The following is a 62,768-nucleotide window of genomic DNA, read 5'->3' on the forward strand; positions in this document are numbered from 1 at the left end:
GTAACGTGGGTGCTGGCAGGGTTTGGTGTCAGCCCCAGAGATTGCTGTTTGCTGGTTTTGTCGACAGCAGCACGTGGGTGGGGTAGCGCTGGCCTTGCCTCCTAGGGCTGGGCTCCTGCGTTATGCAGCCTGGCCCCACTGCCTCTGTGGGGGTGTCAGGCTGTCGGGGCAGCTGAATGGAGCTGCTGCCCGCGGGACTGCGATGTCCCCGTGCTGGGGAGGGCCCAGCGATGGCCAGAGGTGCACAGCGTGGGGACGCAGCTGGAGGGGGCACGGGCACCCGGCACGGCTGAGCTGGAGGCCAGCGCTCCTCCCAAGCATCAGGGCTGAGCCAAACGGGGCTGCTGGTGCCAGTGCTGGGGGGGAGTAAAGTGAAGCTGGCTGGGGCTGGAGGGGCTTCCTGGTGCACACGGGGCCCTGCCAGAAACCCCTGGGGTGGTGGAGCCCCTTCCTCTCTTCGGGGCTTGTAATTTCCCACAGCTTTCCCTGTGCTGGCACAGACGGATCAGAACCTATCCCGAAGTGGTGGTCTGCAGAAAGGAACACAAGTTGAGCTTCGGTACAAAGAGTTTGGAAATTGCCTGGCTAGGAATGAGCAGGGCACACTCATCACAACAATCTAAACTGTTGTAAGGATCGGTAATTAAAATGCCAGGACACCCAGCAAAGCAATAGGCTGGCCAGGCGGAGATGGAAACCACCTAGGAGTTGTGCGGGTGGTTGTTTGTGTGGGACGGCAGGGGTGGAGCTGCACACCGGGAGATGGTTTCTGGATTTAGCTTACAGCCAGTTAATGGGATGCTGTCCGCTGCAGCAAACAGCTGAAGCTGCACAATGTGTCTATGTGATCTAAAAACGCTGAAGGAGGCTGCAGTTCCCCCAGCTCCTCTCATCCTGACCCCTCCATGCAGGTCGGTGGCATGGCCCTGGGTATTTGGGTGTTCGCAGGCTTGCTCATCTCCGTGTCCCATTACCGATGTCCTGCGTCACGACTGCAGGGTGTTCCTTGGGCTGCCGTGTGAGTGTGCCTAATTACACACAGCACAACGGTAATGAGGGACTTGCTGTGAACGTAACTGCCACGTGACTTCGGTCCCTACTTCCAAACCAAGCCTGCGCTCTAAGCTCGTCCAGGGAAACCGGTTTCAAACGTGGGTTTCGCTGGCTGGTATTGACAGAGCGACATTCTGGGGACATGGTTTGCAGTTCTTGCTGTGATAGCTCCGCTCCTGAACCTTTACAAAATGTTTGCAGGGTGCTAGAGGCATGATCTCGGAACGGGATTCGGAGACCACCTTCGATGAGGATTCGCAGCCTAACGATGAGGAGGTGCCCTACAGCGACGACGACACGGAGGATGAGCTGGACAGCCGGCAGCCTGGGGTCGAGTCAGAACAAGCCCAAACCAACAGAGGCACTGAGGAGAGCCGAGAGACACTGAGAAAAGGTACTGCTACGTTAGAAACTTGCTTGGGGTAGCAAATGATTCTCAGTACTGATGCTGAGCCGTGTGTAGATCGATTTGCTTTTTGTGGCTCATCTGTCAGACAGGACTTGGAATGGCTTATCCAAGTGTCTGAAGGAGCGATTGGTAGCAATTCATTCTATCAAATACCAGTATGAAAATCAACGTAATTCCAGTCCGCAACCAGAGTTCTGTGCCACTGCCTGTTGCATACAACTAATGATGTGCTTGGTGACCTCATGTTAATTAAGGCAGGTGCTAGATGTACGTAACCCGCGGTCTGAGAGCTGCTTGAACAGAACTTCAGTTAACTTGTCTTCCCCATCACCTGGACATTTGATCCAGTATAAGCCTATTTTGTGTGTTTAGTGGGTTGTTTCCATATATTTCTAAATGATAAGGGGCCTTAATGTGGAGATGGATGGTTTGTTAGGATGTTAGGATGGTTGAAGAAATAAAATGAGTGCTTCAGGTTTTTGCTTACGGTTGCAAAAGAAAGTCATTGCATGATGTGGTGATAGGATTTTATTTTTTTTCAAAAGATGGGTGAATCTTTCCATTTTAAAAAAAGACTGTTTTGGGTGCTGAGTGCTTCACAGGTGTTAGCAAAAGCAAACTGGAAGAGGGGAAAGGAGGGAATTCAGCCTGACTAAATGTTCCTCTAAGTTTTCAATTTCTCATAGAACTTCCAAATTGTTATTTTGCTTCTTCCTTGCTGAGATTATATTTTAATTGCTAGTAAAGACAAATAAGCTGGACATTTCTTGAAAACCCTTTCTTAGACACTGTAATAAGAAAAGCAGGTACCAGTCTTGTTTCAATTGAAAGTACCTTACAAATATGGCATTTGAAAAAAAGGGAAGGCAGATTGGCTTCCTCATGTTTACAGCAATCAGATGTTGACCCATTTTCACCTTGACTCTTCCAGACTGCAGCTGGCAAGTTAAAGCAAATGATCAACACTTCTATGAGCAACCCCAGTTTAAGAGAACAATACTTCTGTGCTTCAAAAAAAGCAAATATGCGGTAAGTTTTCTTTATCTTAATTATGTGATTATAGTACCTGTCAGGGTGAATGCTTTCTTAATGTCAATAAGATCTTTCCAACCATTTTTGACTCATCTAAAAACCACTAATAACACTTCCTTAGGATTTCCAGCAAAGGTAGAGAAATGTAATTGACTTTGGCTTTGTGAATGGAAAAACAAAGTATCAAAAGACTTGCTTAAGATGAGATAGGGAATTAGAAGCCAGGTGTCCTCAGTCCATATTCTGAGTTTTATCTGCTCAACTACAGCTGTTGCAAACATCCAGAAAGGTGTCATCTTTTGTATAAGAAGTCTTATACATTAAGCATTAAGCAATATCCTGATAAAGCTAGACGGAGGCTAGTAGACCATTGGGAATGTTCATTTAAACAGTGTCATTCCAAATCCACCTAATTATGATCAAGGCAACTTTTTTTAAAAAAATATCAATTATCAAGACAAAAGGCTCAGTAATTTTTTTTTGATCCTAATTTTTTAATTTTGCGAAGTACGTAAGCTTTTGTGCTAGTATGTGGTGCTGGTTGTGAGTGACAGAGGATTGGACTTTGTGGTTGTGTGTGGACTGCCTGGCTTTATCCGTGATGTGTTGGCCTCTGTGGTTTCCTTGCATCTGCTGTGGTTTCTGCCTGGTGGATGTGAGGCAGTTTGGGTTATTTCATGCATGACTATGAACATTTAATAGTAAAACTTCTACAGTTGGATCCATTATTAAAATGGAAGTCCTTTATGCTTCAACTAGGTAGGGGCTGCCACTTATCAAGTTAACCTCTGCTGGGTCTCACATTGTCCCTCCTGAACAAGTCTGATTAAAAGTCCTTTGTGTCTGGATGCATTGTTTGTGGTTTGACATCTGAGACCAATTGTATCCCTATTAGTGATACTGTGTATGTAGCAAATAAAACTGACATGCACCAGAGAGAACACTGCATAGGACAGGGAGAGCACTGAAGTCCCCCCTGTTCCCCCCCTTCTTCGTGCCCTTTTGGCAGTGCCATGTGCGCTGTGTCACTCACCTGGGCCAGGCTGTCTCCTTTCCACACAGTGACTCTGTGATGCCCTGTAGTCCTTGCTGTAGCCAGGGTGGAAGTGTGAGGTGCTTTTTGGAGTGTGTTAATGTCAGTGCAGACCTTTTTGTCTGGTTTCATTAAGACAGTGACCCGTTTGAAACTGTTGACGATGGGTACAGCTCTAGCAAAGTTTATAGGAAAGATTTCCTATAAAAATACTTTCCGTGTGTTGTGAATGACATTTGGTTTCTTCAACAGGGAAATGCGATTAAGACATACAAGTACAACCCCATCACATTTTTACCGCTGAATCTGTTTGAGCAGTTTAAAAGAGCAGCCAACTTCTATTTCCTGGTCCTTCTCATTTTGCAGGTAAGGCGTAGTTTATAAAGAGAGAATACTAACAGGGAAGTGAGTTTGAGGTGCTAATGTACTGAGCTGAATACTACTTATGAAACCGTTCATTGCTATCCTGTTAGGAAATTGCAGGTTGCTGCGTAAGGGACTGCAGCTGAACTGTTAGAGAAACTAAGCACATCTTAACAGAAATCCGTATCAGCCTACCCTAGCTTTGTATTAGCTAAGATGAGCTAGTTGCAGAGTTTATGAATTTTTTGAGGACAAGGTATTTCTTTTGGCTATTACTCTGTAAAATATGATGGCCTTCAAGTCCCATTCATGAACCAGAAGCACCAACAGAAAATATGAGCAATTAACAGTTGTTAAAGAGAAAACAGCGCTGAGGTACAGCAGCACAGTCAAAATCTCCCCCCGAGATTTTTTCATCTTCACAACCTGTCTTAAAATTCTCTCTCTGATGTGTTGGTTTTATTTTTTATGTTTTAACTGCCCCAGTCCTTAATGTTTCTGAATTGAGTTTGATAGCAATCCCATATTGAGCTGATACTCTTTGTCTCTGACAGGCAATTCCTCAAATATCTACCCTGTCATGGTATACAACGCTGGTGCCCTTACTCTTGGTCCTGGGAATAACTGCAGTCAAAGACCTAGTGGATGACATAGTAAGCAACGTGTTCTGTTAATAATAAAAGCAAAAGAAAACAGTGTTGTTCTTCAGCTGTGACATGCAGTGGGGAGTACATTCTCTGCTCCTGGTTTTCAGGCCCGTCACAAGATGGACAATGAGGTTAATAACAGGACATGTGAAGTCATCAGGGATGGAAGGTTTGTACCGTTCACTTCTTAACTTAGTAAGTAAAGTTTGTTGCTTTTGGTACAAAGCTTCATCACAGATCATGAACTGTAGATGACAGGGAAAGTTCAGCTTTTTGTTCTCTACTGTTCCATACGTCTGTGTGAAAACCTAATTGGAAACAGAAGAGAAATGCCTGAAGGAGTCATTTAAACTTAGTTCTGTGGCAGTAAATCTGTGCTAAGAGCAACTTGCTTGGAGAGTTGGACAGAAATTCATATATGGGTGAACAGGAAAGAGCAGAGGTAGGTTGTCTTCTAAGTTTTAGATTCCCAGCTAAACTGCAGTTCCCAAAACCAAAAAAAAACCACATCTTACCAAGATGTAATGTCTTCATACTAAGGAAAGTTTAATATTTCAAGATGTATAGATTGTATAATGTTCTAGATTAAATAGTAATAATCATTAAACTATCTTGATATTAGGTTCAAAAACACAAAATGGAAAGATATTAAAGTTGGTGATATCATTCGTCTGAAGAAAAATACTTTCGTTCCTGTAAGTGCTTTAGATATGTTTGTTTTATGTTTCTACAGAATTCTGTACAAATCTTGACTTGGATTTATTTGCTGCTTATTTATTTGTTTCACTAGGCTGATATTTTGCTGCTATCCAGCTCAGAACCAAACAGTCTCTGCTATGTAGAGACAGCTGAACTAGATGGGTAAGGTTCTACTTAAGGATTTCTTAGATTTATTTTTGGCTTCCTGGTAAAAGATCAATAAGTGTTTATTTCAGAAGTAAGCTAATGTAAAGTAATACAGTTATTGTCAGGGTAAGGGTGCAATTAGTTGTTTTGTCTTAGTCTTCATGGATAAGGCCAGCCCCTGAGTCCCTATGTCGAGAAGCAATGGTGAACTGAATGGCAAACAACTGGTAGTATGTGATGGTCCAATTAGGGACCATCTGTACAAATTGTCCCCAACAGATTTGAGAAGATACATCTGAACGTGATAAGAGCTGGCTGACATCATTCTGCATGTAAGCCACTGTCAATCATCTTCAAAAGATCACAGAGATCCAGGGAAATCCCAGAGGCTTCAAACACAGCAAGTATCACACCCTTCTACTAACAAGGGCCAAAATGACATTAAGAAAACTATGGACTAGTCTGCCTCACCTCAGTCCCTGGAAAAACTGTGGAGCAGGCCCTCATGGAACCTGTGTCCAGGTACATGAAGAACAAGAATTTGACTGGGGAAAGCCAACAAGGATTAACATTGTGCTTGACCAACCTGGCTGTTGCTTTGTGTATTGAAATACCTTGCTCATTGGATATGGAGTCCATTCTGTAGCAGAAGATGTCATTTACCTTGATTTTATGAAAATATTTGATATGGTGTCCCACAAAAAAAAGAGAAAAAAAAAAAGAAAAAAAAAGGGGAGTTCTTGTGGACAGCAAGCAAGACAGCAGTGCACCCTTGCAGCAGTGGCAAACTGTCCTGGACTTCTTCAGGCCCACTATCAAACCAGCAGATCGAGTTGTTCCATGCTACCTGGCATTTGTTAAGCCACACCTGGAAAGCTGTGTGCAGTTTTTGATCCCCACAATTCAAGGAACATTAAAATCTGGTGAGGATCCACTGGAGTGCCAAGATAGTTGAAGCATTGGAGTACCTGGTACGCTAAGAAAGGGTGCAGGAGCCGGATTTATTCAGCCTGGAGAAGTGAAGGGTAATTTAATCACAGCCTTGCGATATTCATGGTTACAGCAAAGATGCCCTGTACACGAGGACGCACATTGACAGGACAACAGGACAACAAAAGCAATGGATGCGTTACTTCGGAAGAAATTCTGTTTGGATTTAAGAATGGTTGTTCTCATGGTGAAGAATTTTTACCACTGGAATAAGTTGCCCAGAGAGGTGGGAACACCTCCCTTGCTGGAAACAATGAAGGCTTGGCTTGATGGAGCCCTGGATAACCTTGTCTAAGGTCCTGCTTCTGACTGGACGTTGGACTGTTGATTGCCAGAGGTCTCTTCCAACTGGGTCTTTTCTATTATTCTAAGCTCTCTAAGTTAGAGTGAGAAAATTAAAAAATAAAAAAATAAAAATCCATGTTTTCTGTGGAAGTTTTTCTAAGAAACTGCTTAAGAATGGTAAATCTCAGTGTCTCTGTCACAATTGCGTTGTAAGTGTTGCTTTAGTTCACGTTGTCAGAAGAGGTAGCGCTGACTTTTATTTTACAAAAGGCTGTAGTGATATGAACTGCACCTAAATTAACTGAAATGATAGTTTTTCTGAATAAATAACTACTTACTCACTCAGCTTTTAGTGATCTTAAAAACAATAATTAATCATGCAGAAGAAGGATCTGCTTATATTGCAAATGTTTGTTCTCAGTTGGAATTTTCAACAATGTCAGTTATTAAATCGTGTTTTAAAATAACCATTAATCAAACTTAAATATTGCTTTAGAAAAACAGTATTTCTGAGCACCCTCACTTTTCTAAGTACAGGGATGCTACTGTGTCAGGTTTCATTTGTGAGGAGAAGCAACCGAGCAGTGCAAGAACTAGTCCTGTTATTCATGAATGTTTCTCATCCATGCAAATGCATAGCTCAGCTCGTTGCTTCCAGGTGGGAGGTTGGTGTCTATGGTGTACTGTTTAATTTTGTTCAAACTTCTTTCCTGTATCAATGTTTTCAATAAAATGACCTTTTTATCCTTTCTTTTTAGTGAGACTAACTTAAAATTCAAAATGGCACTGGAGGTAACAGACAAGTATCTTCAAGAAGAAAGTGCAATGGCGGACTTTAATGGTTTGTACAGTTGCATTTTTATTGTTACAGCTATTCAAACGCTGCTCAAACAGTTTACAGTACAAGTAAATAAAACACAGGTGTGGTTTGAGACACTGCTAATGGTTCTTGTGACACTGGAGTTAGTGGCTTCATAGCTTTTGTCACAAGGCAGCATTGGCAAGTTGCACAAGGAAACTGCTGCTGAGCAAAATACAGCCAATCTGAGGATAAGACCTTTGCCATGAATGAGATATGACGCACTGAGTAGGTAGGACAGGACCCTTTATTAGCATTTGCCTGCCTGTTTTCTTTGGAAAATATGTTTGCTGTTGGGGTTTTGGTGTGCCTCTTCCTGTGCTTCTCTTCCCTGACTACAGACGGTACAGGATTGGAGACACTGCTGTTTGGGCCTCAGAGTGTCGTTCTGTGTTCCTCTGTAGCGATCAGCATTTATGTTGCCATTTACACCTATATATTTGTTTACTTATGTCTGAAGCAGAGTTTAGATGATTCTAAGTGCAGCATGAACCAGAATTTTAGAATGAGCTCAGTTTGGGGTTGGAAACAAAAAATGACCAATCATAAAGTACACAGTAAGAATAGGGCAAGTTCTAAGAGTCAAAGAAACAGGTCTCTTTTTTAGCTGAAATATTCACAGATATCTGAACAAGTAGCAGCTTATTTCATGAGATTTGTCTCACTGTGTTCATCCTAGAGACATCCAGCGAGAGGCTTGCTCTTGTAGGCAGGCTGTTGTTAAAACTTGAGAAATATTAAAAGAAACTTGGACAAGAAAAGCATCTGATTTGCCAGTAAATGCTGTGTGTAATGATCATGGTGCAGAAATGAATTATTTCTTCTATTTCAGTCTGGAAAGTGAAAGTCCACCCAAGAAGCCATTTTTAAAAAGCCAGCAACACAGCACTGACTATTTGTACACACCAAATCTCACATACATGGTTTGTTTAGAACAATCGTACAAAACAACAACAACAAATTTCCACAAAGTAAAATAACTTGTATGGTGGGTACAAATTGATCCGTTTTTATTTAACTGTTGTATATTAAACATACTCTCCTGAAAATTTAGGTCTGATTGAATGTGAAGAACCTAATAACAGACTGGATAAGTTCACAGGAACATTATTCTGGAGAAACATGAGTTATGCGTTAGATGCTGATAAGATCTTACTACGTGGATGTAAAATTAGGAATACAGACTTCTGCCATGGAGTTGTCATATTTGCAGGTATTTATGAAATGAACAAATGAACATGTAACATTTACTCACTAGAAGTGTGCCTTTAGAAGGGAAAATGTGTCTTTCTCTTATGAAATTTGACTATATTTTATGTCCCAGGTTTGTAAAATACTAATATTAATACTTGTTAATGTATTACATTTTTATTTTTTTCTTTATTTTTAGGTGCTGATACAAAAATAATGAAAAATAGTGGAAAGACAAAATTTAAAAGGACAAAAATTGACTCCCTTATGAATTACATGGTTTATACTGTAAGACGTTTTCTATAAAATTCAGATGTTTGAGTTCACTTTTAAGTGAATAGAGTGAATGCAAATTTAGAAGAGTGTTTGTTTGTTTGTTTGTTTGTTTTGCTATAGGAAGTATGTTTCTACTTTGTTTTGGGTTGGAATGCAGTAGGGGAAGGAATCTAAAAAGGTGCCTTGCTGTTGGTGGAATCTGTGATCCTTAACTTCAGATGTTGGGCAGCCAACGCAGAGCAGGAGTGTGCTCCAAAAGCAGTGTTGTAGGTGCTTCTGGTCTGCTCTGAGCTGCTGGAGAGAGCCTTGAGGACCTGGGTCCTGGTCCTGAGCTCTGTTCAGCACCTGAGAAGTGCTGAAAGAGGAAAAAAAGAGCTGGACTGCAGGCAGGCAGAGGCATCTGTGGCAGCATGACTGCGGTTCTGCCCTTGCTCCAAGCACATTCATGTGCCCTACTCACTGCCTGCTTAAGCACATGTAAAAACAAAAAACTGTGCTTGGGACATAAACTAAAATTAGAACCCTGATTATTTGATGAGACTATTTTGTGGGAAAGATTTGCTCCCCTTCTTTTTACTTAAAAATACATGTAATATTCTTTTTGGTACATGGAGATTTCAGAGTTACTCCTAGCAAACATTCCTGAAGTGTCTGACAGGCCTCTCTGTGTACACTGCAGATTTTTCTGGTCCTCATCCTGCTGTCGGCTGGCCTTGCCATCGGGCACACTTACTGGGAGCAGCAGATCGGCAACTCCTCCTGGTACCTCTACGACGCTGAAGACTACAGTCCTCCGTATCGCGGCTTCCTTAACTTCTGGGGATATATCATTGTTCTGAACACCATGGTTCCCATTTCCCTCTATGTGAGGTAAGTAAATACCTTGGCCTTTCAACAGCTAAACTGGTCATAGAGTTGAATTACTGAACTTTAGAATTAATGGTGAGCTAACTTAATTTTCCATTGGTGGTAACAGATGCAGCTTCCCAGCGGATGGGAAAGCACACTGCTTTGTCTTACTGAAAAGATGTTGGATATACTCACCCTCTTCACTGGGATTTTAGAAAAGAGTGATCCGTTATGTATCATTTTCATATAAAATCATCACCCAAAGATTTTTGACTCAGAATTCAAAGATATCAAGCTTTCCTTACAGTATTAAGCATATACACTTTATACTTTGACTAAGGAAAAAAAATTCCTAGACATAAATGCTGTTCCCAAGTGGGATTCCGATTTGTTATGGGAGCATCATCATCAATACTTTCGGCTTGATCAGGCCGTAAAGACTCTTCCCAGCTGTTGAAGCTGAGCTGTGTGGTCTGATGTTAGTTTGAGACGCCTGTCTAGGGGCGATGGTGCTCTGTAATACGCTGATAAAATGTCATTGCTTTGACATACAGCCGGGAGTAAGAACTTTTGTTTTATTTCATTTAGTGTTGAAGTGATTCGTTTGGGCCAAAGCTATTTTATAAACTGGGACCTGCAAATGTATTACTCTGAGAAGGACACGGCCGCGAAGGCCAGAACCACCACGCTGAATGAGCAGCTGGGGCAGATCCACTACATCTTCTCTGATAAGACAGGAACGCTCACGCAGAACATCATGACATTTAAAAAATGTTGCATAAATGGCCAAAGATATGGTAAGTCTTTGCCATGCTGCTGCACCCCACGGCATCAACCAGCTTTGATTTCTATAGCAAATGCCAAAGCATCCCAGTACCAGGGGTCCTTTTTGTGGATGGCAGTGGTGCTGGGTGCTCCATCCATGGGGGATGGCCCTCTACCCTCTACCCAGCTGGCCGCAGGTGCAATGCTGGTCCCTGGGGGCATGGCACAGCCCTGGTCCAGCCCGCCCTGCCCTGCAGCGTGTTTGTGTGCCGTGATCTCTGTCTGCCAGGAGAAACTTGCAGAAGTGTTTGCAGAGATCTGCAGGGAAACAGGAGTGCTTGCAGGTTGCACCCTCCCGCCGAAGGGGAGGAACATTAATGCTGGTTTGAAATCAGGTGCATGAGTCTTCTTACTTTCAACTGAGCTTCCACAATATAGCCCTGGCATTGAGCAAAGCTCTGGTAAAACTGAATGGTTGGAGTTTTCCCATTGTTTTCAGCTTTAAAAAGGGGAAATGGGTGGAGTTGAGTGGAAACTTCACAGTATAAAAGTCAGAAATGAGTGATTTACAGAATGCTTTGCGTTTCGTAGAAATGCTCTGGGAACATTTCTGGAAATGAACCTAGAAATCAATAAGAAAGTGCAATAAGAGCAGCAGCTTTTCAGTTTAATGTTAGTTACATCCATTTCCAAACTTGTCTGGACTTCAGTGTTTGGAATACACAGTGATGTGCTCCAAACCGAGCTATCGTTTGGTCAGTTCAAACAACAAAGAGCAATGTGCTAATACTGTATGCTTCTTAAACATCATACCTCTGAAGAGAGAAGAGGAACTTCTGACAGTAAAAGCTCTGTTAAAACAAGATGGATGTTTTAGGACAATTCCACCACATTTTCCTTTTCTTATTTTTGGTTTGGTATCACTGGCATAGACAGTTACACCCGACAAGACACAAAGGTACTGCTGCTATGAATGAATTTGCCTTTTTTTTTTTTTTAATCAGAGACGTTCTAGTGTGATAGATGTAAATATTCTATATACTGTTGACTTTGTGAATGAGTTGTAAAAACCTTTGGTTTTCTGCCCCGTGCCTTCCAACTGATGGTGCTTGCATTGCAGGAGACTGCCGCGATGGAGCAGGGCAGCTCCCGAGCCACCCGGAGGTAGGTTGGTCTGACCTGGCAGAGAAGTCCTTGCAGTTTGTAGGGAACGTTGCCGTGCCAAGGTATGAAGGGATGCAGGTAGGCTTGAAGAATTGCACATGAGATAACCCAAACTCTCTCTTCTGTTTTCTAAGCAGCAAGTGGATTTCAGCTGGAACATGTACGCAGATGGAAAGTTCTTGTTCTATGATCACTACCTGATAGAGCAAATAAAGTCCAGAAAGGACCCAGAAATCCAAAAGTTCTTTCTTCTGCTTGCTATTTGTCACACAGTCATGGTCGATGTTTCTGATGGTGAGTATCATTTTTTTTCTCTTGTGTAAGGGGAAACAGCAATTGAAGTCCAGTTACACAAGAGAGGTCCGGCACTAATGCAGATCCCATAAATAAGGAAGAGTGCTAGGTTGTTCTTTTAAGTTAAACAAAAGCAAGTTCCTGTGCCATTTCCTGTACTCAATTTACCTGTTTACATAAGGAGGGTTGTCTTTATGATGGTTCCAGTTTTGACTAACGTGCATCTTGAGTAACAACAGATCTAGAAAGGTAGTGGAACAGCTTATACAGAGGGCTTGTGTTTCCTGTTACTGATCTTCTATCTATTCAAATATGTCTTTAAAATCTCCAAAGCATAAACCTCAAATAAAATGAATATGATACTAGTAAAGTCTCTGGTTCCACACACAAATGTGAAAATGGAAACACTTTTGGAAACTTGTTTTCAGTGTGGATAAACAAGCATTTTCAGCATGAAGATCTCATTCACTTACTCCACGAAGCACAGCCCATAGCTGTACACAAACTGTATGTCTGTCCTAAGAATATCAGCAGCAGGTAACAAAAGTGAATAACAGAAGTGTGACAGGAACTGAATTTGAAGGTGAATGGGTATTGAAGAATTCATGTGGAAAGTAAGGTTGAAAGATAAATAAGATATGCTCGACACAAGAAAAGAGTAACACTGCTTTACTTGCATCTTTGTGAGATCTTTGTGAAACCAGCAGTTTCCTGTCCCTTTGTGCTCTTCCTGCTGATGTTTTTGGGGTTATTTCCACTATGTTGGTGTTTTTGGCCAAGGATTTTTGATTTTTTGCTGTTGTTGTTGTTGCTGGTGTTTTTTTAAAACTTCCTTTGGAAATGCTTAAATAAAAATGCTAAGAAATTAAGATATTTAAGTTACATTTGTCTTGAGACAGAGTAGTAAGCCTTTATACATGGAAAGAAGAGGTTCAGCGTCTTAGTGCATTTGGAAAGTACACCTGATGGGAAGGGGGAGTCCCTAGTCCTTCTCCTCTGATGGCACTGCTGTTGGGTGCTGCAGCAGTGTGTTGGACCCCACTTCAGAAAGGGAGAGGACGTGGCATTGTGTGTCCCCCTGTCAATTGCAAAGAATGGGTGTTAAGTTTTGAGCTGTGGGGTCTGAGTGCCCCTGTAATGCTCAGGTGTACCCTGGCTTTCTTTCCTTTTCACTGTGTCAACAATGCAGGTCAGATCAATTACCAGGCGGCCTCCCCAGACGAAGGGGCCTTGGTTACGGCAGCCAGAAACTTTGGCTACGTTTTTCTCTCACGAACACAAAATACCATCACGATAAGTGAAATGGGGATTGAAAAAACCTATGATGTCCTTGCTATCTTGGATTTCAACAGCGATAGAAAACGAATGTCTGTCATTGGTAAGTTGACTACAAACAACCTCTAATTTATAAGACCTTTTATAGGATAGGTTGCTTGCATTTCCTAGGTGGAATGGCTGTGTGACACACACTCCTATGATAGATTTTACTGCACATAGATCTGGATAGCAAAATAGAGGCTTTGTAATGAGGTGCAAATGTGTTTTCTTACCAGTCCTGGTGCTCAGATGCGGCCTCTGCTGAAGATGATCTGTGGTTCCTTTAGTAGAAGCTTGAAGAAATTTTACAAAGTTAATTCATTCCCCTTATTCCCCAAAATAAATTAGTTTTATGTTTTTTGTAAGAACTAGGAATGTAGAATGTGTTATAAATAATTTCAGGGATGAGGGACTACAAAGAAACGTGGTCATGTAGCTTTGGCAGCTAACAGCAGTACACTGAAGAATCTAATCTGAAACTATTCCTTTGTTTAAATGTACTCTAACTTTTTGTCCCACCTCTCGTATTACACTCTACAGTAAGAGACTCCAATGGAAATATAAGGCTGTATTGTAAAGGAGCTGATACAGTAATTTATGAACGATTGCACCCAAGGAATGTAAAGAGAGAAGCTACAGAAGAAGCACTAGATGTATGTTTGCATTTTATATTCTGTTCTTACAATCACATATTAAATTTATTTCTGACCATAATCTAATTTCATTTATGTCCTTTTGGTAAGCTATTAAACAAATGCAGCCCTATAAATGGCTTTACACATTATCCCAAACCTGAGAAATAATAAGAGCAACGTTAGGTCATCATGCACATTTTAAAAATGCATGATCTTTGCAGGAGAAGTGAACTTACATTTTGTCTATTGCTTTTTTGTTTGTTTTTTTTTATGAGTATTCCAGGTCACTAAAATCTGTTCTATTTGTCACCTCCTCAGACTGCCTTTCAATTTAGACTGCCTTGCAAGTTATAATTTACTTTTTGTTATTTCTGAAATGCTCAATATTTATTGTGCAGTCACTTGTTTTATCAGACCTGTGTAATGCTTCTGATTGTAACTTTGATGTTTGGTTTCAAAACAAAGAGTTTTTTGTGCATATGTGTTGTTTTTTTTTCTTCATTTTTCAGGTGTTTGCAAATGAAACTCTTAGAACACTCTGCCTCTGCTACAAAGACATTAGTGATGATGAATTTGAAGCATGGAATAAAAAGTTCATGGAGGCCAGTGTAGCTACAACTAATCGTGATGAAGCTCTGGACAAAGTATATGAGGAAATAGAAAAAAACTTGATTGTAAGTCAAGCTTTAAATTTTTAGTGTACTTTTATTCTTATGTAAGAAGAAACAGATCTTTCTGAAAATAAATTATCCTTGTCTATAGACTTTTTGCTTTAGATCTTTTCAGTATTTTATTGGCTTTAAGACCAAGACAAATTCTAGAGCAAGTTGAAAAGAATGAAAGGAAATGTATTATTCTCCAATAATATGTTTTTTGCTTTCCCCCAGCCCAATCATCCTGTTCTTCCCTGTTATTCTTTAATTTACAGGTTCATTTCAGGATGTCAGTAGTTGTACATGTATTACAAATACATTGTTAACAAACAAACAAACAAAAAAGCCTCTGAAGTTGCTACTACACCTTTCAAGCCCAGATTAGTTCTAGCATCCACACCATGATGCAGCTTTTCTATGTCAGAGGGTTTGTTATCCTTTGAAGAAAATTTTGATCATTAATAACATGCAGAAGCTATAGAAAACTTGAGTTGTCTGATTTCTAACAATTTATCTTCTGATATTTTAGTAGATGTATTTCAGTGCAGTGACTTTTATATATGAGGCATTATCTTTACTGAATTCTTATCCTGAGTTGTACCTTGGCTTGAAGACATAGCCAAAATAGCATTGTTCTCTACTGTAAATGAATCAGTTTTCTATAGATGTTTATCTTACTGAATACCTGTGTTTGAAATATCTCCCAGCTCCTTGGTGCAACAGCTATCGAAGACAAACTACAGGATGGAGTTCCAGAAACTATTTCCAAACTTTCAAAAGCAGATATTAAAATCTGGGTGCTTACTGGTGACAAAAAAGGTAAGTTTGTTTACAGCCAAAGAGCTAGCAAAAACACTGTAACAGCTAGAAGATAAACCGGGACAGATGCAGACTTGTAGTGAAACACGTTTTCTAGAAAAGCACAGCATGAAAGTGCATCTAAATCAAAACTGGAAGACTTTCTACAATGTGCAGAAGTTCATGCCAGCTGTTCCCAATCCAGAATTACTGGGTGGGCTTCTGGGTAACTTCTGTTCCTCCAATAGATTAATGTAGCTGACTGATTTAGTGGTTGTCTTCTATAGGGAAATACCCAGATCCTGTTTTTCCCAGTGCAAAGCAAATGAAGAACAATTTGCTTTAAAAAAACAACAACAAAAAACACAACAAAACTTTAATGCCACCATGCTTGCTTGGCTCTTAGGGCAGAACACTTACATGCCAAACTTGTCTTTTTACAATGAAATCCAGGTCCTACAACATGGATAGAGGTGCAGCCAGATCAGCGTTGCATATAGGACGCTGTTATTCTATGGGAAATAATAAAGAAGCATTCCCCCCAGCTTCTGTGTACTAAGATTTATTTGTCCTGTTCCTCCATGCTATGTGGTGGTGAAAGGGAACATGCCATGCTGAAATGTAACTTCAAAAATTACTTAAGAAGACTTCCTGTACTTCTGGCTGCCCCCAGTAGTTACTCGGGACTGAACTTTAAGTCGATACTTTCCTCTGTATTTTTTTAATTTTAGAAACTGCTGAAAATATTGGATTTTCTTGCGACCTCTTAACAGATGAGACAACAATCTGCTATGGAGAAGATATCAGGCAAGTGAAAAGCACAAAGAATTTCTGTGTAGGAGTTAAAAATGTTCAATTTTTAAAATTATCCCAGCAGTAACATTGGTTTATCCCACAATGGTTCTTCTGTGCCTGAGGAGCATTTGCTGGCTGTTGTTTGGCTGTATGCTGTCTGTTTCTTGGCTTTTCCTGGAATTGTAATTTTACAAAGCAACATCTTCACTGTGGGTAAAGGTGGTGATACCCTATTTGGAGAAGGTTTTAAGTTCTAGGTCAACAACTGTTGACATTAAATTTGTAGTTCAAAAAATGGAATTAAGTTCCGTGTGCTTTGGAGTGCAACTGATTAAAAACTGGCAACCTTTGTGGGGAAAACATCGATATTGAGGAGATGCATTTTCTTTATGATTCTGAAGAAATGACTTTTAAAATTAAAGTTTTCTAAGTTTCTTGGAAAAATAAGTGTTGCTAGCTGTATTGTAATATTTTTATTGTAGTCTGGGACTGATACATAGAATCGTTGAATCATATAGTCATTTAGGTTGGAAAAGACCCCTAAGATCATCAAGTCTGATCATCAGACTGACATTACTGAGTTCACCAATAAATTATGTCTCTAAGCACCACATACACAAACTTTATCTTAGTTTAAAGTTTATCCTTGGTTTTTCTGTAATGAAAAATTTCTTTCCAGTGCTCTTCTTCAAACGAGGTTGGAAAACCAGAGGAACAGAGCTGGATCGAGTACACATTCCTCTCTAAGAATGAATGAGCCCTTCTTTCAGGGTAGTAGAGATCGTGCTTTAATAATCACTGGCTCCTGGTTGGTATGTAGAAAGGAGGATCTCCTGTGCTCCTGTGTATTTGAGATTTGGGGGGTACTACCATGTCACAGTGTCCTTCACTCCATTCATTTGTCTGCTTTGCCAAACCAGTCAACAAAAATTCTTTGGCCCTTGTGCCACCACTTGACCATCTCTGTTTGATATTTATGTTCAAAAATATTTTTAGTTTTTAAGGTTGAAAATAGGCCTCGGTAAAGAAAGTAATGTCTTTGGCTTTTCAAATCACCGTGGTAGCTGCCATCAAAGTAAAACCAAACCTCTGCAAAAGCACAGCCTGATTTTCAGAGTGTTTATTTTTCATGAGGATGCCAGTCTAATGGAAAAAAATGAGAAAGGGAAGGAGATGACTGCCAGCTGCAGACGATTCATGGCTTCTGTGTAGGCAAAGAAATCATGCTTGAAATGAAAGATGGAAGTGAAAGTGTAGAAACAAAAGACAAGTTTTCTGCTCCGTCCTGCAGTATAGTGCTCTCTTATAGGAGCTTAGAAAGCAGAAAAGAGCTTTTGGCAGAAGTGGCTAGCAGTAATTCAGTGACTATTACCCACCCTGTTGGCAGGCTGCTTTTACAGACAGCTGACAAGGAGAAAGTCCAGTGAAGAGCTCCACACCGTCTGCCGCATTCAGCATTCCAGCTCTAAGCCTTTATTCTGTATAAAGAAACGCTATTGTGTGTCAGGCATAGGAAGCAGGCTGGAAAGCTCTCGAAGTTATCTAGCAGGAGCATCGGGTAAAATCACAGGTCTGCTACTGCTACCCGCTGTTCCAGAGGTACTGCCCCAGAGTTCGCTTGGGTATTTATAGAAAACTTCCACCTTTGCTGAGCGTGGTCATGCTTCCTATAGAAAGAGGCAAGTTTCAATATCAGAATGTTTTTCAAAAGTGAATTAGCTGCCGCCACCAGAAGAAATATTCCTTTGTACTCTGCAAGGAGTGCTGTGACACTGAATACAAGCATTTTGATTTTGTTAACCCCACCAGATATGTTCTTTTCATTGTTTCCATGGCTGTTTGTTCACTCCTCTGCACGAGCATTTAGTTAAAATGCTATAAATGGGATATAATGAAGTTAAGTGTGTAGTGTGTATAGGCAGCTCTTGGAGTGCTATTTTAAATGGTGTAAAAGGGAACATAACGTTTTTGTTACACAGAATGAAATCCTGCTGGAGAAGAAAAAGAAGAAAAAGAAACTTAAACTGAAATTCCCCAGAACAGCAGAAGAGAAACAAAAGCAAATTGAGAAGAGAAGAAAGGCTGAAGCTTACAAAGAGCAGCAGCAGAAGAACTTTGTTGATTTGGCATGCGAATGCAAGGCTGTGATCTGCTGCCGAGTGACTCCGAAACAAAAAGCCATGGTGGTTGAGCTTGTGAAGAAATACAAGAAAGCTATTACTCTGGCTATTGGGGACGGTGCCAATGATGTGAACATGATTAAAAGTAAGGCAGCTGTAAGACTTCTCTCGGTAGGAAACATCTCTTCTGGGAGTTCTTCCACGATCTCCTCGCTATTTCTGTTTGTTAAGAAGACTGTACCATCTGTTTCATTACCTACATTAACATTTCTTGCGTCCTTGTTACCTTCTATGCCTGCGCTGTCCCTTTTTGAGGAAGCCCTTTATGAAATGGTTAGTGGGTTTTGGTGATTTTAGCTTTTTGTGTAGACATTCCCCGAGAGGGGTCTTGAATTATGTCTGTTACCATGTTGGGGGTTCCAAATGTAATATAAAGACAAAACAAGAGCATAGGTGTCCCTTGCTTGGAGGCATTAGCCTGCTGTATTGCAACTGGCATTCTTTGAAACACTTGCTGAGGAAACCCATTGAAAAACAAACTTCTTGGAGATGGTTTATGCTAGGAAGTCTGTATCTGTAAACTGCCTGACCAGCTTGTTCAGGGGTTTTGCTTGCTCTGTCTCATCACTTACTTCTCACCTCAGTCAAATTTCCCAGTAGCCATTCAGATGGAACAAGCACGGAGAGAGAACCCAAATACCAGTGAAAACGTGAGCAGTAAATAACAGGGCAAGGAGGGGAGTGTGCACTGTTGTGTTAATCTTTAATGAAGCTTTTGTGCTGTACACAGAAATAAAATGGGGCAGGAAAGCGAGAAGCAGAGAAAAGGAACTGGTGAAAGATTTGCCCTCGGTCATGTTGTTGCTCTCCCTTTGTTTAATACAGTGTGTGTGGTCTTTGTTTGTTACCTTAGCTGCCCACATTGGAGTTGGAATCAGCGGCCAAGAAGGGATGCAAGCTGTCATGTCAAGCGACTACTCTTTTGGGCAATTCCGCTACCTCCAAAGACTGCTGCTGGTCCACGGACGATGGTCGTACATTAGGATGTGCAAGTTCCTAAGATATTTTTTCTACAAAAACTTTGCTTTTACACTAGTCCATATCTGGTATTCGTTCTTTAATGGCTTTTCTGCCCAGGTAAGAAGGCATGGTCTTGTCTACTATTTATTAACGGGCAGGTCTTCCTTTTCATCGGCGCAGAATAGCAAAAGCTTAACCTGGGAAGTGATGGGAACCCAAACTTAACATCAGTAATTTCTGCAGGAGAATTGATTATAACTACTAAGCTAGTTACTTATAAGCAAAGCAGTTGGTTATGATTTCAGAGCAGTTACAGTCAATATCATGATTGTAGAGGGAGGGAGGGAGGAAGGGATTGTTAAATAGTGGTTTGGGAAACCTTTCTTAACTACGCTGTTTAAATATTCATAGGTGAAGCAAGATGGTGCATTTATCTATCAATAAGAAACCAAAACAATTTTATTTATATTTTTAATCTTGAACTGCTGGCTCGAAATGTGCTCGTTGTAAATGGCACTGCTTGAAGTTCACATAGTGTTGAAAGGTTGTGCTTATCTGTGTGCCAGAAAGACTTCAGGGGATGAGATGCATCTCCATGGGCAGAAGCAAAACACAGGAAGATGTAATTGCATGGTCCAGCATGGAGCATCAGGGCCATAGTCACAGACAAGCATCCCTGCCTGAGGTTAATAACATTTTCTGTGGTGGAAATTATGGATGCTTAGGACAAAACAAAAGAGAAGAAACCAGGGTTCCCCAACTTGTGTGTGAGTGCTCATCACAGTCACAAATGCGGCTATAAACCAGGCTGACACCCCGTGTGGTGTTCAGTTTCAATAGTGCTTCAGGTCAGGTGGTGGTGATGGTTTGTAAGGAGCGGGAAGCTTAATACATGCTAGAAATGGTTTTAACAGCGTTTTGACCTAGGGTGTTTCTTGCCTTTTGGGTAAACAGAGACAGGTAATTTAATGCTTAACGGAGCACACAAATTTTCTCAGGAATTAGGAGGAAAAGGTGAAATCAAAAGGTAATCATTATGGACTTAAATTCTTCTGTTTCAGACAGCATATGAAGACTGGTTCATCACACTGTACAATGTATTGTACTCCAGTCTGCCGGTTCTGCTGGTTGGCTTGTTTGACCAGGTACTCTCCACGTTGTTGACAACAGATGAATTCAGAGGCAGTTAGAATCAAGTCTTAAATTACACTGAAACTGGTTGCTTTGTTTTATGTACAAGGCATCCTTTTTGAATGTAGTCCTATGCAGGATGTGAGGTAACAAAAGACAATAAGCAGAGGCTTACTGAAATACCCAAAGTGAATCAATTCAGAGGTCTTCAGTGCTAGTGTTGTTTGCTAGAAAATACTTCTCAGTACCTGCTGTTCTATGCTATCACACACAGCACAGAAACGGGCGGCTTTATTAATGGAAAAGGTACTCCTTGTGTACCCTTCTGACCTGAAGATGCAGGAAATGAACAATTTTGAATGACTGTACTTGATGGGAAGTCTTGGTGTGCAGCATTTGTTTTAATTCAACAGAACAAGTCCTTTTGGCCTTCTTTGCTTGTTTTTCCATACAAGCTGATCAGGCAAATCAATGCCTCTGTTTACTTTTGTAGTAAAACTTAAGAAATAAATTCAGTACCAAGTTAAGCTCTCACTTGAGTATATGTTAGAGACTAAAAGTCAGGATGTGTGATGATAGCCCTAGTCTGCTAATTCACAGCACAGGGAAAGACTCCAAAACAATACGTAGCTGTAACGAGTGACACAACTGCAGATGGTCTTGTCTGTGCAAACAATGGGCTAAGAACCTAGAAGCATAGAATCACTTAGGCTGGAGAAGACCATTAAGTCCTGAAAATGGGGTATGTGACAGCTTTGTAAGAGATGTCCTCTAGTCTTGGTTCGTCCCAGTTGTATGCATTACTCTGGAAAGTTGGCTGCCCATGCTGCTGGTTGAAAAGAAAAAGGAATCTGCCATTCCCTTTGGTGCATTATATAGTTGAATTTCTTACTATTCCAAGGTTCACACTGAGAACAAGAAATTGCAGCAATTTTTTATTTTTTTTTCCTTTATTAAGGACGTGAGCGACAAATTGAGTCTTCGGTTCCCTAGACTGTATGTTTTGGGACAGAAAGATTTACTTTTTAACTACAAGAAATTCTTTTTAAGTTTGCTTCATGGAGCTATAACATCACTGATAATCTTCTTCATACCATACGGAGCTTACCTTCAAACTATGGGACAAGACGGAGAAGCACCTTCAGATTATCAGTCATTTGCCATCACAGCAGCATCTTCTCTTGTATTTGTTGTCAACCTTCAGGCAAGTAGGCTTAGCTTCCTGATGTCTCTTGCTCTGAAAACAACTTCTGGCCATGTTTATAAATAATAATAAAATTTATAAATATTTTAAATTTATAAATATTTATAAATTTTTATAAATATTTATATATATATATATTTATATATATATTTAAATTTTTATAAATATTTATAAATATTTATAAAATTTATAAATATGTCTAAAAACATAACAATTTGCAAAATTTTCTACTTTATTTCCACCTCTCTTCTCTGTCGACACTCTTTCAGAATGAAATGTAACTGGGTAAGAGATTACCTGACCACAATGTTTGTCCTGATAGTGATCTGGTTTTGAATTAATGAACTCATGTGGAGTTTTTGTTTCCTTTCAGATTGGTTTGGATACATCTTACTGGACTTTTGTTAATGCCTTCTCAGTGTTTGGGAGTATTGCAATTTACTTCGGTATCACATTTGACTTACACAGTGCTGGGATCCATGTTCTCTTTCCTTCTGCTTTTCAGTTCACAGGTCAGCCCTTGTGTTTTGTGTGTCTTGTTTCTGTCTCCCAAGAACATTTTTACAAAGCAATGCAACTTGAGCAGAACCACTGCCAAAATGTCGTGGCACGAACTAATGCCTGTGAAAGGAAATGATGCTAAATACAAATATATTTCCAAGGAAGGATTTTGTTATGTTTGAGGCCAGCTTACCTAGAATATTTCATTTCTTTCAATGAAAACAAGCTGGAAATTGATGCTATCCAGCAGGAGGTGTTTGCAAATGAAAACTAAGGTAAAATTGGTGGGGCAGCTTTGAAGTAAAGAGAATGTGATGACCTTGCAGGGTGTTTGTTTGCCAGGTTGCTCTGATCAGTGGAAGGTAAAAGCCCGAAGCAAGATAGAGCCAAATGCTGCTATCAGCTCCTTGGGATTTTGTTGGAAGTCCAGGGAGGTGCGAGGAGCAGCCATTTGGAAAACATTTATTTTTAGGAATAGTGAACTTCCTAATTTTCCTAGAGATAGATCTTTCATATGTTGTCTTACATCTAAATATCCTCTTGCTATCCCTAGGAACTGCTCCAAATGCTCTGAGACAGCCATACCTCTGGCTGACCATGGTTTTAACGATCGCTGTCTGCTTACTTCCCGTGGTGGCACAGCGTTTCTTATCAATGACAATTTGGCCTTCGGAAAGTGACCGAGTGAGTAAAGGTTTATGTTATTTTCGGCACATGTTTACCTACAGGCACCGGTATTGGTACTGATACTGGAAACAAATAAGATCCCAGGCCAGGGAGCGTGGCAGCTGGGCTCTCCAGCGGCCAGGCCAGGCCTGCCTCTAGCCGCATGACAAACGCTGCCGTGGCGTTCTGCCGTCCCGTGCAGATCCCTGCTTTGATGTGTGCTTATTTCCCGGGGCTTCCTCGCGTACTTCTGTGTAATGCAGAGCTACATGTAAAAGCTCAGCACACAGTTCAGCGTGGGCTAATTTAGCCTTTGTCTTGGCCCAGCATTTTTCTTTGTAAAACCACAGAAACCTGCTTTGAAGCTACTGATGGTATTCTGCTTTTTATTTGGACTGTGTTGGAGTGTCTTTATTACATACCAGGGTGTAGGGGCCAATTTTGGTTTGCTTCTCTTTTGCCTTGAGCTGGCAAACTGCACAGGGAGGGTTATGATGTATGTAACGGAGTAACAGACTCTGAAACACAGTTGTTTAAAAAGGTATTAAATAAGTATCAGCATGCAAGCACAGTAATAGCTTTCAGTAGAAGCATCTTCAGTTCACTTTAATGAAAGACATTTCAAAGATAAATGAAAATAATGAAGTACAAAGTGATACAGTAAGTCCTTCAGAAACTTTGATATATAACCTTGTATACTCTTGTTTCAAACAATCAAATTTAAACAAGAAAACACTCCTATTAAACGGTTTCTGGTTTTCTTTGGTTTTTATTTGTTGTTTGTTTTTTTTAATAAAGCCTATCAGATTATTTCCCAAGAAAGTAAATGCAAAATGAAAACATGTTGTTTCCCTTTCAATCCATAAACTAATTTGTCTTTGCATGCGTGAAGATTCAGAAAAACCGTAAGAAATACATGGCAGAGGAAGAACAGTGGAAGAGGAGGCAGAGTGCTTTTCGCCGAGGGGTATCCAGCCGTCGTTCTGCTTATGCTTTCTCCCACCAACGAGGATACGCTGATCTTATTGCCTCTGGACGCAGCATACGGAAAAAGCGAGCGCCATTGGATGCAGTCCTGGGCAACGCTGTCACGGAAGTTAGAGAAGCTCGAGAAGCAAGCTGATGTACTACACTCTTGGGGAGAGGTTTCTTATCCAAATGATTGCACATTTTTGTTGGTGTTGTTGTTTTAAACAAACTCAGGATATTTTTTTAAACCAAATTTTTATGCTTTACCACAGAACTTCTTGGTTTTGGACTACTGAAAGCACAGAAGAGCCAAGAGTTCTCTGCAGAGCTACTTATCCTTGTGCAACTGATTTCTGTTCAATGTGAAACTGAAGGATGTGTGTGTTAGAGCATGAAACTGGCATTATAATTCCATGCCTGGAATTGCAACTTTTCTTTACATAAAATTGCAGCTACATTTCATATTGTGTCTTTGAAAACAAACTGCCAAGCAGCAGTTACTTTGTGTGCTCCATTTCATTAAATTGTACAATGATCATGTCGTGTTAGATGATCAGACTTTCGAGAGTCACAGATACTCTCGTCTGAGCTTGTGCAGCTGAGATTAAGAAATACCTGGTAACAAACTTTGGTCAGCATCAGACTTTATTGGGTATTCTGACACTTATAGATGTCATTTTTGTCCATTTTGATTTCTCGGTTGACTACAGCTTGCTGCATTAAATTGAGAGACTTTTCTTTCCATGTGGTCGGTATAAGCGGTATGCCATTGTTCCTTTCAGAACGAATTCCTTGCTTTTCCCTGGAATAAAGAAATCTGAGTCCGCAGCTACCAGATGTTGTTTCCTCACTTGCCATTTCTGTCCTTGCAGGGTACCTGTGGCTGCCCACGCGCTGTATTTATGGGCAGGCAGGTTTGATCTCCGCAGGGCTGCCCTTTGGACCATCAGTTCGTGTGTTTCCGTTTCAGATACAGCAGCCTCCAATCGGTGACCGGTTGTTTTTGTATGAAGCACGTATCGACGGGCAGTGAATAAATACTGTTCTTACAGTGTAAAATGTGTTTCTTTGAGCCTCGTTACGTTGGCACATCCTTTCATTCGAGATACTTAAATGGGACTTAAATGTGTCGCTTTTATTTGCTTTTCACTCGTGCTCTGATTGCTGAACTGGTTTTACCGTGTAAATCACGGCACGCAGCCCTCGTTCACCAGCATGTACAATGCAAAAACTCGGTGAAAATACACACGGGGAGGTTCTCGGCTTCCCTTACAGGGCCGGGCCGGGCCGGGGCGGGGCGGGGCGCGGCGGCTGATGCAAGGCGGCGGAAGCGCGGGGCGGCCGCTTCCGGAGCGCTGCGGCAGCGCGGCCATGGCGGGGGAGGTGCTGGGCAGGACGGCGGCGCTGGCGCTGGGTGAGGCGCGGGGCCGGGCGGGCGCTGCGGCCCCCTGAGGACCCGGGGAGCGGAGCGGGGCGGGCAGGGCCGGCCCCGGGTGGCCCCGGGTGGCCCCTCGGCCCTCGCCGTGGGCAGGAGATGGCGGCGGCCGCGCCCCGCCGGGGCCTCGCGGGACGGATCCGGGCCCTGAGGCCGGGCCGGGGGTGGCCGGGGGGCAGCGGGGAGAGCGCGGGAGGGGCCCTGTGGTGTCTGTGTGTGTCTGTGTCTGTGTCTGTGTGTGTCTGTCTGTCTGTGTGTCTGTGTGTGTGTCTGTCTGTGTGCTGCCTGCCCTTAACGGGCACCTCGGTCCTCCGCAGGACGCGAGGTTGTTCCGAATGACCTGATTAAGAAGCACAGAGCAGCAGCAAGGCGCCGCTTTTTCCTCCAAGAGAATGAGAATTCTCTAAGGAGAGCGCTGCCAGTATCAGTTCTGCTGCGTTTCTGGCTCGGTTGTGCCAGGGTAGCGAGGAGGAATGGAGCGTGTGTGTGTGCACGTATGGATGTGCGTGTGGGTGGTTACACGCCAGTTCATACCTGCATGGTTATGCACACACAGGCATGTAGCTGTGTGTTTGTATTTACATGCGGGGCCCAGCCTGCAGCCCTGGCGGCTCCCCCTGCCCGCCTGCTGAGGTGGGAGGGGAGGAGAAGGCTGAGGGGTGCTCTGAGCACAGGACGGGAATGCTGATGTGGGAAGCAGGGGTTCTGTAATGGCCGAGCAGTCAGACACAAGTTCAGTGTGCCCTGATCCCTGGAAATCGAAACCAAACTGCATTACAGAAGAAGGTTCACGTTTTATCAGTCAGGGCGTGGAGTGGGAGCACCTGGTAGGGGCAGTGGCTGTCGTGGAAGGCTCTGGGCCTTGCAGGTCTTGTCCCCTGGCCTGTGCATCAGTTCAGGCAGCAAAAAAAAAAAAAAAAAAGAAAAGAGAAGTGTCTTCTGTTCTTTTTAATTTGTGACTCATTTCTTGGCTACGTGTGAGCTAAATGCCGGCTTGACTTGTCTGACTTTTCCCAGCTTATTATCTGCCTGCTTGCCTAGAAGTTATGTCCGAAGAAGGCTGCTTCCTTCTTGGCTCCTCAGCTGGGGACTTGCAAGGGTTCGGTACTTTGGGAGCCCTTAAGGCCTCAACATAATGCGTTTTTTGCGTGGAATGATTTTTAACACAGAAAATATTGACTGACTCTTACTTCACTTGCAACCAAGTGATTGTTTCTGAAGGTTTATCACTGCTGATAACCATGAAGATTTTATATCTTTTGTGTGTGTACAGTTTCTTCCCGTGTATTTCCACTGTTGATACTTTTTTTTGAGTAATTGCCTGTATTTGCTGTGTCTTACAGAGGAGCTGTATGTGTCCGAACGAGAGGGCAGTGATTCCACCGGCGATGGGACACAGAAGAAACCGTTCAAAACTGTCCTAAAGGTAAGTGCAGAGAACCTGCTGATCTGAAGCGTGTGAACTGCTTTAGGTCAGGCGATGGGCTGTATTTTTCTAAATGTAAATTTTATAGCTGTTGTTGCAGCTCTGACCAGAATGTCAGAAGCAGACTGCCTGCTCAGTCACTTTAGCAGGATTACTTTCATTCACCTGCGGTGTTGTTGATTCTGTTTTGTTTTTTTTTCCCTCCTTGCTTTTCAGGCTTTGATGACAGCAGGAAAGGAACCATTTCCTACTATTTACGTGGATTCACAAAAGGAAAATGAGGTGCTGTAACACCTTCCAACAGGAATTATTTTAATACTCTTTTGTGCAAAGGGACACAAATGTAATCTTCTGTCTTCTGCTCTCTCCTTGGTTTGGTTTAGAGATGGGCCATTATTTCAAAGTCACAGATGAAAAATGTCAAAAAACTGTGGCACAGGGAACAAATGAAGAATGAGGCTAAGGAGAAGAAAGAGGTAGGTTGCGGACGGTGCCAAGCTGGAGGAAGCATTCCTCGTTTCTTTTCCAAAAATATTAAGCAGTGCTCGTGTTGTTTCCCACGCCCCATAAACCTTTAGTTTATTCTTCATCTGTGTCATATGTTTTACGTTCATTATTTACAGCTTATCTTTGCTTAGATTAGGACAAGCAATGACTGGAACTGTGTGAGGGTGAATGATGGCAATCTATTGCCTTCAGACTTTGGGGAAAAATGAGAAATGCTTCTGTGCATTGTTTCTCATCCTGGTCTTAAATCAGGGCAGGCCAAGCCCCAGCAGGGTAACAACAAGGCTTTTTATGACGTCTGTCTGTAAGTGTACATTATAGTCCCCAGTAATTATAAAGAGTGAGACCTTATAAAGCCTGGCCACAGTTATTTAATACTTATTTTTTTCCCTAAACCAGGCAGAAGATCTCTTGAGAAGAGAGAAGAACCTGGAGGAAGCTAAGAAAGTTGTTATCAAGAATGATCCCAGTCTTCCAGAGCCAAAATGTGTGAGTAGGATCCAGTGCCTGGTTTCCAGCATGTTGTCTGCACAAAGGCTGTGTCTCTGCGTTGTGGTTCTGACAGCTGTTGAAGGCCACTGTCCAGTTGCTGTAACTACATGTGTATTTGTTTTTCTGGTTATCTGTATACCCGAGAAAAACCAAAATCTATATATTAATGCGCTCAGTGGATATCTAAACCTCCTCAGTTCATGCATCAGACTTTTCTCTGTCAGAGTTTGCTGGCAGATACCATACGGAAACCATTTGGAAATGTTTGTGAGTTTTGCTTTGGTTGGTTATTGTCGTGGTGGAGGATGAAGAGACCCTGCTGGTCAGAGGACATAATTTAAGTCACTGGCACACACATAGCAGTTCTTATGTGGCTGTTTGTAGAGTCCTGCTGGATCTGGTCCTGCAGTCCTTAACTTAGTAGGCAGATGTGTGCTGCTGTGTGGTGGGGTTTTTTGGACAGTTTCTATGTAGAGTGCAGAAAATGGATCTGATCAGAGCAAGGTGCTCTTGTGGTTCCCCTTTGTGAAAGGGGCAGCCAGGCCCAGCTGGGTTTAAATCCTTGTCGCTTTCAAACCAGCACACGCTGTTAGTGTTTAGCTGCCTGAAGCATGTCATATGCACTTGTGCTCAAAGTAATTGTGTGGAAAACACCATCTAAATGGTGAGTTACATTTCTATTTTTGATTGTTTTTATTCTCTGCTTTACAGGTAAAGATCTGTGCTCTGGAGGCTTATAGAGGCAAGAGAGTAAAGATTTTTGGCTGGATTCACAGGTTACGTAGGCAAGGTAAGCCACAGGCACTTAAAGCTTATTGAACTTATGCAGGGAGATGGAACAAACCGAGCAGCTATCAACATTTGGACATTTAATGAATCGGACAGCATCTAGTCTGAAATTTTTAGTTCATCACTTAGATTTGGTGTGTCACACTGATCAGCACAACACTAACAAATTCTGTACAATGTATGAGGGTGTAGACGTTTCTTAGTCAAAAACTTTTTAGATGTTTGATTTGGAGGCCAGTCCTATAGAATTTCTTCAAAAGACCTGTTTCTTAACTAATCCTAGAGACTGAGGAGCTAGCTAGCATCTGCTCATAATGAAATCAGTGAGCGAGAATTTTCTTTAAAGTATCGTAAAGTAACATAACTTCTTTTAGCAGTTGAACAAGTAATACTTGCTTTCAAACTGAGTGGTATTCTAGTTAGAATATCTGAGTTGGAAGGGACCCCCAGGGATCATCGAGTCCAACTCCTGGGTCCCCAAAGGACCACCCAAAAACAAACAAACAAACAAAAAAAACACAGGTAATGTCTGAGTGAGTTGTCCAAACACTTCTTGAACTCTGGTTCGCAAGGTGGCATTCGCTGGGGAGTGACAGACTTAAGCAAAACTTCTAGTACGAAGCCTGAAATCCGCAGGCTGTTTTCTGTGTTCTTCTGTCAAACAACTCTGGAAGCGTATGGCAAAGCTGAGTCTGACCTCACAGAGAGCACTTGTTCAGATTGTCACTGGAGGACTTGACCGAGCAGTTATGGATCAGGATATCGTGAGCATTTTATGGAAAATCAGTGTTTTAATCAGATGCCTTGTGGAGATGTGGGTAGAGGCGATGTCACTTTATCCACATCAGGCATACAGGGGGTCTGTGGCGCCCCTGGACCAGAGCCTGCCTGAGGTCACGGCATGGCAGTGCAGTCCCAGCTGTGCTGAGCTCAGAGCAAGCAGTGCTCTTGATGTTTTTATGATCGAGCTAATGCTTCAGTGTTTTCTTGGAACATCGTTGCTTTTTTTCTTTAATGGAAAGATGTGATCATGGTCCTTCGTTAATAGTCTGCATGTCAGGGGGAAATGTTTCTTGCGGGTGGGTCTGTTCAGATGGATCAGGTGAACACATCTGAGTCTGTATTTTTTTTTTCTTCTCTTTCCTACCAGGAAAAAATCTCATGTTCATTGTTTTGAGAGATGGCACAGGTTTTCTTCAGTGTGTCCTTTCAGATGATCTGGTAAGTTGTGATGATTTAGTTCTGTTCCCTCATTAAATAAATGAGGTGTTCGTGCTTCGTCTGTCTTTTATGTAAACAATAGGAAGTTCCCCTAAATGTACTGATTATGTTGTATTTTGGTTAAATTCTGTCTCCTGATGCTAGAGTTCTTTATCAACGTGAGAGCTCATTATCTCATCTGTGTCTCCAATAGGAGATGTAGATAGGAAAACCAAAAATTAAAAATTACCATAACTATGTCTCTTTCTTTTTTTCTCTGTAGTGTCAGTGTTACAACGGGCTAATTCTCTCCACAGAGAGCAGTGTTGCAGTGTATGGTGTGCTGAACCTTGTTCCTGAAGGCAAGCAGGTAGGGAGCTGGGTAGTGCTGTGTGTTTTGGTCCTCTTTTTCAACAGTTTATCACTTTCCTGATGAGAGGAAAAGCAGAGGTGGAAATAATTATTGAATGATTTCGGGGTAATTTGTTTTAGGAGAAAGAACAAACATCCCAAGGTTGCTGCTGTCACCCACATTTTGTTGTGTGCCATGGGAACTGTATGGCTCTTCTCATTTAACGTCTGCCTGAAACAATTTTCCCCTGATACGTCACATCGATACTTCCTAGAATATAACAGTGGAAAACTATATTAAATAAATAGTTTTATTTTCCTTAACAGGGGTAGTTAATGAGGGGTAATTAATAAATGTTGCTGTTTGGAAGATGGATCGAGTATAGAGTTAGAGCTAATGCCATGTTAAGTAGATATGCGTAAGGCATGGCCCATAAAAAGGGTTCAGACTGAAGACAGCAAAGAAGCTTCCCAGTTTACCCCTTTCTTTAGGTAGATATTCATAATTGTCATTGACTATGCAGTGAGAACTGGTTCTCTCTATGGATCAGCGCTCTATTGCCTGGCATATCGAGTGTGCTGACTCCAGGAAGACAAAAGAAGAAATATGTCTGAACAAAATCACAATTTGAAGTGATGTTAAATTGCTTGAAACAACGTTTCTGAGATGTGTTAGACAATCCCTGAGCAAAGTAGTTCCCTCACTGTGGCTGCCAGCAGGGTGTAAAATAAGGTCAAAGTGTTAACCTTTTGTGGAGCTTTGTAGAGAATTCAGTTAGCTTTTAAGCAGTGCTCTGTTGGCCATTACCAGCGTGCTTTGCTAACGGAACTTGGATAAGCTCAATGGTTCTAGTTTTTCCTGTTACTCGGGTCCTATCCCCAAGAGATATTCCAACGGTTACAGAGCCAAGCTCAGTGAAACACGAGTCCATTGCCCCGTGTGTTTGCCTATCAGCAGTTAGTATCGTTTCCTTTTCTTCACAGCCTCTACTACTGTGAAGTCTAAAAACAAGCCCAGGTAAACAGGGATCAAACGCTTCTTTTAAACAGCTTTCATGCAATTTGGTAACTAAATTACTCATTTGTATGTGACTGCTCAGAATGTTTTGTACACTGAAAACACTTCAGTTTGGTGTCTCATCGCAGCAATGGAATGCTTTTAGTGCACGAAATCATCATAAAATCTGTTAACTAGACTTTGTAAATCGGCAATTATACCGTGAAAGTGCTGTGAATAGAAAAAGCAGGACCGAAGCCTGCTGTGACCCACACGGGGGAGCTGGTGAGGCCGGCAGTGCAGGCAGCCAGGATGGAGCCCTGGCACCTCAGCTTGCTTGTCGCAGCAGGTAGCAGAGGGGACCTGGCCAGCACGAACCTGCTGTTTTCATGTCGTGGTGACATGCTGCCGGCTGGAAAGGTGGCTCAGACATCCCTAACAGATGAGCTCGCAAATACCTGCAGTGAGCTAGCTCTTCCTCTGGCATAACCTAAGTGACTTTTGGAAGTTAGCCACCAGCATGGAAGGGGAATGTGGCCCAAACAGTAGGAAGAACAAAATCCATTGAATGTCACACTGCAGTCTTGCCCAAGTGTGTTTATGAACATCACCAAAGAGATTACACAGTCAGCGAGGACCCTTCTCTCTTTGTGACCTTTGTGCAGAATTTTTCTTATAGCCAACTGAAGTCTCTTTTTCCTACAACGTAAGACATTTGTCCTTTTGTTCCATTTCTTCTGTAACCGCCCATGAAATCACTGAAAGTGGCAAGTAGTTTCCTTCTGTTCAGCTTTCTGTTCTTCCAGCTGAATAAACCCAACTGTCTCTGGTATGTTACGTTTCAACAGAACACATCTGGAAGCCTCTAATTATTTGACAATAGTACTCAGTCCCATTCACATCGAGTCTGACAGACTTCTGGTGCGTTACAAATGGCATTTTCAAGGGTGGTGTCACTGGGTTACAAGGCAGTTACTGATAATACTGCAATTAGAAGGATTTTAGTATCTTTTGTTTAAACTAGTCTGACATCTCTGCCACAGTGCCAGATGGGGACATCCAGGGAGTGAAAAGCAGACTTCTGAAAGTTTTGTTTCCCTTTTAAATTGGCAGGCTCCAGGAGGCCACGAGCTGAACTGCGATTACTGGGAGCTTATAGGTCTGGCCCCAGCAGGAGGGGCTGACAATCTCCTCAATGAGGATTCGGAGGTTGACGTGCAGCTTAACAACAGGCACATGATGATTCGAGGCGAGAATATGTCCAAAATCTTCAAGGTGCGCTCCATGGTAGTACAGGCCTTCAGGGATCACTTCTTTGCCAATGGATATTATGAAGTAAGTATATTTGCCCTTGTTGGTAAATGACTACTTTAATTTCCTTACTTCAAGGCTATCTTTTTCCGGGAAAATCTGTACAGACTTTCTGATTGACTTGAAATGCTGGGGGGGAAAAAATCTGTTTCTTAGGAAACTATTACGTGATTCCTTTCGTAGACATAGATCTCAAAGTTGTGTAGACGTTTCTGAGGTAAGTGTTACAGCATGATTCACAAACAGCCTGTGTACCTCCTTTCGGGGCACTGAAGGATATCAGGAAGAAGTTCTTGCAGCCATAGGTAGGAAAGTTTTGTAGGTGTTTTTCTGGAAGAATGTGCCTTACATCACTGCTATAACACGTTGTCATCGTTGTCCTTAATTCTTCACTCAAGTAATGGCTCTCCTGTTCTTTAACAGGTCACACCGCCAACTTTAGTCCAGACGCAGGTGGAGGGAGGTTCAACCTTATTCAAGCTGGATTATTTTGGAGAAGAGGCATACCTAACACAATCGTCCCAGCTCTACCTGGAGACCTGCATTCCAGCATTAGGAGATGTTTTCTGTGTTGCTCAGTCATACAGAGCTGAGCAATCCAGGACACGCAGACACTTGGCAGAGTACGGAGAGAGTATACTTCTCTATTGTTTGTGTAGAAGGGAATTCTTAAAACAAGGGGAGTAGCCAGTGGTTGGATGACAACATACAGTGAGAAGGCAGCATAATGCTGCTGTGGAACAGCTGGTCACAAGTGTACTTGGAGGTAACTCCTTGTATCAGGGAACGTCCAGCTGGTCATATTTGATGTTCAGTGAAGGGAGATTTGCGCAAAACAGAGCTGATACGGTTTTAGGAAGCTTTGTGTTTTTAGAATATACACTTCATACTGCTGTTTTCCTTCCTTTTTTTTTTATTTTATTTTAAGAACTTTATTTCCTTTGCAGTGTAGAAGTGGGAGAGTTGAAAAACAGGACAAAAGTGGGTTTCGTGTTTTTTCTTAAGAGAATTTTTTTCATAGCTATAGATTTGTTGTGTGGTTTTGTAACGTCATGACCTGTTTTTTCAGGTACACTCATATTGAAGCTGAATGTCCCTTTATAACTTTTGAGGATTTGTTGGACCGTCTGGAGAACTTGGTGTGTGATGTAGTTGACAGAGTCTTGGCATCACCTGCATCAAGCTTACTGTTTGAGCTCAACCCGGTAAGCAGCGGTGTGGGGCAGTCTTGGGCAGACAAGGTCTGATCTTTACCTTTCCTGATGACCATGTTCACCTGGTAAAGACAGGGCATGGCAATGAGCTCTGCTTACTTAAGTAAGAATATTAAATGACATCAAAGAGTGAAAATGCTGTGAGGCTGGTAATGATTCTTCCAGGAGCTGGGGGGCTGCAGAGGAAGAAGTTATCTGCTAGTAAAGTCTAGGAGCCAGCAGCGTGCTGGGATTTATCGTAAGATGTGCTGTACCCGTAGAATAAAAACCTCTATCCTAGAGCTCATAAAATTGATCAGCTGGTACTTGCAGATAGAGCGTAAGGGAGCAATGAGACAACCCTGGCGTTTTATTCCCTGTGCTGGAAGGCGCAGCTCTATAAAGCTGTCTTCCTTTGCTAGAGACCCTTTGTCTCCTGCCTTTGCATAGAAAGTCAGTAGTCTCAAAGGCATCTTATTGCCTTCACGAGCTTTTCTCTCAGAGCACGTATAGACCCTCTCATCCCTGTTATTTTGACCTGTTTTCCTGATGAGTACTGGAAGGTTCCATTTTCAGTTTGAACTGAGATGGGCAGGAGGTCCAAAGCAACAGAAGCACAACCTGCCCTGTGGATTTGTCATAAAGGCAAATTCTGCAGCAGTCTGATGCACAAAGAAGCAAAAATGTTCTTTTGTGGTACTGCATGTGGAATGTCTGCAAACTTCAGTCTGAAGCACCTACATGTGTAGTCCTTTCATACAGGAAAGGAAAATGCTTTTCCTCTCTTCTCTTCTGCTGTCATGTTCAGCATCTGTTCTGTGAACTGCACGGAACTTGGAAGATGGTTTTGCTGGGCTCCAGCTTTTCAGTACTTCTGAACTTTTTAAGTAATAGTTGATACGCTACCTGCAAAGGGTAACATGTACGTGCTGAGTGTGGAAGTGGACTTGCTGATTGACTGGAAAAATAAATCTTTAAAAATGATACCCTTCTAAGCATTTTGATGTCTACTCTTATTTACAGGGCTTCAAGCCTCCCAAACGTCCTTTCCGAAGAATGAACTACGCTGAAGCAATTGAGTGGTTAAAGGAACATGACGTGAAGAAGGAAGATGGTACTTATTATGAGTTTGGGGAAGTAAGTCTTTTCTGAGTCTCCTTAGAAATTAAAACCAAAGTGCCACAGTCCTCCACTAAGGGTTTGAGAGTCCCTTAAAGAACAATGCATTTGGACCATGATCCTATTTTGGGGAAGAGGAAATGAAGCTCTTCAGTGTGTTAGTTGTTTGGAAAGTTTGCTTCAGGTTTAAGGTTTGCCTAGTTTCCTGTGTGAAATGTCGTGTAGACTGTTAAACAGGTTTTTTTCTGACCTGTATTTTTTTGAATATAAACATAGTTTCTTCTTCTAAGATGTTTGTTTTAAAAATGTAGATACGTCAGGATGAATGCTTGGATATGTGTGGTCTGAAAGTGTCTTTGTGTCTTGCCTGATGTGTTGTGGGTCTTGAGGTTTTGGAGTGTTCTTGGTTTTAAATATTAATAGAGCTCTCTTTACCCCTAGGATATTCCTGAAGCTCCTGAGAGACTGATGACAGACTCCATTAATGAGCCAATCTTGCTGTGCCGATTTCCTGCAGAGATAAAGTCTTTCTATATGCAGCGCTGTCATGACGATTCCCGTCTTACTGAATCTGTAAGTTGGTGTTTTACATCGTGTTACAGCCTTCTAAATAGAGTGCGAGTGTCTCTGTGAATGAGCATAAAATGAATGAGTACTGTAGGAAAACCTTGGAGAATTCATGCCAGAATTTGTCTGGGGCCTTTCGTGGCGTCACTTGTTGATACTGTAAAATGAAATGAAGCAACACTGAAGTGCTTAAAAAATGTCACTAGATCACAGTGAACATGCTTTTTATTGACCTCTGGTTAGTGCTAGTCTAATAACAAAATTTCTGTGAATTTTGGAGGCTGTATTATTTAAAAACCAGCTGTCTGGCAGCCAGGAAGAGTGCTGGTTGTTGGGAATGCTACTGTTTTTGTAGTTTAACAGTTCAGCGTCACCAAGAGTGTTAAAGACTAAGTCAGAGATCCTAGTCAGCTGGTTTCTTCCATATCTAAAACTTCCATGTATAAACCATATATTGCCTTCCCTCCTTGTGTCATGGAGAGTTAAAAATATGTGGTAAAACATATTGTAAGGTTGGGCTTCATCTTTTGAGGGCAGCTTAACTGTAACAGTTTGATCTCATGTTGTGTGTTGTAGGTTGATGTGTTGATGCCTAATGTCGGTGAAATTGTTGGAGGCTCCATGCGTATTTGGGACAGTGAGGAGCTACTGGAAGGCTATAAGAGAGAGGGCATTGACCCCACGCCGTATTACTGGTACACCGATCAGGTATGTAAAACAGGTTCAGTGTGCTGCTTGTCAGACATTTGAATTCTCTTAAACTGCTTCTGAGATGATGCAGTCTAAATTGCATACATTTTCCATGACCAAAAGTATATGGTCATTTAATCACTGGCAAAATGCAACGGATAATAGCTTCCATTCTGTTAAATTGCTTTTGTTTGCTGCAGTGCATGCTGCCCATACCTGATCACCTTCATTAAACTGGTCTGTAATGTTCCTCTTGTAATGTCTGCCATAGCGTGCTACCTTTGTGAAGCCCTTGTCAGATAAAGATGGGTTGGTCTTTCCAGACTGGAATAGCTAGCTCTGTAAGGAGAAGAGAAAGAAAAGGATGAGGTTGGAGAGGAAAAAATAAATAAGTCATTACGACCTCATCTTTCAGCTTCCATTTTTCTCTTCTAGTCCTTACGTTGCCCCAGGGAACAAAACACAAATACCTTCTCTGAGGAGAGCATAGTCCGTATTCCTCCTCATTCGTTCAGAACGTGGTTTGGTTTTGTTTTTGTCTTAACAAATGAATGGTTAATATCTTCTGTGATTTTAATTTCACAGAGAAAATATGGTACCTGTCCTCACGGTGGATATGGTTTGGGATTAGAGCGGTTCCTGACCTGGATTCTGAATAGGCATCATATCAGAGATGTCTGTCTCTATCCACGCTTTGTCCAGCGCTGCAAACCATAGCCATCCTTGTGATAAACTCCTAGGAAATCAAGCAACTGATGCTTGGAAAAGAATGATACACTCTAGTATGGCCCGTCTGAGAACAAGACTTACTGCAAGCTGTTGTTCATATATTCATTAATTTGGTGTGTGAGAAAACCATTTTTTAAGGAAAACGCTACTGATTAACTGGAAGAAGCCTTATAAAGATAATGTTAGGTGCATTTATGCTCTCATGTCAACATAAAACAAAAATCCTAAGCTGGTGTTTTAGATTTTTTTTCTCTTGTGGTTTCTTTTGAAGAAATCGGTTCAAGCTTTTTAAATTCCCAAATCCTGACCGCTGAGAGTGGTATGAAGAAATGTCTCTAAATAGCTCAACAAAATATAAAGATGGAGAATAATTGTGCTGTGCTTTTTTTTTAAGCTTACTGCTTTTAATGGAAGTTCTGTTTGAGTTTATTCAGTTATAAGCTATGTAGTATCAAGCACTAAATTCTACTGAAAGATTTTTTCTCCCAAATTATTTACTATTAATTCTATTAACTAAAAATGGTAAGACTGATTGTGGGGTATGCTTTGATACTTTTTCCTGATGCCCATGGATTGAGTGCTACAGTGGGACCATGAACTCCCAGCATAAGCTGAATTACAGTAGGAGAGGATGTGCTTAGAGACATTGGAGTGTTTGTGGTGCCTTTGAAACGAAGGTTATTCCATCTATTTCAAACAAGAAATGACTAACCGAAGACCCAAAGAATCTGTAACTTTGAAGTATAATTGGGTTTCAGCATTGTGTGCTGACTGAATTACTGTCCTCTCTTGAACTGTAATTCGAGCAGTGCTTTCCCACTTCGTGCTAAAGGATGTTTTCACGGTAGAACAGTTTCCTTGCTAGCTTGGTGTACTCTTGTCCTGCTGCATCTTAGCAGACTTTCTGGCTGTATTCAGGTTATCAAATAGAATTAAGTAAGTATTTAATGTGTTGAATCATCTGCATCCTTTTTAGCCATAAATGCGAGCCTGTTTACTAGGAAGATGAAAATCTGTAGGTGCATTACTGGCTACTTGCACCGAGACATTATTTGGATTTGCCATTCATGTTGAGCTGTGCGATATCCATATTTTTGTAATAAAAGGCTTTTTTCTTCATCTTGCATGTTAAATATACAAGCTGGTCTAAATCGGCAACCAATAAATTATGTCAACGCAAGTTGGTGTGCAGGACAGTAGTTCTTGACCTGTGATGTCTGTTTCTTTACCTTCACTTGGCCTTTATAGCTTACTTGCTTAATATATTCTGTCCTGGTAGAGACAATAACGGGGAAAAGCAGGAAAAGTAAATCTTCAAGTGCGGTGGGTACATGTTCTTAAAAAAAAGAAGACTTTAATAGGTATTCAGCTTGAAGAAGCCATGTGTTTTTTTTTTTCATAGTTTGGATAGACTTTCTGGGATACCCAGTAGAAGTATTATCCTGAGAATAAATGAGAGGTGGTGCTGGATAACTAGCTGCAGAGGCAGCACCTCCAGTGGGAGTGGGCTTGGACTTCTGCTTGCTGTGGTCGCTGAGGCATCTGACGGTGCTCATCCTGGGCTTGCCAAAGTGGGGCCGGGTTTGTAAGTGTGCTCTTTGAAGAGGATGAATGAAAGGTACTCTAAGAAATGAGCGGTGCTAGGATGGTTTTTCTTATCCACACCTCTTCGAATTCACATTTTTCACTGACTTTCCCAGTCTTTTCATGGGCTAGTCTTTTTCTGACAGAAAAATGACAACAGATTTTAAGAGCTGCTTCTCACATTTGCCCTATTCTTGTTATTTGTGTTTTTGTTCTTTGTCTGAACTTAGCAATTATTCTCTGAAGTAGCTGTAAAGGCATGATCAAACATAAATTTCTTGTGATTTGGGGTATTTGTTGCAATGTGTTACGTATGTAAACTAGAGAAAGAAGGGAAATATGAACAAGCTTGACTGCAAGAAAACAAAAGAGATTTCTTACTCCTAAACATGTGACAATGCATTAACAGTGAGCTGTAGGAAAAGTCACCCCATTCAAATGTTGAACATGTTGCCAAGTAGTAAGCCTACCCCTTGGGCTTTTATTGTTTGTGGTGTTTGTTTTGATTCTTTTGTTGTTTGATTTTACAACTGCTCTTGTGCCGAGATGCTCGAGGCTTCTGTGATGCAGGATGTGTAGAAATTTGTGAGCATATAAGGAGTTTTATCAACAACTAACAAAATCCTTCATCTGGCTGTGGTGATAAGGGAAGAGAAAGGCTAGGAAAAGACACTACTAAAAAAATTCTCGTTGGCAGGGCGGTTTTCTGTCCCTTAAAGCGGAAGGGATGAGCTGCTTTGTCAAGGTTAAAAGCCTTAAAATATCCGGGGCGCTGCCAGGGGAAGGTCGGAGGGCTTGCAGGGAGCTCGTGGCAGAGGCAGCCCGGATAAGGAGCTTGAAAGGTGAGCGGGATGAGGGATGCCATCGAGTCACCCGTAACCTGCTCGTGATGCGGAGGTGCCGGGGAAGCCGCCCTGCTCCCCATGGGGGGATCCTGGAGTTCAGCAAGGGCCTGGGTGAGGCTGCTGAGGGCAGGGGGCTGCAGGAAGGCAGCAATACGAGGTGCTGCTGCACACAAACCTCGCCTCTGCGGCTGCCCGTGGAGGCTGCAAGCCCTGCGAGGCTGTGGCCGCTAATAACAGATTTCGGAAAGGCGTTCAGGTGCTTGGAGCTCAGCGGAGCTTAATTAGAAAGGGTAAACAAATCTTCGAAAGAGGATACAAGGCGCAATTAAAACTTGGACGTCGTGCGCGTCCTGGGCTCCGTTCCCCCTGCAGGCGGCCCGCTAATGGGCTCGCTAATGGGCAAATTGGGCTGCGGGCAGCGGCTCTGCCGCCTCCCGGGCCCCAGCCGCCAGCTCCGCGATCGCTATCGCCGCGGCCAGATGCCATCTCCCCAGGGCAGCTCCTCCGGGGCGGGTCGCTCCGGGCCCTGCCCGGCCCTGCCCGGCCCTGCCCGGCCCCCCGCTGCGGCGGGCGTGCGCCGTGCCCGCGGGCGGCCGGGGCGGGGCGGGGCGGCCGGGAGCCGAGCGGGGCCGAGCGGAGCGGAGCGGCCGGGAGGAGGCGGCGGCGGCGCCGTCTGAGGGAATGCAGGCGGCCGCCAACATGGCTGCGGCCGGCCGGGCCGCGCGGCCCCGTGAGTGCGCGGCGGGTCCCGGCCCCGGCCCCGTTAGGAGGCCGGAGGGAGGGAGCGCGGGGCCGGGGGGGCGGCCGGGCCGAGCCGGGTTGAGCCGTACCGAGCCGGGCTGGGCTGAGCCGGCGGAGGGCAGCGGCCCCGCGTTACACAACGGCCGCGCCGGGGCCGCCTTTGCGTAACGGCGTCAGCGGCGCCGGGCCGGCCCCGGGCTGCCGCGCCCCCGCCGGGCCCCAGGCGGCGGCTCCCGGCGGGACCGTGCGGGACGGGACGGGGCGGGACGGGCTGGGACCCACCGCGGGGCGCGGGGATCGGCCGCTGGGGTCCCGGGGCCGTGCCGGGGCCGTGCCGGTGCCAGCGGGGCTGTGCGGGGGCAGCGGGAGGTGCGCGGCGCTGAGGGACCTGGTGAGGGAGCGGGTCCCAGTCCCGGTGAGGGGAGCTGTGCCTGGGGGGTCGCTGGGGACCCGGACCCGGACCCGGACCCGCTGTGCCCCGCAGGGCTGCTGCAGGAGCGCTCGTGTTCAGCCAGCCCGGGTGCCCCCATAGCCGTGCTTCCAGCAGTTTCAAACATACAGCTGGAGCCTGACTTAGGGAGGCGTTTGTTGGTTTTTAGGTTGCTGCCTGCTACCCAAGTGGGTGTGCGCTGGGTTTAAAGAAAGCCAAAAGCTCGCGCTCTCTGATCCCAGGACCTGGCGTTTAAGGCAGAAGACACCAAAGGGCTCAGTGGTGCCGAGCGTTTCGCCAGCGGGTGCGGGGCTCGTGCCTGCCTGGTGCCAGGTTTCCGATGCCTTGTTCTCTCTCCTCCAGTTGTCAAAAGCAGCAGCTCCCTGCGGGTCCCCCTGCGATGGCAAGGCCAGGCGTCCGCGGCCGTGGCGGCCAAGAGCACGAAGCCCCAGGTTCAGCCAGCAGCGCGGTGAGTTTGGGGTCAGGCCTGGCCGGGCGGCTGCTGCCCCGTCCCTGTGACACAGCGTGCAGCTGGCCCGCCTGACGGGTGGGCCTGGGGGCCGGCGTGCCTCGTGTGCCCCTGCGCTGCCCGGCTGTTCCTGTTCGTAGTTCATGTTTTTTTCTCATAAGCAGGATGAACTTTAAATAGGATGCTGCAAAAGAAAAGTGTGGATGGACAAGCCGATTAAATTGCAATTAAAAAAAAAAATAAATCAGTATGTAGCTAGGGTTTGAAATGTCATTTCCTTCCATAGGAAACCTAAAACAGGAATCTTGATGTTAAACATGGGAGGTCCGGAAAGGCTGGATGATGTGCATGATTTCTTACTTCGTCTCTTCCTGGACAGGGATCTAATGACGCTGCCAGCACAAAAGTAAGAAGCACCAGGAACTTGTGTGTTACGGTCATTGTGCAATGTTTTTGTCTTAACTGCAGGCTCAGGCATTACACTTTAGTTTAGCATATATCAGCATTTCTTAGGACTGTTTAGTCTTTGGGACCAGATTGTGCAAGATGTGGTATTGTAATTTTCTGGAAATAAGTGTGCCAAGGTCAATCTCTTCAAACTGCAAATTCTGGTTTACTGTCACCTGGCAAGTTTGGGGAGGGTGACAGAGCGTAACATTAAACAAGCCACACCATGCTGGTTTGCTTGTCATCTGGGGAGGTTGCCACAGAAAAAAACCCACTCCAGTAGAGTTTTTTTGGGGAAGGGGGTGGGGGTGATTGGGGTTACAATATTAACACGTGTGCCTTCTGAATGCTTTAGTAAGTTAGCACCGTTCATCGCTAAGCGCCGCACGCCGAGGATCCAGGAGCAGTACAGCAGGATTGGAGGTGGGTCACCGATCAAGAAGTGGACAGCAGTGCAGGGAGAAGGCATGGTGAAGCTGCTGGATAGCATGTCTCCTCACACAGGTACTTCTTTACCACGGTTCTTAGAAGCTTCTTCGGCCTGATGTGTTGAAAACATGAGCTTGTAAAGCAACTTTTGGCAGTACTCATTCACCACACAGTAATGCTGTGGCACCACAAGCCATCAGCCAGGTCCGTACCCACCTTCTCAGGCTGGATCCAGTATGTGCTGCGGTTCAGCTGCCACCTCTGTGCCCAAGGTAACTAGTTTGAGCTGTCTGTATGGCCACCCTGAGATACTTTTGGCACGTTTCATCTTGTGTAACTTCAGCCATCAGGAATGGCACCATGGGAGTGGCATTCTTGCTAGGGTAAAGGAGATGGAGATTAGTGGCCATTGGCAGTGGCTGTATAACCTCATGTGACTGTAGCTCAAATTTTTGTACCTTTTATGAAGAGGTGTGTGAGAACGATGATCCTGTTAGGCTGCACATGTGTGAATGCACACACAGAGTTAAGGAGTCTGTCAGTCTGGGGTTTCCTGGTTGCTCGTGTTCTGCACGCTGATCTATTGAGTTTCACAGAGGGTGGGATCTCCTGCTGTACGATGCACGGCCACCTTCTCGTGACCGCTGCTTGTAGCTGACGGCAGCACGGTGCCACTCAGCTCCACACACCAGCAGCAGCCAGCAGCTGGGGCTGCGATGGAGCTGTGCTCCCTGCTCCTGCTGCTTCCTGCACGGGGCCAGCTCGGCGGGATGCTGTGCAGGGACTGGCTGGCACGATCCAGCTCTGAGGCCAGAATTTAATGCTGTAATGCCTTTTGTACCTGTCTGGTGTGCCAGTGTGAGCTGAAAGGGTTGGTGGCTGCACGGGAGGGTGTCAGCACTCTGAAACTGCTCCCCAAAGCTGCAGGTCTGCCTTTTGTTCCTGTGAAAGGTCCCCCGAAATTACTGGTTGCTTCAGAGCTCTCTCCTGAGTTACGTTGCCTGAATCTGTAGCTGCTGCTAATGGATAAAAGATCTAACACCAATAAGGCCCCATTTCGGGCCTGAAGAGGAAGAAAAGATATGTTTTGTGGCTGAACGCTGCAGGGCTTGGGCGAGTGATAGCAGTGAGCTCCGCCCGAGGACACGAGCAGGCGATAAGGCCTAATGGCTTGGCATGGCTAGGAGTAGATACTGCCTTTGCCAGTTCTTTCTCGACTATCAGAGAGCTTGAAAGGTGAACGAAGCCTCCCTCCCCTCTCTGCAGATCACAGAGCCTCTCTGAACCTTGCTCCCTTGCAGCAGGGAGGTGTGACTCTGGTGTGGGTTATCCTGTGCCACTGTGCCTGGGAGCACCAGCGCGATGGCAAAACGGTGTAGGTGCTTCTGTGAGTGCCCAAATTAGCAAAGCCTTAAGCTAATGCACTACAGTGGGCAATTGCAACCTGCTGGGTGTGCAAACACAGACCATTGGGGTCATTCACCTAAAGTTAGCCAGCTGTGGTTTGTCTGTGTTCAGTGGCTTTCTCCTAAAACCCCCAACCAAATAGATACAAGAGTCATTTTTAGCCCATGCATTCGTGGTGGAATCTGCAGCAGTTTGGCTGAACTGCTTTCAGACAGGTTGTTAGCTGAATTTGACTTTATCTTGTGTTGTTGCTCTGTTAGCAGCTATGATGAATTCAAGTCTTTGTTCCTCTGCCTCTTGCTGAAGGTGATAGATCATTTGCTTGCAGTACCTCTTATGCTGGTTTCTTGCTATGTGAAATTAAAACAGTGCCATTAAAAGCATGGCATTAATAAATGTGAGTGGCAGCACCAGCAATCAGGCTGACACCCGCGCAGCAGCTTGAAGGTAGTGGCGGTCTTCTGTCTCTGTCGTCTCGTGGGACAGAGGAAAAAAGACCCAGTGAATCATCACTGCTTTGGCAAGCCAGGAGAAACGGTGATGCGATGGTTGGTCTGCCTGAAACGAGCTGTCTGGGGGCCACCTTTGTTCCAGTAAGGCACTTCTCGGCATTACGCTTTTTTCCTGAAGCAGCAAGCCAGCTTTGAGAGTAGAAGGAATTAACGAGATCACCGAGTTGCCCACTGTGTTCCTCCCCAATGTGTCAGCTGCAGATAATGCTTCTCATCCTGCCGCTCCAATGGGAGCACTAAGCGTTTGTACTGGAAAAGCTGCTGGAGTACGAGAAGCAGAAGAGGGGAGCTCACTGTTCTCTTCAGCTCAGCAGCTCTCTGACGAGTGGTGCTGCAAGCTGCCTTCTCCCTGCAGCTTCCACGACCTTTGCAGGTTTGATGCTGGTGGGTCAGGGAGTCACCCCCCACGTTAGACCATATATGTTACTTGATTCTCGGCAGTTTAGTAATTCTTTGTGGATTCTACTTCAGATTTGGGTAGGAAAGGGCTAGAGGCAGGAGATTTTTAAATTTTTTTAAAAAAGATAAATGTCTGGAGCTGAAAAGTAATGCTCTTGAAAGTCTAGCTCCAGAATTCCCTTATTCATTCAGCATGTAACACGTCACTGATGCCTTCATTTGGATGGTATTTGACCTGTTTTTCCCCACAGACACTATTCTCTAACTTAATTCCAGCTGCAGTCCCTCCAAGTACAGTAAAAGCCTGCAGCAGAGCCTGCGTCCTGCCCTGGCTCCAAAGGCAGCAGCGTGTGTGGCAGCTGCAGCCCCTCGGGGGTCAGGCTTGCAACAGGTTCTGGAGATAAAACTTACCGAGTTTATCTGCTCTTCCCAGCACACCACTCCCATGTACTTTTGTTCGGTGCAGTTTTTGTACAGTCACGCCTGCCTCTCTGCAGTCCTTACCCCTCAGAGGTCCTTTAAAGGCTTTTTTTTGTAACCTAGCGATAGTTTTAAATACCGAATGTGCTAACCATTTCCTTCAGCGTTTCAGGCAGCCTTGCAGTGGTACCACCTTCTGTGTTTCTGCAGAGCAGCCTGAAGCAGGCGTGCATGCAGCCTGAGCGGGGCAGTTATTGTGAGAGCACTGGGTCAGCGTGCCGTGTTTGCGTGGCACGTTAGGAGCCCTGAGCATGGTTAACGAGTAACTCGTGGGCTGTGCCTGTGCCATGTGAAATGCAAGGTGAGGAAGAAACATTTTGCATCTGTTGTTGCCTGGACCTGGGCTTGCGGGTGGCCTGGAGGTTACAGCTATTTGTGTATTTGCAGCTGATGGAGAACTCGAGTTGGACAGTGTCCACCTGTAAAACTCACCTGTTCACATACATCAATCGACTGACGCGTAGACTTGTCGAATATGTTCGACACGTTACTCCCTGACATTGGGACTAAGATCAAGCAGTAAATAAACAGCCTCACCAATGTCATCTGGGAACAATATAATTCTAAAATGAAGCGTTATTGTCACAGGCAGCTGTCTGAAAATAAACAAGAGTTCTTCCTCTCTGAATGAATGCACTTGGGTGGGCTCAGTGGTCTGTAAGAATAAGTCACGCAGATGTGGTGACAGGAAAATACATTTCTGTTTGTTTAGTGCTAGCATCAAATAGGCTAATGTCTCACAGCAATTATATTCCAAGAAGGCGCCTTTTGCTTTTTTCCACTGTTTTTAGTTACAAAGGTTCTGAGTATTTTTACGAGCTGTATTTTAGCCAAGATTCCCTTGCTGTCGGAAGAATGAAAGCCCTCAGGATGAAGGGACCATGTTGTTTTCCTAGTTTGGCAGCTCTTCATAGCAGGAGCTGTTGTGTACCTGAAAGAGTAATCCTGATTCTGACTGTACCTGCAAACTGAACGCGTGTACACACACGAAAACCTGGTACTTGCTGCCTGTGATCCAGGACAGAACATAATGCTGTGAGGGCATTGCAAGAAGTTCCCAGGTTGGTCATAATTTTCCTGATATGTCCTTTCCCAGGTTAAACTCCTCTTGTCTTTACTCTGGTTAGTCAGATTTTTGTTTTCAATGCCGTTTAAAAATGTTAGAGGTAACTGGCCTCCAGGCTCCTGAGGGTGGGTCGTTACTTGCTACTGCTCCCAGGTGGGAGTTGTTTTTTTGCCTCCTGCAAAGAACTGGGGCTGGCTAAACCTGCTTGCCTGAGTCCTGCGTAAATCTGTGGAGTGCAGAACAAGCACAGGACATTACTTCCTTCAGAAACCTGTTAAATGGTATTTCAGAGCTAGTGACCTGGAAACCAGGGAAAAGAAACTTTGGGTTTGTTCTCCTAGAAGCCTCTGTCCTCCACTTAGAACAAAACAAAAAAATCAAGGAGAAACAAACAAACATAAACCACCACACTCACAAACCTCAGAGCTGACACCCAGAAGGTTAGAGGTGGAAAATGGAAAAACCTGAAATGTTGTCCTTGGAAAGAAAAGTATTGCTTCCAAAAAGCACTGAAGTGCTTACAGGCACAACGGTCTCTGTGCAAAACAGAAACAAACCAGAAATGGAAGAACCTGCCTCCCTTCCTCAGCACCCCCATCTGCTGCCCCAAACAAGCCCCTGTCCCTGGGGGTTTCTGTGCAAGCAGAGCAGTTCACCAGCGTGAGGGATGGTGGCTTGGTGACTTCTCTGCTGGCACCTGGCACACAAAAGGGGTAGAATTGTCTGGTTTTCTTGCACTGCCTTGCAAGCAGCTGATATCTGTGAGGTGCCTTTTCCTGTTTGAAAATCAGACCCTCTCAAGCTGACGACTGCAGAGCAGAACATCTCAGTGCTGGCACGCACAATTACAGCCCAATTGTGTTTGAAAGTTTAGTTAAATAACATTTCCTGGAACGAACAAGCTGCTTAAAGAATTTGTTTCCTTTTAGCAGAGTGGGTGGCAGCATGAAGAAAGCCTTGTCTTCCTGAAGGTTTGCCAGTTTAATTAGGTTGCGGTATTTAAAGCATCCCACTCCTGATTTCGGTGCGGTGAGCTGTGCTGTTAGGAAGACCGCAGCTCTTGTGTAGCAGTGATCTGTTCGGGCACAGCTGTGTTCATTCAGCATCTTTTAGTGACACACTTTTACCAATGCATCCTTTAGATCAGAACTCCCCAGTAACACAGAGCTCCGTGCAGCCTAGAAGCCGTGCCTCTGCTATCTGACCGAAACGAGGAGGCTGCTGCTTTCTGCAGGTCGTGTAAATCTCTTACAGCTTCTGCTAAAGGAAACTGAGTTACCAGCCTAATACGTACCAGACAAAGATGTGTTTGTATGCCGGTGGTTTTGAAAGGTAGCCAGGGAAGTGTCAACAGGTTTATTTTGACAGTTTGGTGAAATTACCTGCCAGGTTCTGTGCCTCGTACCTGTTAGCAACACGGTGTTGCTGAAAGTCACGGGTCGGTGCTGTTTTCTGCAACTTCTCCTCTCTTTGTCTGGCAGCACCTCACAAGTACTACATCGGGTTCCGGTACGTGCACCCTCTGACGGAAGAGGCGATCGAGGAGATGGAGCAGGACGGCATCGAACGGGCCATCGCCTTCACGCAGTACCCGCAGTACAGCTGCTCCACCACAGGTGAGAGCCCGCAGCTCCTGCACCCAGCCCGTCCCCTCGGCTTCCTTGCCAGCTCCAGCTCTGCTGTGTTTACTGCAGTGCTGAGTTCTAGCCAGAAACTCTTCAGGTAGGGATAGCTTTGTTACTGTCATTACTGCAAGAGAATATAAACGGAAGCCCCAGGAACACCACTGAGTAAGCTTTCTCCATGGAAACTGCAGTAACTGTTCTGCAGTTAAGGAATGGTTGAGCGAGTTATTCTTGTACGCTGTGTGAGCTTTGAGGCAGTTGTTCCCCTCTGATGTTCTCAGTTCTGAGTTGCATTTGAACTGTATGCCGTTTTAACATATTACAGCGCCTTGCTACAAAACTGTTTTCATCCGACAGGTTGCTCATGCCTTGGATAACCTGATGTTGTTAATTCCCTGTCTTTCAGGAAGCAGTTTAAATGCTATTTATCGCTACTACAATAAAAAGGGGGAGAAGCCAAAGATGAAGTGGAGTATAATTGACCGGTGGCCCACACATCCCCTGCTCATCCAGGTACGGGTTTGTAGGAGCACCTTTGAAGTTGGCAGTCAGAACGAGGTGTGTGAACTGAGCAGGTCTGATACAGAGGCCTCCAGGGACAACAGGGTACCCCGAAATATTCTTCTTAAGGCACTCTTAGAGCTGCAAGGGGAATGTTGCAGTCCTCTGCATGCACAGTGTGGGTGTGCTTCAGCACCCCAGAGTCAGAAGGGCTCGTTCACAGCTATCTCATTGTCTTTTCTGTGTTATCACGTTGATGGACACTCCCAGGGGTTTTCTGAGGTTGGTTAATGTAGGAGAAACTTGGTATGTTTGCATTAGCACCTGATTTCAAAAGAAAAAAGAACTAAGTAAATACAGATGTTTATTCCATTTCTTTTTAAGAAATGTTTGCTACCAGTGAAAACACTGCACGATGTTGAGCAAGAGGAATGTTCTGAGGAATCAGTTTACTTACTACAAGTTGCAGTAGTAAGTAAAGCTCACTGACTACTAGTCATAGCTTGCAACAAAGCTTATGAGCTTTTTAGCTATGAAATATCCTAAAAGAAGATGAACCAATTTGCTGATTTAGGTTGTGTTTACACATTTTTCCTGTTGACTAAAAAAATAATAAAAAGGAGAAAAAAAATGAGAAGAATAAAAGGAATATTTCAGTGTAAGGGTACATCTTAGTTATGGTAATGAAATGTGTCTTGTCTACTGTGTACGCAGTTGCAGAAGGATGGTTATTTCACAAGAGATGTTCTGGCATGATAATGTGTGAATGTGACCACCACGTACACCTTGTTCTAGGAGTGTAGTCCTGTTGTTAAAGCAGTTTGAGCTGGAAGGGACCTCTAGAGGTCGTTAGCCCAAATTCCTGATCTGAGTAGGTCTGTGGTGAACTCACACAGATCACGTCTCCTCTGTCAGATCAGAGCTCACAGGCAGCAAAGAGGTAGCTGTAGCCACAGCAGTGGCTGTGCAGGAGCAGTTACAGGGAACCTTCTTGCTCCTTCCTTTCCTGAGAAAATGGCACGTTTGTCCCTGGAGAGAGCTTCTCTTTTGGATTGGGCTCTGCCATTTTTGTGGTGTGCTGAGCAGAAGAGTGGCTCTGCCTGCGCAGTGTGCGGTTCCCTTCCAGCAAGTCCTGATCCAAGTCTCTGCTCTTTCTTTCTGACCAGTGCTTTACCGACCACATACAGAAGGAACTGGACCTGTTTCCACCTGACAAAAGGAAAGATGTTGTCATCCTTTTCTCAGCTCACTCGCTCCCCATGTCTGTGAGTTACGTTGGGCTGTTCCTATAACTGCTGACCAGAATCGTGCTGGCTAAGCTGAACTGGAGGGTGTGCAGCTTGCACGCTTGCAGAGTAAAACCACACAAATAGAAAGATGAGTTGCTGAGTTGTGGCTGACATGGAGCTGAGGTCAAGGCACGTGAGCTGTGGTGGCTTTGCTGCATTTGCTTGGATGTGCACCGCTGGCCACCCCTGAAGGGAGGGCACTGGGTTAGGTGGATCAGTGGTCAGGCTCCATATGGCTGCTTTTATGGTCTCACAAACTTGCCAGCTCAAACCCGGGCGATAATGGTATTTTCTCACCTCTAGGAAGTATTAATAACCCTTTCCCTGGAGAAATGAAAGTAGTGTCTTTGCAGGGCTGCACTAAAGGGCATAATCCTCTATCAGTGACTGCAGTGAAATCCAGTCATTTAAAAAAAAATCAGTGCTGTTACCAAAATGTAATCATATCTGTATGAGAAGATTGAAGAATTCCTCCTTTGTCACTGGAGGGAGGAGCAGCAGATGCCCTGGTAAAGCAGCTTTGCTGTTGGTTTGGCTGGGCAGGAAGGCACTTCAGCTGGAAGGGCAGGAGGAGCCCTGGGGGCACCCCTGGCCAGGGGCTGTAGGGTGGGCTGGGGCGGTGGTGCCTGCGGCCACCTGGTGCCACCAGCCATGTCCCCACCATGCCCCAGTGCTCGGTAGTGGCTAAAGGCTGTGTGAGGTGAGGACAGGGTGCCCGCACAGACGTTCCCTGGAAGAAAACGTCTGCTGTTTGTGTCTTGAAGGTAGTGAACCGTGGTGATCCATATCCACAAGAAGTGGGAGCTACTGTTCAGAGAGTCATGGAGAAGCTGAACTACTCCAACCCCTACCGGCTGGTCTGGCAGTCCAAGGTAGGTGCTGGAGAACCACACCACCACCCGCTGCTGCCAAGAGCTTCAGGTGATGGAGCATGTGGTCCTCCCACAGTGCCATAACCCCAGACAAGTAGATGCTTAATGCGTCTGTTAGAAAACCTACAGTCTCATAGCACCCAATTTGGTATTTTTCTTTCTCTGTCAGAAAGGAGAGTAGAGCATTCATTGCTTTTTTAAGTGTTACTTTTAGATGGTCTTGGAGCAATTTTTCAGAAATTGTCACTGTGAAATAGGCAGTCTTTATAATGACATACACATAACCCAGACAAGCTTCATTAGTCTTGATGAAGACTTGGATTATTTTTTGCTTCTTATTACTACTGCAAGTAACAAGGAACTTAATTTTTACCATAGTTACGTAGTACAATTAACCATATGTTTCATTAGCATTACACCTACCATGCCATTGTTTTGTTCTTAAAGTTGCATCTTATGGTACATCGGCACCAAGTACTTCATGGATAGATAAGGGTTAAGGTGGGTTTTCTGCATCCTGAATGCTTCCATCTTCAAAAGGCAGGTAAACCCCCTGCGTTAGTGATCAGGCTTTTGTTAAACTAAAAATAGCAGAGCTTCATTGAAACTTTTATTTTAATGCAAGTCTCGTTTAAGGCCAGCCCAGGTTCTCTTTTTAGGGGATTTAAATGGAGGGACAGTGGGACAGTATGTCTTTGTAAAAACCTAACAGATAAAGTGAAAGGAAGAGTCAAAAGCAGAGAAATAAAGATAGCTGTCTTCTTCTTAAATATAACTTGGTCTGTGTTGCCTTGCTTAAGGAAAACATGGGTGTTTTTTCTAAGAACGATTTTTTTGAGTGTTTTTTCCTCCTTTTCCTACAGGTTGGGCCAATGCCTTGGCTTGGTCCGCAGACAGATGAGACCATTAAAGGCCTGTGTCAAAGAGGAAAGAAGAACATGTTGTTGGTCCCAATAGCATTTACAAGCGACCACATTGAAACGCTTTATGAACTGGATATTGAGTATGCCCAGGTTTTAGCAAATGAAGTAAGTAGTTTATTGTTTTCATAGCTGTTTGGGTAGTGGTGCTCTCAAATTATTTTTCCTCTCTCAAAATTTTGCTTTATGGGTGCTCTTTGCAATATAACTTGGGACTTTTTTTTTTTTGTAAATTGAAAATGAATCTTAACTCAGGGGAGTTTTTAGCAACATGTAAGTAGATGTAGTAGACTTAACTTTTCTCCTTGTTTTTGGTCCAGTGTGGAGTTGAAAACATCAGAAGAGCAGAATCGCTGAATGGAAATCCACTGTTCTCTAAGGTATTTTTGCTGCATTAGTAATAAAAGTAATTAGTAATTACCTTTATAAGTAATAAGTCAATTAGTAATAAAAGTTTGCAGTTGTGTGTTTCCTATTAGATTGTGGATGTCTTTTTGTAGTTTTAAAGTATTTTTCATGTAAGAGGAAAAATAGAAATACGTACTTAATCCGTATACCACAAAGAGTTTTTGTTGACCATGTTTTTTTTTTTCTTTTTTAAAAGTTCTAAAGTTTGCTTTGACAAAGAAAAGCAATTTTGTATTCATTAATAGTTATTGTTTAATGGAATACTTATTTTAAGATACTGTGCGAGTGCAGTTCTGAAACAGGATTTTCCACTGAATCAATGGGGGATAGTGCTTAAAAGTAGAGTGAGCTCTGATGGCTACAAAGTTTGGCGATCTCACTAGTCTGTGTGACACGTTGAAGTGTTTTCTGATTTTATGCAAGGAGGTTTGCTCACTTCTGTTTTTTAATTAACTGTCTTTCAGGCTCTGGCAGACTTGGTCTGCTCACACATCCAGTCGAACGAAGTCTGCTCGAAGCAGTTAACGCTCTGCTGTCCGCTCTGTGTAAATCCTGTCTGCAGGGAGACAAAAGCTTTCTTCACTAATCAGCAGCTGTGATGGGCAGTGTGGGATGGCACGGCTGGCTTGTGCAGGAAAATTGCCCTGGTGAAGCGGTGCAAAGGAAAATCTGCTTGACGGAGCTCTCTTGTGTTACGTACTTACAGGCTGGTAGTCTCAGTGGTGTTAACCTCTATAGCAGCTTGGAGAATTTGACTTTTTTGGTTTAATTTTTACTTATGTTTTCTTTGTTTGAGAAGTGTTTGTAGAAAGTAGGGAAACAAGGGCGTTTGTTCTGAGATGTGAAAAGATCTCATCTCATCTGATTCTGTTTGGACTTAATATGAGTCTGCACGGAAAAGCCTAACAAGCTTTTATACCAATTGGCTTGTTTCCTGCAGAGGGATTTCTTTGTATGCATTTTTTTTCATGAGTGCATTAATTTCAGTTTTCCAGTGCAAGCACACAATTACTTAGTTTTGTTTATGCAAGGCATAGCATAACCAGCATCATCACCAGTTGTCTCTTCTGAGAGCGATCTCTTCGGATGGGCTTGAAGATCAAGTGACTTCTAATGCTTTTTAAATAATTGTATATTTTTTTAGAACATAAAGATAAGGTTTTGTTTTGTTTCTTCCTGCCAGAAACTTCCTGTGAAAGCTTAGCTGGGTTAGTAGAACTCACAAGACTTGTTTACATTTTCTAGATTAAAACACTTTCATCATCTGCAGGAAAGCCCCTGCACTTGAAAAGCATACAGTGAAAGACAAAATTCTGTTTGGACAATGCTGAAGAACGTGTGCACTTGACACAAACTATGTATGTTTCAAATCTAGCAACCATCAGCAGCGTGAGTTGAAACATACTGGTTCGTTTTCAGCAAAGTGACTTTATTATTATTACTATTAAAAAGGGCTTTCTCTGTTTGGTTAAGGAAATTTAGTCAGGCTCCTTCTCTAGAAGGTTTATAGATCTGCTCTGTGCTTTCTACTGTGTCACAGTGCTGTGGTATTTGTGGGTATCTATGGACTTACATAGGTACAATTGATCTAGCCTAATTGATGTTGTTATTTAAAAGTGAGATGATGAATCAGGAGTAATTCACGTTGCAGATGCCTGAGCGCAGAGAGGCGAGCAGGCCCCTCGTGCTGACGGCTGTGTGCTTACACGTACCTTTGTCAGAAGCCACATTTTGTCTGTTACATTTCTGGCACCAGTCGTGAGCCTGGAGTTAATGAACTCGTAACCCATCTACACTTCTTGCTTGTTTTGGCAGGAGTTCGGGTGCTGAGTCCCCCTTAGTGGTGGTAGCTGTGTGCAGCACGAGGAGCCTTCCGAGGGCAGCATCCCTTCGCTGTCAGCACCAGGACTGGCATCCAGGCTGGTCTCGGGATGGGAGGGGACTCCTTTCGGAGGCTGTCACCACACAGCATGCCCGATCTCGGCACCTGAAGTAGCTTAGGGTAGAAGCACTGCAGCACCTCAGTCACTGGTCCTCCCCACAGGGGCCTCCCTGGTGGGCTGGAGGAGCCGCAAAGCTGTGAGTGTTTGCAGGGACTGAGCCATATGAGTATTAGTCTAGCTGTCGCCTTGGTGGATGTCAATGTTTACTTCATTTAACTAGCACTGAAACGCCAGCCCTTTGGCAATGCAGGTTGTTTTCTGTACAGTGATGATTCAGCTAATCATGAGGTTTGAGAAGCAGGTGCCCTGCTGCTCAGACAGGTTTACTCGCGTGTGTAACTGAGGCACGAAGAGTTTGAACTTCTGGTCTTTCAATGGTGGGCTTGATTAATAGGCCTCTGTTGGTGTAACAGAGAGTGATCTTGTTCTATTTTATGCTAAAGGAATTAAAGGTGGGGTATTAAAGAAATGAATGGATGCCGTGCTGGTCAGCCAGTGGGCCAGGTACTGCCAGGGAGCGATGTAAATCCCGGTCTCCTGCCTCGGTAGGGCCCACGGCCCCCCAATAAGTCTTGAGGGTCGTTTGAAAAGTCTCCACTGCCATCCAGCAGCTTCCAAATGTGACTGTGGTGAGACAGAATTAAACTCCTTCAGTGCCAGAACTGCCTGTGTTACTGCTGCCCCCTTGTTGCTGTAGCAGAAACAAGTCTTCCTCCACCCTTTGTACCTGTGCCTCTTCTCCGGGCAGGGAGACGCAGGGGCAGCTCTGCCGATGCCAAGGACGTGCCACTGTGTGCTCCCTGCCTTGGGCTTTGACTTCCAGAACCTTGCTGTGTTTGTAGTGCTCCCCGACTAGCAGAGGTGTACGGTTTTCAAAGAGTGGGAGAATATAGGGGAATTTTTCCCCTTTTGTGGACATGAGTAGAGACCAGGCTTTAGAGTGTTGAGTAGGACCAGTAGCATGACCACAAGACACTACCTAGTCAAAGTTGTCTCTCTCCAGGACCTTTGGTTGCCTTCAAGTCTTTCAGCTCAGTCTGTCTTGGCATGGAGAGTACCTGAATTCCCACATCAGTGCTGCAGGGAGTTTGTTATGTGTCTCCCTTCTGCCTTTCTTGCTCAGCTCGTGGTCTCTGCTCGCTGCCGCAGCAGGAAAAGGGAATGCAAAGCTGATTCCTGCCCTCTCTCAGGCGGAGTAGGTAGGGGTATCATGTATAAAGGGGTGACATTTTTATGGAGAGGCTTCAAATCAATGTCAGAGGACTGACAATGTCAGCAGTACGTGTGGGGAACGAATCCCTTAGGTCTCCTGTTGGATGAACTTTTCTCCATTCCCACTTCTCTGCTTGATGCTTGTGGGTGAGTGGCAAACAGTCTGTTTTGTAAAATCTTCCCACTCATGCCTCTTTCTTACCAGCTGAAGGTGCTTGTGACCTCCAGAGCCAGGTTGCCACCAGCACATTTCAGTGTCTGCAGCTGAAAACCGAAGGTTGATTTGATGTGATCATTGCAATGCTATAAATACAGATCAGCTTTTTATTTCCATACTGGAGAGAGTACTGAAAATATTAGCTGGCACTAATTATGAGGCATTATGTTTGTCCCCAGTAATAAAAGGTATTTAAAATGCACTTTTTAGTATGCTAACCACAAGTGAGATAATTACTAAGCATCTTTAGCAATTGTTGCTATTAGGCCATAATGCAGAAATCACTTAATTTTCTAGCTTTTAGCAGATGTCTCTCATCTCATAGAATTGGTGGGGTTTTTCATTTTGCTGAATAGTTTATTGTGATATCACTCTCCTGTTATTTAATGCACATTATTTTGTCTTAGAGCAGCATCAAAAGCCTGTTGAAAAGCTATCTGAGCAAGTTAAGTAGCAACTCCACTATTATTTTTAATAGGAATCAGTTTCTTCCCCTGGCATTTAAAAATTGAATTTTAAAAAAGAAACCAGAGAGACTGGTAACAGTGGGAATTCTGCTGCCATTGGGATCTTCTGATGCTGGGTTTGATGTCTGGGAGCATTTCCCACTACGTTAACCGGCAGTGGAATTCTCCTGACCTTACTGAGATGCTTCCAATCCTGATGTCAACATCTGAGCTGGTCTCCTAGGTACTGTTCGTGGTCAAAAGATGTTTTTTCATAAGCGCTTCTAAGAAGTGATTCATCTCCCCTCCGAGTGGATGCCTGCAGCAGGCTGGGTGAGTTCTGTCCTGCTGCTGCCCTGCATGCCTGGTGTGAGGAGAGGTGAATCCCATCCAGCTGTGCCTTCCTGGTAGCACCCTGCGGTGCTCTGTAGCTGCTACGGCTGGGAGACTGCGGGCTTAATCCCCCAGTTATGCATTCGGTTTTCCCCTCTGGCAGGCTTTGAACATTTGGTGCTATTGACTCAGGACCCGGTCCTGTCAGATCCTGAGCACTTTGCTCTGAATTATCTGAGTGCGTGGAAGTGTCAGCCTCTGGGAGACTGCAGTCTTCTGACAGAAATCTAGTCTGATTTTTTCCATTATCAATTATTCTCCTTTCGCAGTACTGCAGCTCCCAGCTGACGGTGCGGGCTGGCACACAGCTGGGGAGCGAGAAGCCAACCTGGTGCTGCCGAGCTCTGGCCTGAGCCTGGTTATCCTCAGGAAAAAGGTGGGGAGGGAAAGGTGCTTGCGAATGGAGTGCTGTGAGGAATTTGCTCATGGTGAGACTGTCCTGATGGAAGTCTGCAGTTTGGCTTTTTTTTTTCCCCCCTTTTTTAGTTGAAGTTTTTCTCTTTCAGAGTTTAATAAAATCTCCCTCGGTACTGGGTGCATTTTAGAAAATGTGATAGCTTCCAAAAGCGGTGCTGTAATATTAAAAGGCGTGTGAATAATGTCAGCAGGCTACGCTCCCACTTGCCATGGAGAAGCAGATGTTGCAGTTGAGGTCAGTGGGGCCAAGATTTTCCTAGGAATATTTAGAAGCTCGCTTTATGTTCCCTTTCTGTCACAACAGGAGAGCTGGAAATCAACATGAAATGTAAGCTGTAAAGGAGAGAGAAATCACGTTTATTTTTTAATACCAGATGTGTACAAATACTTGCTCTTAGTCCTACACGTGTATTTCAGATTGAACAAGGACTTCCATTTAATGTAATTAACAATTTGTATAATCTTGCTGTGTACCGTTTACCACAAAGTTGGAATTTCAATTAAAGTTTTTTGGAACAAGGAACTGAGTCGTGTGTCTTGAGTGCAGCCCTTTCTGGCGTGCTTGGTGTCCTCTGTCCCTTTCCTTATCTCTGCACCAAGGCAAGCACCCACCAGCAGGCGTGGGGCAGCGTTCAGCGGGATCCATCGCTTGATCCAGCGACATGGGGAACAACAAGGTTGGAGAGGGTGAGCAATTTAATTTAACATCACTCTGCTTCTTGTTAGAGCATGGCTTTTGCATGCTTTCTGTACAGCAGGCTCAAGACGATGGAGAATGCCTTGTGTTAGTTTTGAATCCCACCTGCAGTTGTTAATTTATTTAGTTATGTATTAACAGTCTCCAGGCAGCTTATTTCTTATGTTAAAAATTAAGTGCTTGATTGATTATTTTTTAGAACAGTGATGAGAGTTGCTGTATACTTAAGCTGATCCATTAGTGAGCTCTCATTACTAGATTTGATGGGAGGGAGAGAGAGGAACGGCTGGAAGGAGATGGGAACAAGGGAAGAGCGGTGGCTGCGTTTCCCTTCTTCCCTCTGGTATTTCAGTGACTGCAATTTCCCACCTGAGCTGTTCCCTCTACGAGTGCCGAGGACACTGCTCTGAGCACTGTCCTGGAGCGGAGCGGGGTGCTGGGGCTCGCTCAGCACCCGCAGGGCACAGCCGCTGCTCCCTCCTGATGCCCTGCTGGTACCTGGCCACGAGGCACTGAGGGCTGCCCTGTGCTGATTTATATTTTATTCCTCTTGCTTCAGGAACAAGGAAATGCACGCTGCAGTGCTGAGGGAAGTGCTGTGCACATGGCCTGCGTCAGGCTCGCTCTTTCTCAGAGCCCCTGGCATCGCCACCGCCCTGTCTGGGGGCTGGTGGAGCTGAAAGCTCGCCTGAGGAACTGAGGTCTGCCCGGGGACTGCTGGAAATCGAAGGGAATCGACTCGAGCCTGCTTAGGGCGAGGTGATCCTCGGTGATGGATGGAGGCAGCACTAATCCACTGCCTCTCGCCCGGCAGGTGCTGTGCTGGCGGCGTGGTGTGTGCTGCCAGGGCGTGGGGGTGGTAACGCACAGGGGAGCTGCACACCGGGGGTTATAATACACAGGGGAGCTGCACATGGGGGGTTGTAATACACAGGGGAGCTGATGTGGTTGTCTGACCCCAGGAGAAGGCTGCTCGAGCAGACAGCAAGCTGCCCTGCGGGGACTTCAGGGTCTGGACACTGTTTGGGGTTTACGTTGGCTCCTGTGAGCAGGGTGCTAGAGGATGGAAGAAGTACTTCCATAGCAGCTGGCACTTCAAAGCTTGGGAAGATGTCTGGGTGTCTGTGAAATTGTCCGGGATGGCAAGCAAACCTCGCAGTGATCCGTGTGGGGCTGCCTGGGCCCTTCACACCACCCGGCGGGGGGTCACCAATTGGGGGGCCACCAATGGGGGGGTCACCAGCAGCACGAGCTGGTGCAGGCTGAGCCCAGGCGTTGTTTTCCCCTGGGAAGGCAGGGAGGGAGCTGTAATGCAGAACCCAGAGCCCTCGGCCATCCTCTTCCTGTCACTTTTAAGGATGATCCATAACGTGTGAACATCACCCGCAATTGAGGCCTAATTACGTTTCTCAAGTGAGCATGTTGCATTTTCAAGGAAGTCTTAAACGAGCACTTAAGCTGTAATGCTCTTGAGTACACGCTGCGGATTTCAGGGCTCGCTCTGCATCCGAGGACGGTGCTGAGCTGGTGGCAGCATACTCCCACAAGTACTTTTATCGCAGAGTTATTAGACCATTATGGTCTACGATTGTCTTTTACTGCCTTTGATTTCTTCTGTTGTCAGACGTGAGGAAAGTGATGTGTAATCTGATCCAAAATGCCCTTGTTTGTTTTAATCTACTGTTTTAATATATTATGGCTTCCTGCCATTACGCTGCTCGGAGATGGACCCTTGAGTCACTCACGGAGGTTTTATCTGCGCAGAGCCTGGAAGGCTTTTTCCAGTGGGCACGTCTGGTGGCAGGCAGGGCCCTTCTCCTTTCCCTCTTCTCCACGTGTGTGCGTGCCCTCCCGCTGCCCATTTCCACCTGGGCACCGACAGTCCCGCTGCTGCCCTCCACACTGCCCATCACGAGTGGTTTTGCTCCTGGCCCTTCGTTCTGCTTAATCACTGTCCTTGGTGGGTGTCCAAACCTGGCTGCTTGTGGCCCTGGGCAGCTCTGCAGCTGCCCCAGCCTGAGCAGGGCTTGGAGCACAGGGCCACAAGTTTCTGTAAGGCTCTTTGGTTGAACTTCCCAGTCACTGGGGGGTGTGGATTTCTGCAAAAACCACTCCAGCCTGGCCAATTCCTCCGCCCTCCTTCACTGTGGCTCTGAAATACCTGCAGGTGCATGCCCAGCACACTGCCACTAACTGGCTCTCGGTGGTCACATCCCAACAGGGTTTGGGCTGCTGCAACATTCCCCGGGCAGTGGTGCCGTGCTGTGATGCAGGCGAGGGCAGGAAGCAGTGCAGCTGATACTGGCTGCTTCTCTGCCCTCGCTGTGCCCCAAAACAGGGCAGGAGTCCTGGTCCCATGCAGGCGGTGCTCAGCACCCCGGCAGCTCTGTAGTGCTGCTGCCTGGGCCGCCCGGCCTTGGTGGCTCCCAGCGCTTGCTGCAGGGTGCATGGGCACAGCCCACAGCCCCCGGGCAGTGCCGAGGGCATCCCTTCCCCGGGGGGTTTCTGCAGCTGATTTGCAGCGAGCCCCCCAGCTGGAGGCAAGCGGCGTGCCGCAGAGACACAGCACTGCAGCTGCCGTGCGCTCGGGTCATCTTTCAGCTTTTTGTCAGCTTAATGAAATGGTCCCGCTTCCGTATTCCAGATGTGGCCCCTGCTAAGTGCCTGGAAAATGCGTTCCCGGGGGAGCGGTCCCGCAAGTGAAATGGAAATGACCTACTGCGGACTGCATTAGTTTCGCCGTAATCACTTCTATTTTATCTCCTTTTGCTGGCAAAGTGTTCTCACCCTCGCCCTGCTGCTCCCCGGGGTGCTGGCACCTGGGGCACCCCTCGCACCCCGCTGCCGCCTGCCCCTGGGGCAAGCCTGCACCGCGCAGCTCGGGACAGCCGGGCTGCCCAAACTGTACCCTGTCTGAGCGTGGTGTGGGTGTGCGAACAAACCCACCCAGAGAAATACCGACCTCGCTCAGTGGTCAGTCATCAAACCTGGAGGTGCCAAAGCATCCTTGTTTATCAGCAGCTTTGGTAAGAGTGAGTGGTGTGCCTTTGGAGGAAGCACGGGGCAGGTTTGCTTGGGTGTAGAGGGCAGACCAGCTGCGATCCACTGCAGGTGAATTAAAGCCCTTTACTGGACATTAATGGCAGGATTTGTAGTGCTACAGCTTAATGATAGAAATGCAGATATAAAGAATCCAGCACTGTAGAGCAAACACTGGAGTGGGAAAGCAACAGTGCCATGTTGATGACACAGAAAATATGAAAACATCTTCCCAACACTCAGCTTTATTACCAAAGAGGTGGGTATTTGGCAGGAGGCTTAAAGTGCCGTGTGTCAGCAACTACAAAGCAACATCCCCCCTTCGTTCAGGCAGAGCAGCAGTTGCAGCCAACACCACAGCTTTTTGCAAGCACAGGGCAGGGTTGTGCCTCGCTGTGCCCATGATGTGGGTGAGGGTTTTGGGGCCGCACTGGGAGAAATAACCTGCTGCTGGGATCGGCTTGGGTCACTGCTGCTCCGAATGGCCCAGCGGGGAGGGCTGCAGGGGGGTCACGTGCAGCAGGGCAGACGCTGGGGCTGAGGAAAATGGACATTTGATACTTGGTTAGTTGTGATTTGGATTTTCTGTGTGTATGGACAACCAATTGGTGGTTACATGTGATGGAAATGTGGCATGGGACAGGGCACAGGAAGGCTGCTGGCCCCGAGGGAGCGCCGTGCCATGAGATGCTGCGGCCGCCAGCCCAGCTTGGTGCCTCCCCTTCCCCGGGGTGCTCGGGCTCCCTGGAGCTGGGAGGTGAAGGTGGAGAGGAGACTTCAAAAGCACCGATCGGAGCTCTTTGAAATAAACTGCTGAAGATGCAGGTCTGCTTCTCTTTGCACCGGTAGCCGCTCAGTGAAGTTAAATGAAGCAGCATAAATTTAATTAATGGCAGACAGACTGGCTCACAGCATCAGGAGAGGGATATAAAGAGAATGAGCATGAAAATGAATTCTTCTGTGATTCCATTAACCACAAGGTTAAAAATCAGTGCTAAGGTTAGATGTGAGATAATAAAACCCAGGGTGCCCCTTTACCGACGTGGGCTGCCGTGATGCCACCAGGCTGCCCGTGTGCGGGTCGCGGTGCTTGCATGGGGATGGGATGCGGGGCTCCCCTGTGTCCTGGTTTGGGCTGCCTGAAACCCCATGGGGGATAACTTACCTCGTTTGATGGTAGTTTAAGATGTGCTGCATCATGTAATCCCGTTATTTACCTAAATATGAATGACTTGTTCTTGAGCAAACATCGTGACTGCTATAATGTACACAGCAACGTACCACTGACTGAGGCTTTTTTTTATTGATATTATTTTTCTTGGGAAAACCAGAGGTCATTGGAAAAGGGGAAGGACAAAAACGATGAGTTTGGTGATCTGTCTTTGTTCTTTCCTCCTGTAGCTGGTTTGCCCTGGGCAGCAGCCAGTCCCTCATGGGGGTGATGCCAGGTGCTTTCTCTGAAGGACACGTGGCTCCTCGCAGGTGCTAAACCTTTCTGAGCGTGGCCTCATGACCAAGCTGAGAGATGATTTTGTGCACGAATAACCAAGCTGTGCTTACAAATGCAGTCGACGATGCTTTTCCTATCTGTAAAGCCCCCAGGTCAGCTCCTTTCCCCAAACCAATGCCAATAATCAAAGTGCCAGGAGGGAACGGAGGAGCACCCGAGCCCGGCATCAGAGCAACAGCACAGCAAAGACCGTGGGCAAGTTCCTGCTGCTTCCCCCCCGAGCACTGCCACTAAGCCTGAGTTCCCTGTCCCACGAAGACCTCAGGTGGTGGCACTGGAGCCAATGTGGCTGCATTGTGCCACACATGATGAACAGGAGTAAAGGTTAATGCACTGGAAAATCTTTGCAAGATGAGGTCTGGGAGAGGAGGTTTGCAAAACCGTCCACTTGAGAAATCATCTGCGGGCTAATTAAGTTGCTTTTCCTCATGCCCTGTTTTTCCCCTATTCTATAATCCATATCCAGCATTAGCTACATGAGCTGCCTTCACAGATGAATCTGCCCTTTTTTTTTTTTTTTTTTTTTTTTCCCCAAATGTTTTTATGCTTTTTTGCTCGTACTTATCCTGATCCTACCTGCAGTGTCGCATTTTTGGGATGTGGCCCTGTGTTATCTGACTGCCCGGCTCTGTTTCACCCTGCTGCACCCCTGGGCTGCTGCTGGCCTGGTGGGGAGCAGCACGGGGCTGTGGTGAGGGGCTGCTCGCTGAGAAGGCACCTGCAAAGAACAGGAACGGGTCGTCGCACAAGGAAGCAAAAGCGTTGTTTTCCTCCTTTATTGAACTTTGGCAAATAATATGTGTGTGTGGTTTTTACATCAATAGCTATAAATAAAAATTTGAAAACAATGTAATACTTGTCATTAAGATAAAGGACATCTATTGGCACAAATCATTGAGTAAAAACCCTTTAATGATAAAATAACATTCACTCTTTAGCTACTTTATTTGTCTGAAAAACTCAGCTTACACTCAGTTCAACATATCACCTTCCACAAAGTTAAAAAATGACATAAAATGGCATAATAAAATATACGTTAACTTTCATAATACAAGTACCTTGGAAAATTTTGGTAAGCTGGACCACCTACTGCTGAGCACAGTAGTGGACATTGTCGTCATCTCACATACTCCTCGTTTCCTTTGGATTGCAAAATGCGTGTGAACTTAACGGGGAGATACTACGAGGACCGCGGTGTGTATGAGTAGTCTCGGGGATCTGTTAGCATGAGTTGAGTTTACTGAAACAAGTAGCGATTCTGCTTATTGCGGAAGAACATATAAAGCTTTTTGGAAGATTAAACACTATTACAATCATTAACTGTCTTACAAAAAAAAACTATTTAAAATTCTTGTATCCATTACTGTCTTTGGCAGATAAATAAGAAAAAAAATAAACGGACTATATTACAAAGCTTTCATTATCACAATCTACTTTATAAGGCCAAATAAAAATATGTTTCTTTGCACTAATGAAAGCACATCTCTAGTATATCCTTAATGACAGACAATATAAACACCCTACGGACGTTAACTTCAGATGTCTCGGTAGAAGACTGCGACTTTTTACCTCCTGTTCCCTAAGTTGCACTCTTCTACGCAAAGTAAAGTGTACTCAGTAGTTGATTTGGCTTTATGCTTAGCATGATCCGTGAATCGGGGTTACCTTAAAGGTCTGAGGCTGGGCCCGGATATAAGGGACAATAAATTTGCCAGCACTGTAAAACCGGGGGCTCTTGAGAGCAAAACTAGATAGTGACACGAGGGATAACTCAAACAGGGCATAAACCACGGTAATAA

The 62,768-nt window shown here is 44.6% G+C and overlaps 3 protein-coding genes across 4 annotated transcripts; all 3 read left to right on the forward strand.

The window, feature by feature from the left end:
* The first annotated feature begins 1,266 nt into the window (after positions 1–1,266).
* On the forward strand, positions 1,267–24,019 carry ATP8B1 (ATPase phospholipid transporting 8B1). The gene is made up of 27 exons (XM_032205513.1): positions 1,267–1,447; positions 2,394–2,491; positions 3,780–3,893; positions 4,445–4,543; positions 4,645–4,706; positions 5,160–5,232; positions 5,328–5,398; positions 7,417–7,499; positions 8,572–8,730; positions 8,908–8,996; positions 9,664–9,854; positions 10,422–10,630; positions 11,719–11,762; positions 11,900–12,056; positions 13,246–13,434; positions 13,914–14,026; positions 14,518–14,682; positions 15,369–15,480; positions 16,191–16,266; positions 16,934–17,066; positions 18,234–18,519; positions 19,288–19,511; positions 20,456–20,539; positions 21,484–21,729; positions 22,103–22,241; positions 22,784–22,914; positions 23,789–24,019. Exons 1-27 carry the CDS (start codon positions 1,267–1,269, stop codon positions 24,017–24,019), a joined length of 3,759 nt encoding a protein of 1,252 aa, XP_032061404.1.
* Positions 24,020–25,202: 1,183 nt separating this feature from the next.
* On the forward strand, positions 25,203–37,870 carry NARS1 (asparaginyl-tRNA synthetase 1). Its single transcript, XM_032205747.1, has 15 exons — positions 25,203–25,279; positions 26,644–26,726; positions 26,943–27,008; positions 27,110–27,202; positions 27,633–27,722; positions 28,437–28,515; positions 29,665–29,735; positions 29,998–30,084; positions 32,176–32,397; positions 32,797–32,996; positions 33,443–33,578; positions 34,590–34,703; positions 35,127–35,258; positions 35,829–35,960; positions 36,528–37,870. The coding sequence occupies exons 1-15, from the start codon at positions 25,237–25,239 to the stop codon at positions 36,657–36,659; spliced, it is 1,680 nt and encodes a 559-aa protein (XP_032061638.1). The 5' UTR covers positions 25,203–25,236; the 3' UTR covers positions 36,660–37,870.
* Positions 37,871–39,738: 1,868 nt separating this feature from the next.
* Positions 39,739–53,429, forward strand: FECH (ferrochelatase). Of its 2 annotated transcripts, none has more exons than XM_032205692.1 (11): positions 39,739–39,830; positions 40,635–40,740; positions 41,027–41,146; positions 41,543–41,691; positions 46,962–47,096; positions 47,512–47,618; positions 48,773–48,871; positions 49,660–49,767; positions 50,631–50,795; positions 51,008–51,067; positions 51,560–53,429. In XM_032205692.1, the coding sequence occupies exons 1-11, from the start codon at positions 39,782–39,784 to the stop codon at positions 51,692–51,694; spliced, it is 1,233 nt and encodes a 410-aa protein (XP_032061583.1). In that variant the 5' UTR covers positions 39,739–39,781; the 3' UTR covers positions 51,695–53,429. The 2 variants fall into 2 exon arrangements, with proteins under 2 accessions (XP_032061583.1, XP_032061584.1); XM_032205693.1 differs by lacking the exon at positions 39,739–39,830 and adding an exon at positions 40,216–40,232.
* Positions 53,430–62,768: the final 9,339 nt, after the last annotated feature.

This window comes from Aythya fuligula, chromosome Z (assembly GCF_009819795.1).
Source record: "Aythya fuligula isolate bAytFul2 chromosome Z, bAytFul2.pri, whole genome shotgun sequence".
NCBI lineage: Eukaryota > Metazoa > Chordata > Aves > Anseriformes > Anatidae > Aythya > Aythya fuligula.

Coding starts and splice junctions, on each gene's coding strand:
- NARS1 (XM_032205747.1), top strand. CDS start 25,237: ATGGCGGGGGAGGTGCTGGGCAGGACGGCGGCGCTGGCGCTGG. Junction 27,723..28,436: donor GTCTTCCAGAGCCAAAATGT/GTGAGTAGGATC, acceptor TCTGCTTTACAG/GTAAAGATCTGTGCTCTGGA. Junction 32,398..32,796: donor TTGCCAATGGATATTATGAA/GTAAGTATATTT, acceptor GTTCTTTAACAG/GTCACACCGCCAACTTTAGT.
- ATP8B1 (XM_032205513.1), top strand. CDS start 1,267: ATGATCTCGGAACGGGATTCGGAGACCACCTTCGATGAGGATTCGCAG. Junction 3,894..4,444: donor TGGTCCTTCTCATTTTGCAG/GTAAGGCGTAGT, acceptor TGTCTCTGACAG/GCAATTCCTCAAATATCTAC. Junction 21,730..22,102: donor TATTTGTTGTCAACCTTCAG/GCAAGTAGGCTT, acceptor GTTTCCTTTCAG/ATTGGTTTGGATACATCTTA.
- FECH (XM_032205692.1), top strand. CDS start 39,782: ATGCAGGCGGCCGCCAACATGGCTGCGGCCGGCCGGGCCGCGCGGCCC. Junction 39,831..40,634: donor CGGCCGGGCCGCGCGGCCCC/GTGAGTGCGCGG, acceptor TCTCTCCTCCAG/TTGTCAAAAGCAGCAGCTCC. Junction 48,872..49,659: donor CTCACTCGCTCCCCATGTCT/GTGAGTTACGTT, acceptor TGTGTCTTGAAG/GTAGTGAACCGTGGTGATCC.